Source organism: Epinephelus fuscoguttatus, linkage group LG4, assembly GCF_011397635.1.
Source record: "Epinephelus fuscoguttatus linkage group LG4, E.fuscoguttatus.final_Chr_v1".
Lineage (NCBI taxonomy): Eukaryota > Metazoa > Chordata > Actinopteri > Perciformes > Serranidae > Epinephelus > Epinephelus fuscoguttatus.
The window spans coordinates 27,422,123-27,494,211 of NC_064755.1; the positions used below are offsets into that span (position 1 = coordinate 27,422,123).

The 72,089-nt window shown below is 42.7% G+C and overlaps 1 protein-coding gene across 1 annotated transcript; it reads left to right on the top strand.

Annotated features, from left to right (window-relative positions):
• Positions 1–777: 777 nt before the first annotated feature.
• tle3a (TLE family member 3, transcriptional corepressor a) lies at positions 778–23,780 on the top strand. The gene is made up of 22 exons (XM_049574141.1): positions 778–1,292; positions 1,780–1,933; positions 2,474–2,574; positions 2,789–2,852; positions 4,466–4,510; positions 8,708–8,770; positions 9,031–9,135; positions 10,790–10,819; positions 12,625–12,880; positions 14,614–14,621; positions 14,763–14,885; positions 16,532–16,582; positions 16,679–16,831; positions 17,298–17,430; positions 17,540–17,715; positions 18,811–18,884; positions 18,968–19,217; positions 19,734–19,981; positions 20,105–20,252; positions 20,386–20,536; positions 22,068–22,144; positions 22,431–23,780. Exons 2-22 carry the CDS (start codon positions 1,910–1,912, stop codon positions 22,536–22,538), a joined length of 2,388 nt encoding a protein of 795 aa, XP_049430098.1. The 5' UTR covers positions 778–1,292; positions 1,780–1,909; the 3' UTR covers positions 22,539–23,780.
• The last annotated feature ends 48,309 nt before the right edge of the window (positions 23,781–72,089 follow it).

The following is a 72,089-nucleotide window of genomic DNA, read 5'->3' on the forward strand; positions in this document are numbered from 1 at the left end:
TGGTATTGATTGACAACGCTGCTCCGTGAATGACAGGCTCGACGCTGCCGGGCCAATGGGAAGCCGGCGAGTAAGTGCAGCGCGCCGCCATTGGACGAGAGGCCTTAAAGCCGCAGAGGAGTCCCACGTGGGGCCGGAGTTGAAGCTTCAAAACAAGGCGTAGAGGTTGCGCTCAGACATGGCTGATGTTCATATCAGACAAAGGCAATCATCTCTCCTCTCCCCGCAGTGCAACTATTACACAAATGCTGATAGGCTGGCGCGCGGGTGTGTTGTGCAAGAATCATGAGATATTACAAAAAAAATATGTCCGGTCGACTTTAATTTGCAGGATATCGTCGATCGATTGGTCATTATTGTGTCCTTCACTGTGCATATGTGTTAGGGGGAGTTTAACCCGCACACTGTCTGATTTTTGGCTCTCACTCTGCATGTTTCACGGCAAATGCTTCACATTTTATAACCGTGTATTACAAACAAGCTCCCATCTCCCCTCTGTTCCCATGTATGGGGATAACAATTGGAGAATGCTTGTTGCACCGCACACCTCCCTCCCTCCTCTCCCCGCTGGTGGTGGTCTCACCCAAAAAAATCATCAACTTTATTTGGACGGTTTATTAAAAAAAAATAATAATGAAGCGCGGATATGGAATTTGTGCCGTCGCTGTCAAATTTGGATATCATCGGCACATCAATGCCTGCTGTTGTTGTTGTACATGGTGGGACGGACGGATGATGCCTTGTGGTTCCGCGGGATGATGTCATGTATCGTTGCACCCCACGTGGGGCCGTCGCTCTCCGATAGGCAGATGTGGCCGTATTCCTTCCGCGTAATCCGATTGGACAGATAGGCGCTTTCACGGCAGTTCAGCCCTGCTGCCTGTGTGTGGCAACCGGGGTAAGCTGGACAACTGGGGGAAATGCGAGATTGTGGAGAGTACCATGTTACGCTTTTAAAGAATCTCCAGCCTCTTCGAGTCGGAAGACAGATTTTGTTTGGGAGCATACATATATTTTTTTCTCTTTTTGGGATTAACCAGCCACAAAAGGCGCACATTCCTCGGAGGTTCGCGGCTGAGAATAAAGTAGTTTAATCGAGCCCGACCGCACCAAATTTTCTCCCAACTGCTCCCCCAGTCTGGCTGGGTGCGCTCCGGAGAGAGAGAGGATGCTTGTCGAGAGCTGCGTCCACCACGCTTACATTAGGAGGGATTAAGCGCATGAATTATAGCCCTACTCTTGTTTTTTCTTCAGGAACAAAAGTCGGACGGACGGTCAGGACGCACGCACGGGTATGTATTTACCAGAGCTGTTGATTTCTTTCAGTTTTTTGGGGCGTACGCTCAACAGCGCACCGTTTCCATCGCTTTCCACGGAGTCAAGCAGTAGGTGGAAACCAGCTGCTGTCGGTCGTGGCCTGCCTGGAGACGTCCAGAGCGGGGTTTTGGTCATTTGATGAACATCAGTCAAGATTAAAGTCACAAATTAGACGCAAACATTAAAAAATGTCTGCGTAAAAGTAGCGTCTTTATTCGATCTACATCATGTTTGCATCAGTTTAAAATGTAAATTGAGATTTTCTTTTCGGGTCCATGACTGACCACTGACCGAATAAGGTCATCAAGAAGACAGAAGCGCAGGACTAGTGCTGCTTTTTGACGCGACTCTCCAATAACTGGAACTAGTTTGCAGTTTTGACTACTTATTACCAAACGACATGCACTGTATTGTGTTTTTCTCGCGTCCAAAGATTAAACCGCGTCATTTTTTTCAACACAGGATTTTCACGACCTCCCCTGCCCCCCCTCCACCCCCCTGCCTGCTGAGACCGGTGTGACTGTGAGCACATTTCAACCATTTTGCCAAAGGACCTGCACACTGGAGAGATAAACAAAGGATACATTTCAAGATGTATCCACAAGGCCGACATCCGGTAAGACGCGCTTCCTCTTATACACTTACTACAGTTTACATATTTATGTGACAACACTGATGTTGACATGGTGCCTGACTGTGCTGATTCCCTCTGAAATCTGCCCTGCAAAGCGTTTTCCACCCCCTTTAATGCAGCTCATCAAATCTATATGGTTATATCACAATGCATTTATGCTACACCAGAATGTGCACTAAGTGGTAAATGGATGCAGATGGTTTGCATGCCTGGAGATATTTACTCAGCCCTACACTAACATATGACTCTGCTGAATATGGAGACAGGTGGTGGTTTTAATTCATTTTTGAGGTTAGGTTTCATTTTTCAGTGTGAGAGTGTATTCTTGTTGTGTTATTAGCTTCTGGAGGTGTGAAGTAGACCCACCTCTCTGGGGTGGGAATGTCTTACTCACTGCAGAGGAGATATTATCTGGGAAGTAGTCTAATGTGAGAACTGTTCTTTTTCCCCCTCAGCAGCAGAAAATGAGGAATAAAACTTTCTGGATTGTACTGATTTGATATTTTTTAACATTTCTTTCAGGCTCCACATCAGCCCGGTCAGCCTGGCTTCAAATTCACTGTAGCAGAGTCTTGTGACAGAATTAAAGATGAATTTCAGTTCCTCCAAGCCCAGTATCACAGGTAATGATTACAATGCATATCACCAAAGTATGACAGTGTTAACATTTACTCTGGATTGAATAATACAGATTACAGCTAATGTTTGGTTGTTGAATGAAATTTGCATGAATGACAAAAGACATTTTTTTAATACTCTGCTGTCAAGTGCTTAAGTGCGAGTGAGTTATTGAAGAGATAGAGATGCCTGAAATTGACACCTTGTCTTCTATTTTAGTCTTAAGGTGGAGTATGACAAACTGGCCAATGAGAAGACGGAGATGCAGCGCCACTATGTCATGGTGAGATTATGTTACAATAGGGAGCAATTATGGTTCCAAATTGCAAGGCTTGTTGGAGATCTAGTTGGGGTGGAGCGAGACAGGCTATTGTGATCACCTGTGCGGTGGTTAGGGCGGGTTGAGTGTCAGGTACAGGCCTGTGAAAGGCCCCAGGGGGGTTTGATGTAGCTGGTTGTTACAGAGGGAGCTCTTCCTGACAGGCAGGCGGCAGCGAGCTGAGGCTCCATTATAGCGCGCCCCTGATCTCCAAGGGTCGACTGCAGCGTTGCCCTCTGTGTGTGCTGATCTGATTATTCTCCTAGGAGACTCCACGCTCAGACATATGCATGGCCATAAATTAGGTGTGAGCTGATGGTGGAGGGCCAGAGCAGTGTGTGGGAAAATGCACCGTGGCAAACAAAATGGAGGACGTGGAACCTGCAGCGGTTTATTTTGCACAACCTTAGTTTCTGTGTAAAAATGTTGTTTCTGTATTTAGCAGGCTTTTAGAAAAACACTGGCGTGCTTACGACGCTGGAATGTATCTCAGACATGATGCAATCAGGAGGTTCTTCCGTGGCAGTGTGCTCTGTTGTCCCAGGTAAACACGCCAGGGATGACTTAAACCAATACGTGCAGGCTTAAGTTAAACATTCTTTTCACAGGAAAACAACATGTCAGCCTGACAGGGAGGAGGTTAGGTAAACATGTAGGGAAGTATCCCACAGCCAGCACTGGGTGTCAGGTTACGCTACGGCTGTGGGGCTCTGATCTCAGACAGAATGGCTCTCTTGTTTGAGAGTAATTTTCGAAGAAGCTAATGGACTGAATAATGCATTGGCCTCATCAAATAGACGCTGACTGGAAAGCCATTTCTGCCCTGGCTGCCACTTGTGGGCTCCACGGATTACATTTCAGCCAGACAGACTGACCTGGCTCGAAATATCAAGAGTGTTGAGCAATCGCGTTACGCTAAGTAAATAGACATCCTGGAGATCTGAGGGCTTAAGATGGTGATCAATAAATCTAACCCTTTCTTCCCTGTGCCCACACTTTAAACAAAAAAATATTGATTTATTGGCTATTTGCTGTTAGCTGCTCAAAGAACTCCTTTTCTGTCTGATCTGAGTTTATCATGTTTGTCAGCAGAAGCTGGACTGTGTTTAGGTTTTAATCATAATGTTCAAAACCATTTGATAATGTAATTAGTGCTGTGATCAATGAAAATATTGATTTTTGGCTATATGCAGAATATTAAGAGTGTAGGTTTCATTTCAACGTGGAGAGGGGGACACACACATGCATATGCAACGTGTTTTGGGGGTCGTCCACCAGAAAATTTTGTGTATTTAACACTTAATGTTTGTACATTTTCTGCATCAATTAATGGTGTAAATGTTTTTAATTTTGTCAAACCGTATGCTTTTATTGGAGGGGGACAAATGCACATGTTTTAAATATTGAAGGGAGCGTGTCCCCTGCTTCCCCCTGAAAACTACACCTATGTCAGTCACATTGAAATGATGATTACAAGCATAATATATAATGTATATATAAATGCTGGCACATCTTGATTGTAAATGTGACTTTTTCTGACTTCATTCATCACCATGAAATCTTTGCTTTCGTTTCAGTATTACGAGATGTCCTACGGGCTGAACATAGAGATGCACAAACAGGTAGGCACCATCATGTTCTTCATATTTTTCAGCTCAGTGGTTTTCCACAGCGTCAGGAGATGTCAGACCCAGGAGGAGCCACTCGTAGGCTGTGAGCTGAACTGAGCATCAGTAATAGGCTGTAAACAGACGGATTTACTGCACACAAACAAGGCAACGTGATTGTAAACTTGTACCATGACTTGTATAATTGTATAATTTCTGTGGCTATTTTTTTTTTTTTTAAATTTGCTGGTGATGTAAAGCCTGGATTTGTCTCAGCCTTTTGATCAGATTAAAGGTAGACTTTGGCAGGCTCGGCCTTTGACTTAATGATTTAAGACAGAGGACTGCTGATGGGTCGGTATTTCTTTGTAAGATATACAGTAATTAAACGAGAGGGGCAAAAGTCCTTCAGTCGCTTATTGTGCCCTTATCTCTATCCAAAGATCCTATCTGGTATTGCTCCACAGATCAGTCACACTGATGTTTTAAGAGATAAAGATTGCATAAATGAGTAATCTGGAGATTCCCATGCATGCTGCTGCTCTTAAACCAGTGAGGCTGTCCCCTCTCCCGCCACGGCCCAGCCTGGTTAATGACAGTGTTGGAGGCATGGCGGATTGGTGTGGTAGGGTGATCCATCAGTGTCTGGGCCGTGTGTCACACTGCCACATGTCTGTCAGGGCTCGGGCCGCTCTGATAGCTTCTGTCAGGCACTTATCGCCAACCAGAGGAAAGAGGAGGGGGATGGGAGCCGGAGAGGAGTTGGAGAATAGAGCTGGGGGAGGGGCAACGGCCCAGCTCTGTGTAAACAGGTTAATCGACTGATCCATTTTAGCGCCTGACTTTTATCAGGAACCTCAACAGAGCTGATGGAAGCGCTTGAATAATTCATCAGTGGGGCCCTAACCTGCTGAACGGCGTGTTTGTGAGCAAACAGTGTGGGCCCCGTCCATGCAGCTCCCCCAGCTTACAGCTCAGGCAGGGGAGGAGGAGAAGACGGGGAGTGGTTAACAGGCAGGGTTGGGATGGATTATTGGATGCACATAGGCATATTATTTTCCTGCCAGGAGATTTATTCCATAGTGAGGAAATCCATTCCTCTAACTGTGCCTTTTTCATTACCGTGCAGGGACATAATTCAGATTTCAGAACGCACACACACCGGCGCAGCTCAGATGGACTGATGTGGCAGTGTTATCTGATCCCTCTTTATCAGCCGTGACAGTATGTAGATGCAAACGGCTAATTTCTGCTGCGTGATGTCAGCCAGTAATTACCATCATCTGGTGCTTGTTTCCCAAGTGCTGTGCTGGGTTTTGGGTGGTGGTGGTGGTGAGGCTCGTGCAGATTTGGCTGTTACCTGTAGTCCTTACACAGACACAAGACACATGGCTGCGGGAATCATTTGCTAAGTAGCAAACTATCTGCCATACCCGGGGCCAAAACAAACTTGGTCAGCCAGCAGACTGTCTGCAGTGTTCATACAAAAGAGGCGTGTAGTGAAAAGTGGTGGGAGAAGCTGTGGCTCTCCAGTGCTCCCATATCCCTGCTCTGTCATTTGGGAATGGACAGGAGTGTAATAATTACAGGGTGTGAACAGTTGGATGTCAGATCCATTTATATAAACAGAAAGTTATTGTATTTTAAGACACGGTATGATTAAGGAGGTTATGGTATTATGGTGTTTTTGTTAGAATAAGTTTATTGTTTTACCATCACAGCCGTCCTTTACCCAAGATAATCACCTGACTGACTGCTGCGGCTGACAAGGTTAATCGTAGTAATGACTCAAGCATCCATTTAGGCAGGCTTTGGCCTTTCCCAGATCAATACAGATAACTTCAAATGCCAATTAGAAATTTACTCCGGACCTCACATTAACAAAGGCTCTGAGGCTTTTTGTAACATCTCAGTTCAGTGGAAACGTGTGTTATTTTCTGCCTTGGACGAGCCGCTGGTGAAGTGCGAGTCTAATTTTCTTCCTACTCGAAAAATCAGGAAACGGGCGATGCTGTCATCTTGGACAAATTGGAAGCCCTCTAAATCTGACTAGTCAAGTATTGTTTATAGATGGATCATGTGACCAGAGCCACCAGTAGTTTTCCCTCTGTATTTAATACTCATCAGTGTCTCGACTCCATTTTCCCACTGCTGATAGCAACAGGCGAATGCCTTTCTGCACACCATTGACAAGCCAGCCTGAGAGTGCTCTTAAAGTGGTGCTACACAGGTCCGAGTACCTGTAATTGTGTAGCAGCAGCGCAAAGCTGGCCTCTCAAGGGCCAAGCTGTCATCTACTTAAAGTGACAACAGCCCCATTTTATCTGCTAGCAGAACCGGGGGAAAAAAATCCAGCACTGCACTGTATCTTTTCTGACAGCAGTTGCGAGCTGAGTTGATGCCTTTTCCATGTATTTGCATGTTGTGTTGTGAGAGTGTAGAGGCTGCCAGTTGTTTAGGGCGCAATGGATCAGCCACCTCCTGACCTCTCCCAGCCAGCTGTCACCATGACACTAAGCTACAGAGGAATGGACTGTGCGCTCAAGGCCTTTTCACAAATCCTGTCAAATGTTCGACTGCTATTGACATGGCTTATCTCAACAAACATGGATTATACAGGCTCTGTAGCTTTTCAGCCATTTCTGAGGGCATTCTTGAGCTCTTGCTTGAGCACTTACGACATTGCATTAATACTAATGCAGATAAAACCTTTATCTAACCCTCTCATTGCGTTATTGGTTGTAGGTCACATTTATTGTGTGTCAGAGGAGGCAGAGTCTTTCTTGTCTGCAATCAAGTTATAATCAGTGTTGTTTTATGGACTCTTGTACTTTCTGTAACACATGCTACCATATATTTGTTTCACATTATTGCCTCTGATCCCAGGCTTTACTCTGTCTCATCTGATATTTCATCTTCAGCTTGTTGTTTGTCCTGCTGGCTTGCCCTGCTAAGTGGCTATCCATGTTGCAGCTTGGGTCAGCAGGTCTCGTTCTGTTGGACATTACTCTCCAATCTCTCTGGCTCTGCTCAGAGGTAATATGTCTAGCTGCCAAAACTGCCTGGCATTTCTGCCATGTGTAATAAATAAGCTGGCGGTCTGCAAAGTACATTGTGTGTGCTGCTCCAAATGAAAAATCGGAGAAAATCCCTGTGATGTGTTTGTGTTCCGCAGTGGCCTTGGGTTGAACTGCAGCTCATAAATTCCATAGATGATGTAGCTTTGGCACTGTTATTTTTCTGCTCCCAGTGCAGAGCTTGAACCTGAGAGTCTCATCTCCCATCCCTGGAAGAAGAAGGAGGCAGAACGAGCCGGCTGTGCAGTGTTTTTACAGGGGGGGGAGTGTATCACACCCATTGCTCCTTTTATCCACCATTCATTTGCTACGTTCATGTGATCGACAGGCTGAAAATTCAATTTAATGACCTGCCTCCAAGCACGTAATATGATTTTAAAGCCTGTTACGGTCAAGCAGAGGTGCCATTTGCATAATGATCCCAGCAAGATAGGGCTGCAGCCGTTGCCATGGCAGTTGGTAGACAAGCAGAAGAATGGAGGCAGGGCTCCGTGGATGGATGAGAGGTTGGGAGGGTGGTGGGCTGGGCAGCTGATTGCAGTGAGAAATGGCCCAGGCTTCAGTCTTGGAGAGGCAGAGCTCGAGCACACTGCGCTCTTAAGGTTTACAGGCTGGTAGTTGTCTTCTAATGGTATTGATCACAGATTTGAGGCGCGTTACCCTCGAGGTCATTATGGTTTGTAATCTTTGCTCAAACTGCAGTTATAACCTTTAATGTAAATTGCCTACACTGTCACATGTAAGTAAACAGTGCAGTCTGGTTCGTGGGCCTCACTTCCTGGGGTGTGGTTGTGTGGTTTAACTCTGGGGTTAACTGCAGGACAGCGCCGTTGCAGATGAGGGGAAGGAGGGCAGAGTGAGAGAGGATCCTCTCAACACAGCAGCACTCTGCCTGCTCATATCCGTTTAGCATGGAGTGCACTCTCAGCACAGCTGTGCTCCATCCCCCTGGGCTCTCCTAATGTTTTAAATATTTCAAATGTCAATATCACGCTGTTTAGAGGATGTTGAGTCAAGCAGTTCTGATTGCCGCAGTAATTGACTTAATCGGTGTAAACATTAAAGGCGGGGTTATATGAAGTCACTGTCTGTTCCATACTTTACCGTCTCATTTTGCTCCTCTTTTGTTTTCCAGACGGAGATTGCCAAACGGCTCAACGCAATTTTAGCTCAAATTATGCCTTTCCTGTCACAAGAGGTGAGTTTTGAATGCTGCTCTCAAATAATATCACAGTTTAAAATAAAGTCACTTATTGTTGCCTGCATTCTTAAGATACTACTTCCAAAAAAAAAAACCCAGGCTCGACAATTTTGAGTAATTGTGTGTGGCGTTTGCCCTCACTTTTAAAATTGCAGCAGCACTATGAAAATTAAGTGTGAAATTCTCTGATAAGTGAGTGTGGGTGCATGATAGATGTTGGCATGCCCCAATCATCTTTTGTAAATGTCTTCCCACAGCACCAACAGCAGGTTGCTCAGGCAGTGGAGCGGGCTAAGCAGGTGACTATGACTGAGCTGAATGCTATCATCGGGGTACGTGGACTTCCCAATCTGCCTCTCACCGTGTGTATACCCCCTTTTATTCCTTTATTTGACCTGCACATAAGATGATTACTAGCTATACATAGTGTCTGAATTGTACAGTGAATAGAGTGTGATACACCACATGCTAAAGTTGTAGTGCATATTTGCCCTTTCTTGAATCAAATATGTTCGTATATTTTGTCCTATTTATTACTATATTCCTCACCAATATATTCAAACTATATACAACAAGTGTTGCTCTCAGGAGCTGGTCTGTTGCTCCAGCTTTGGTCTCAGCGGTATCTTCACTGCCTTGTTGTGTGTTTATAAATGCGAGCCTGAGAGCTCTTGAGATCCCCTTCGCAGCCTGTATTGCTTTAATTGGCTAAGGTTTTAACGAGGAGCCTCATCCCTCACTGCTGACCTGGATAGCTGTGGGAATTAAAAGGCTGAGGGTGAGCAGAACACGGCCAGCGCTGCAAGCTAGCTGAGACAGTGCAGACAGCAGTCAGCCATCACAGCTCTGCTGCGCAGTTCTGTTTGCACACCGCAGCACTGAGCTGTAATGTGTGGTGTTCATCACCGCTTCAAACGCCATCTGCTCCTCATTGATCAGCTGCACTCACCCTGCCCTCCTGAAACTCAAGTGATTGGTGTCACCCTCGATGAAAAGCCCAGGCTATCGGTGGTCTTATTACTACAGTTGAATCTTGCGGAGTCTTTGGCATGCACAAGAGGCTGGCCCAAAAGGCTGACTTGATGACTGGAGGCACATATTGGAATTCAATTAATGCCCCCTTGGTGACCTTTTGTTCCTGGATAATTGCTCCCTAGAATATGTCTGACTAGGTGTCTTGAGTTGATGGAGAACTGCTTGTTTTTTAATATGTTTATTAGACTTTCACTTAAACAGAGCATCTGCAAGCTGCAGTTCCTGTGTCTCATAGTGTATCACATTTGGAACAGTATAAAGCTGGAATATGTTTGTACTTTTAAATTTGTACCTGTCATCTGATCACCTTCCACTGTGGCTCTCTGTTGGCCTTTGGCTATAATTTAAAATTAACATCATTAAAAATCTACATTTTATAAAATATTGGACAAGTCCAGTCATGATTTTATATGGTCCTATTTGGCAGCCGGCCTGTTTTATGAAACACTCAGGCCTCCACCCAAGTCACGCCGGTTGCTCATGTCAGAGGAGGTGGAAATGTAGCTACTGTATGTTTTACGAATACCTTTCCATTAGTTATTCATTGAGGAGAAGCTCTGTAGGCATGCCAAAATCCTCATGCATATTGTAGAGCAAGGTGGGGTGAAAGAGCGTGCCAGGCAGACAGGCAGCAGCCAGGAGCCAGCTGCATGCCTTATTGATGGGGCTGAGGGCCATTAATAGGATGCAACTAGGGCAGCTGCTTGCGTCAAGATGAACCTGACTGGTGGCAGCTCCTGTTTGATTAGAAAACACGCAAAATATTGAAGTCAGCCAAGAAGTAGTTCAGATGAGCCCACCTGTCTCTCAGCGAGCGGCCACCTGGATAAACCCACACAATGGCTTTGATTTAACAGGATGTTAACGTTAAAGAGATTTATTTTGTGTGTGACATCATTGATTGCAGTATATAATGATAAAGAGAGAGGGAGAGCATCTAGAGCAGCTGTTGCCCTGACTGTTTTCTGTCCTCCTTTTCAGCAGCAGCAAGCTGCCTACCCTGCTCTCATGGTCAGTGGCATCCACGAATATCTGTATGTGCCATGCTGTTGTTAATTGACTGGTGTGTGCACACATCTGGGCTTAAAGGGCTTGTGCATGTTGCAAGTGCTATGCATTAGTTAGTGTAGTTAGTACACTAGAGACTACTAGAATACATTTGCTCAATTTTGCCCGTGTGTGTGGTTTTTTTTCTCTAGCTCCACACAGTCTGAGAAAAAAAGGGGCAAAGAGTAGGTCTTTATCTTGGAATATTAAATTAGAGGAAATAGGCCAGACTCCTTTCTTTATTTATTATTGTCTTCATTTATGGCCCTCTAATGAGGGCTCTTGCTGATCAACCATGCATATTACCCATCAGTGCCTCATTAAACACAATGAGCAAGGATGGCTCTCCCCTGCCAATGAACTGGCTCCTTAATTTCCCTCATGGACACAATATTATAACACACTCGTTCTCTTGCTCTCCTTCTCTCCCTCTCTTTCTCTCCCTCTCTCTTTGTGTCCTGGGTACATTTTGTAATTGGATTGACATCTGCCCTATGGAGCAAAGGACAAGGTTGCAAGTTAAAAACCTCCCTATTTTCCAATCTAGTCTACTCTAGCTCCAGGGCAGATAATGTAGAAGCAATTAAAAAGACCCTCTGGATATGATTTTAAGGACGTGTTTTAGAAGTAGGTGCCCTTTGTAAGACCTACGACTGAATATCTCCAAAGTAAATTTGAAAGCAAGTTCCTTCGGCGTTAATGTATTTTTAACTGTGTGTTAGGCGGGTCCACCACATTGTGCTGCGTGTTGTACCAACTCTCCAGTCATTATGAAGTGCCTAATATTCCTGAAATGGCCATAAATGGTCACTGATTGAAGTCCGTCTTGTAAAAGAGAGGAGGCGCACGCTGTTACAGCAGCTGAATTATTCAGCTGGCTCGTAGACGGGTAATAAATTGCTGATGTTTTTATTGGTGTCTCAGCTAAGTATTATTTAACCTTGCTTTAAACTGCTTACTTCCATGCTGAGTGCCTTTTAACTCCCATCCATTTCCCCGTGCCTTTCAAATATTGATGGTGAATATTGGAGGGTTGACTGAGTGCCAGCATGGGACCCCTGGTCCTGGCTCCCACAGCAGCCTTCCAGACGCACACACAAACACACACTCAAATACTTAGACTGAGAGGGAAGGAGTGCCAGCTTCTGGCACTTAGTGTTCCCACAGTGTCTTAAAGTATGGGTGTGCAAATGATTCATGTTCTGTTAATCCAGGAACATGAATATGTGAGGAGTAAATAGACGCTGGTTGTGTTTTTGAAGTGTTTAAAAAGCAGGTGGTTGTTTAGCCCACAGGCTGACAGATTCCTACACAGATTCATGTTCCTCAAGAGGATTGCTCAACTCACTGATGGCATAGGAGTGCTGCGGCGCTGCAGTGTGAAATGCACTAGTTTACCTGATGTGAAATGATTCCTCTGCGTTAAGCAGTTTGTCATTGATGTGGAATTAATTTTTTGTTCAACTCATCATGCACTGTTAACGCTATCAAGCGCTCCATCTGATGCGTTAGACGTGTTGAGCAGTTGATCGTTAGTCATAACTTCTACTCTCCTCAGCACAGATCTAGGGCTTATACCACCCTGGCCTGGTATGGAAATAGCACTGAGGGGGATTGCTGTTGGATTCTGACAGTAATAGATGTGTGAATGTGCTAATATCATCCGGGGTTTAACTGATCAGCCTCATGTTTAGTGTGTGGTTTCTCCTTGCCTTTTCCCTCCGACCCACTCGGTGTATGTCTGTCTATCTCCCCCTTTCTGCTTGCAGCAGCAGCAGCTCCAGGCACAGCACCTCTCCCATGCTGCTCACGGGCCTCCGGTCCAGCTGCCACCTCACCCCTCAGGCCTGCCGCCGCCTGGCATCCCTCCTGTGACAGGCTCCGGATCAGGCCTGCTGGCACTCGGTGCCCTGGGAAGCCAAGCCCACCTCCCAGTGAAGGATGAGAAGAACCACCATGATCTGGAGCACAGAGGTGAGGAGTTCAAGCATACTGCTGTCCAATTAGGCATTGGCTGCTTAACCAGTTTATTTAGAGGAATTGAAATGCATATTATTTTTAACATTATTGCATTGATGTTAAACAGGGAAAAACCAATTTAGTGCAGAGTGCTTCTCACTCTCTAGGGCAGAATCCTAGGGCCCTTAGGTGAGGAGCACATCCTGTCTGTTCACATTCTGTCTGGGTAATGAGCTGGTACATTCCCAGCCCATGACTGCATAAGCTATTCAGCAGCTCTAACACACGTTGATAAGAGGGGCCTTATGCCCTGCAGCTGATTCTCACACGTTCAGCCAGAAGCATCTGTTATGATATGCTAACTGACGTGTTTTTCTCTTTGCTCCACTTGCTTTCCTCATAACCTCGGCTGCCATTGTGATGTCTGCGACACAGAGAACACGGTGAGTGTCCAAGCCCGCAACTATTTTTGTTGCAGGGCTTGTTGGTTTCATAATTCATCAAACTTCCCCGCCGCGAATGTCAAGTAAAAAATTCCTGCCAACAGCACGCTGCAGCTGATTTCATGCACTGTTGTAATCTGCTTTCAATAAAATGATTAATTGGAAATGAGGCTTGGAATATAAGTCCTGTGTGTTTAATCCAGAAGGGAAATGACTGGTATCATGCTGGAGAGATTAGAAGCCTTGTAATTTCATCACAATTAAAGAAAGACTTTGACTTCCCCTTCTTAAAGGATTTATTTGATCCCTTCTACTGTCTCCCTTGTTTACCAGCTCACTCTCCTCCTTGGCATGTGATGAATATTTATGAACACAAATGGAGAATTGTTTTGTTTTCTTTTTTCTCCACCCCGTCTGGCTGGACCTGCTAAAGCGTTTTATTTGAATGGCTGCGATCTCTGATGGCTTGTGATGTGCCTGTGAGATTGTGTTTCTGTAGGCTGGGCCAGTTGAATGGGTGCAGTCATGTCTGAAGAAATGGAACTCCTGGGGCGATTAGCAGGCCTGTTTTGTTTCTGTGCTCTTGTCCCAGGTCATCTGATAGCAGAGTGGTGACTTTGGTTAATGAGTCACGCTAAGCATCTCTTTAAAGGTCAGCCATTATGCAGACAGTGGCCTTTTGCCCAGACTGCTAGTCCATCGGCCATTGTTCACTTCTCTGGGCTGCCACTGACTTAGTCCATGTTGTTGCTTTGGTCTTCAGAAGAAGGGACAGAGGGAATCAGGAGAACTTGGCAGTTTACAGGCAAATGGCAAACTCCCGTGAAAGCCGCTGGACACCTGCCTAGTTCCTCCCATTCTGTTGGCGTTTGGAGTGAGCTGTCCCAGCTTGTGTGGGCAGGCAGGCTCCATGAAGAAGCACCAGTCAGTCCCACGCTGCCGTGCCCACTGGCAGGATATAGATTCTCTTTCTTTATCAGAGCTCAAAGCCTGAGCTGACATGGTGCCCAAGCGCGCTGCGGCAATCAATGCCCACAACATACAGTTTCCCCCTCTCTCTCTCTTTCTCTCTGCGTCTCTCCACCCCTCTCTCTCTCTCACGCTTAGCCTGACTGACTCCGGAGAAAAGACCCTCTGTTCAGCCACAACACACTGCTCATGTCCCTGTGAGGCTGTTTGTTGTCCAGCTATGAGGAGGAGGGAGCCCAGCTCAGAAAACAAGCCCTCCTCCTTTCAGTTCAGATAACGGCCCATTCTGTTGTTTGGCCAGGGACAGGCTTGTGTGTGAGATTGGGCTTGGCTGGTGTCAGGGTACTGCTTGGAGCTGGCCTACAGCTGCATTTTAAGAGTCCGCAGCATCCACAGTTGCGTGAATGAGGCATTTTTAGTGTTTGGATTGGCACAGTGTGTTCTCTGTGAATTTGTAACGGATGAATGACTCACTGCTCTCTTTTACAATGAGAGACGAAATGGTAATAAAGTATGTTTGGTTTTTCTCCTGGCAGAATAACTCCGTATCCCCCTCCGAAAGCTTACGCACAGCCAGTGAGAAGCACCGCAGCTCCTCTGACTATAGTTTGGACTCTAAGAAACGCAAAGTGGAGGAGAAGGACAGCATGAGCAGATATGTAAGTTATTAAAGGAACTGTGCAACATTTTGGGGAATCCTCTCATTCACTTTCTTGCCAGAATCAAAATAAGAAGGTCAATATCACTCTCGTGTCTGTCTGTTAATCATGAAGCTACAACCAAGTGTTGGTTAGCTTAGTTAGTGTACAGACTGGAGCATGGGGGCAGAAGCTAGCCTGACTCTGTCTGAAGGTAAAAAACAACACCTGTCAGCTAATTATTTAAAGGAGCAGTGTGTAGGACTTTATGGCATCTAGCGGTGAGGAATGCAGATTGCAACCAGCTGAAACTTATGCCATGAGCCAAGCATGAACTCCTGGTTAGTTTTACAGGAAGCTAAATTATCCACAGAAGTCTCTTCCTCTCCAAAACAAACTGACTAGGTGATTAAAACCAGTAAAAATATTGAATAAAGCAGTTTCACATAACAAATCATCTGCTGCTGTTCGCAAGTCAGAGACGGGCTGCTTGCTCAGCCCCTGCTGATATGTGCTCACCTCTTTTCTCTAATGACTTAAGATCCAGACGTTCAGAAGTTTATTACCAGGAGCCGAATTTTTCCACAGAGGTCTCTACCTTCCCAAAACAAACCAACCAGATGATTAAAACCGGTAAAAACAATGGATAAAGCAGTTTCAGGTTCATATCAGTGTTTCTCCAATGCTCTTTGGTAAGTCGGAGACGGGCCACTAGCCCAGCACCTGCTAATGTTTGCTCACCTCTTTTCTCTGATAATTTAAGATCCAGACATTTAGAAGTTTTTTATGGGTAGCCAAATTATCTGGAGAGGTCTCTTCCTCCCTAAAATAAACAGACCCAGTGATTTAAATCACTAAAAAAACCCAGAATGAAGCAGTTCATGTACAAATCAGTGTTTCTCCAATGCTGTTTGGCAAGTCAGAGACGGGCCGCTAGCCCAGCGCCTGCTAATATGTGTTCACCTTTCTCTGATAACTTAAGATCCAGAGGTTCAGAAATTTGTTTTTTTTTTTTTTTTTTACCAGGAGCAGAATTATCCGCAGAGGTCTCTTACAAAACAAACGGGCCCTGTGATTTAAACTAGTAAAAACACTCTATAAAGCAGTTTCATGTTAAAAATTAGTGTTTTTCTGACTTTGTCTGGCCCTTCATGGAGGGGCTGCTAACTACGGTGATGCAAATAGCCCTATCTAGAGCCAGTGTTTAGATTGTCCATTCTGGGCTACTGTAGAAACATGGCGGTGCATCATGGCAAATTTGGTTTTACGCCAAAGAAAACATACTTATTATATTATATTCCTTTTCTGCCAATATATCCCCCTAAATCCTACACACTGGATCTTAAAAAGCTTATATCTTGTTTGTTTAAGCCACACAAAAACCAAAGTGGAAAAAAAGCCAACACATTGTGGTTTTATGGGGGGTTGATTTTGGCCAGCAACAGACACTTCCTGGAGTATTTGCTGGTTGCCTGGCAACCTCACCGTGACTCCAGGAAGTCACTGCTCCTGGCTCCAGGCTCATCCAGCTCTCTGGCAAGAAGGCACATAAACCTATTTCCCAAAATGTCAAAGTACTCCGTCAACCCTCCTGTGGTCAGAGACATGTTTCAAAGGTTTAAAAAAAGAAATTGTCAAAGTGACTAATTTGCCCATTTCCTTTACAGGACAGTGATGGAGAGAAAAGTGATGACCTGGTGGTAGATGTGTCTAATGAGGTGAGCAGAGCAGCACATAACTGTAAATGGCATATTGACACGCACTGAGATGAAGCTGTTACATTAATGTCAAAATCTATTGCTGTGTTCCTCCAGGACCCTGCCACTCCGCGGGCAAGCCCAGCCCACTCACCACCTGAAAATGGCATTGACAAGCCCCGCCCTCCAAAGAAAGACACCCCCAACAGCCCTGCGTCAGTGGCATCCTCTGGAAGCACCCCATCATCCAAGGCCAAGGAGCTCAGTCATGTAAGACACCAAGAGTTACGAACAAACTAGGACAGAAAGGGTTTAAATGAGAATTGCAGAGAGAGCAAAGGGATATGTGCAAATAAATCTAGGACGTTTTCTGCAGTGGATTAGGAATGGCTGTCGGTGCTTTAAGTGCATGACTAAACGTCAGGGATAATATTGTCCCGCATCAGGATCAGTCAGGTCTTCTCTGTTAATAGCTCAATGTATTTAACTCCTCCAGGATTTTTTTCCCTCTGCCTCACTAAAAGATTAAAGCCAAAGCAGTAAGGGGATAAAAACGGCCCCATCTCCATTGTGGCCATAATAGGTTTTAGAATAAATAGCAGTTTATGGCTCGGCAGGACTATGAGGGTTGTCAGAATTAGATTGGATTAAGTTCAGTTTGCTCTCAAATTGTCAGTCTGCACAGTGCCTGGTTTCCGGGATTGTGAATGTGCTTGCTCTCTCGTTCCCTCGACAGAATGACAAATCCTCCACGCCTGGCCTCAAGTCCAACACCCCCACCCCCCGCAACGATGCCCCCACCCCTGGCACCAGCTCCACTCCCGGGCTCAGACCCATCCTGGGCAAACCACCAGGCATGGAGGCTCTTGGTTGGTACCAATCTCTTTCCTCGCTAGCAGCTGAAATAATCTTTTTCCATCCTCTCCCAATGTACTGTTGTATCACATACTAATATCCTCCTCCTGTCTTTGTACGTAGCAGCCCCAGCTTTGCGGACCCCTCTGTCCATCGCAGGCTCCTACCCTACCCCCTTTGCCATGATGGGCCATCATGAAATGAACGGAGGCCTGACGAGTCCTGGTGTGTATGCTGGTCTGCACATCTCCCCTCAGATGAGCGCTGCAGCAGCTGCAGCCTATGGACGCTCCCCCATGGTAACACACTTTCCTGCCCTTTAATGTAGCTGTATCTGGGATCATCTAAAAGCACTGCGCATAGTTAAATGAATAGCATGACATTTTGGGAAATATACTCATTTTCTTGTTTGCCCAGAGTTAGATGAAAAGATCAATACCTCTCTGTATCTGTCTGTTAAAGGTTCCTTGTGGAGTTTTATACCTTTAGTAGCACTTTAGAGCTGTTTATTGTAAGCCCCTTTTACACAGCCTGTGTAAGGCAGGAATGTTACTCTGTTATTCCGCCTCATCGTTCTGTATAAAAGGTACGAACACAGAATAGGGGGACAGAGTTGTTCAACCTTTAAAGGCAGCAGAGGAGACAGTAACAAAGCCGAATTGATGTCTGTGTAAAAAGCAAGCCGACGGAACAAGTGTGACGTTTTGATGACGTGTTATGTGTGCAGCTTTAAAGAGCAGCTGATAGCAGTTAGCAGCTAACTCAAAGAAGATAAAACAGCAACCAAAAAATGTCTGCAAATTGGCGAGACAGTGAGGTCCAGGAGCTCCTTACGCTCCCAGCAGAGGACGAGATCAACCACCGTATAGCAGCGGCTGTAAATAATTGTTGCTGCCAAGTTATGCCATTATTATCGTTTATAAAGTGCTGCCTGACATGTATATCTCACACTCGACACCAACGCTGTTTTGTTGCACATCACGTCTATCAAGCCTCTTTTGCTTTTTGAAATTCCTGCATGCTATCTATCTAAAATCAAATGATGAGGTGGCGCTATGCTGGCGTTATTTGATTCTGTGTAAATAAGCAAAGTTGATGTAATGAAGGATTTTCACTGCGGCAGTCTTATGTGTAGGCCCAGAAAAACTTTTGGACAGAGCCAGGCTACATGTTTCTAATCTTTATGCTAAGCTAAGGTAGCTGGCTGTAATTTCATATTCAGAGGAAAGATATGAGAGTGGTACCGATATTCTCATTTAACTCTGAACAAGAAAGTGAATGAGAACATTTCCCAAAATGTCTGTTTCTTTCAGAAAACACCATATGGATTTTACTGTGATAATTGGACAGAAACAAATTTGTTATTCAAATGTTTCCATCTTGTCACTTTTCAGGGGTTTGATCCTCACACCCACATGAGAGCTCCAGGCCTTCCAGCCAGCCTCACATCCATCTCTGGTGGCAAACCGTAAGTGTCTCGCTAAATGTGTTCAAGTCATACATTTTTAAAAACAGCAGTGATATACAAACACGTCTTGTCTTCTCCTTCAGGGCTTACTCCTTCCACGTCAGCGCAGATGGTCAGATGCAGCCCGTGCCCTTCCCACCCGATGCCCTCATCGGCCCCGGTATCCCACGCCACGCCCGACAGATCAACACGCTGAGCCATGGCGAGGTGGTGTGCGCTGTTACCATCAGCAACCCCACACGTCATGTCTACACTGGTGGCAAAGGCTGTGTCAAAATCTGGGACATCAGCCAACCTGGCAGCAAGAGCCCGGTGTCCCAACTGGACTGTCTGGTGAGCACCGCTGCTGATTCACGTTTGACTCATCAACAACTTTTTTTTTTTTTTTTTTTTTTTAAACACCTAGTTCTGTTTGTGTGGTTGTTTCGAAAGGTAATGAACTGTATACACAACCTCATTCCATTCACAATGGGATAATCCTTTGTTATACATGAGGACCACAGCAGGCACACAGCAAATGTACTAGTACACAAATGCAGCTGATGCTTTCATTCAGTGTTTGTGTAAAATAGAAGAAAGTACTTTTGGCAACAACCAAAGAAGACAATGAAAAACAGCACAGAACATTTTAAACGGTAGCTGGCTTAAAGTGTGAACATCAACAAATAAATGTGTTAACATAACAAGCTGAAAACTCAAAATATTGCAGCGTAGGTTTGAGAATACCCCGAGGATGGTTTATTATGACAGAAGGATTTTCATCCTCTTTCCCACTGACTTGTTCCTAAATCTCTCTCCAGCTCCACTGACCTGAACATGTATTGATTCGCTTTGTCCTCTGTGCAACAGAACAGGGATAACTACATCCGCTCCTGTAAGCTGCTGCCTGATGGTCGCACATTGATTGTTGGAGGCGAGGCCAGCACATTGACCATCTGGGATCTGGCCTCTCAGACACCCCGCATCAAGGCTGAGCTCACCTCCTCAGCCCCGGCATGCTACGCCTTGGCCATCAGCCCTGATGCCAAAGTCTGCTTCTCCTGCTGCAGTGATGGGAACATTGCCGTTTGGGACCTGCACAACCAGACTCTCGTCAGGTTGGAAGAAAACACTTATTCACTCTATGTGGGCTCTGGCCCCGCAACAGGATTGCTGTTGTGTGAGTAATTTTAAAAGGGGATGTCAATAAATGTTTGTATGCCTCCTGACTTTGATTGCAGGCAGTTCCAGGGTCACACGGATGGTGCTAGCTGTATCGACATATCCCATGACGGCACTAAGCTGTGGACGGGCGGTCTTGACAACACTGTCCGCTCCTGGGATCTGAGGGAGGGTCGACAGCTGCAGCAGCATGACTTCACTTCACAGGTACAGCCCCATTTAAAAAAAAAAAAAAAAAAAAAAAAAGAGATGGATAACACACATCCGCAGACTCACTGTGGAGGGCAGCTTCCTTTTAGCCCCAGAACTGTCAGTAATTACTGCTCTGTCCCATTTCCAGATCTTCTCCTTGGGCTACTGTCCGACTGGAGAGTGGCTGGCTGTGGGCATGGAGAGCAGCAACGTGGAGGTGCTCCACCACTCAAAGCCTGACAAGTATCAGCTCCACCTGCACGAGAGCTGTGTCCTCTCCCTTAAGTTCGCCTATTGTGGTATGAACACACACACTAAAATGAGGGAGAGATAATGCTGACTGTACTTAACCACAGAGGGGCCTCAGCCTGTCCTATTTTATTTAGTGCTAAAACTACAGTACCCTTTTTACAGTCTGAATGCCTATTGTGTTTTGAAGGTTGCCTGATAACTCTTCATTTGCAGGTATTTTTAGTCAGACAGGGACGATATGCCTGTCATCTGATTTAGAGCTATTATAATACTTGGGTGCAAATTCAACCTGTATTGCGATTTTCAAGTATTGTGATTTGATATTACAATTTATTGCAGCTTTTGTTCACTTTTTTGACACTGGACAAGAAAAAGTTAAATGATACACTTCTAAAGACTATGTATCATGAGACATATTTCTAAAAATCATGCAAATCACATGTGGGTCAGTCTGACATTTATTTCAGCAGCATCATACACTACATAGAAGAGTGGTAAACAAAGAAGCAACTGTTTACATTGTTATTTATTCATTTATTTTTTAACAATTCTATTTATTTCATGCTTTGTGAAGAGTTCTATCTTAAATAAAGTTTACTGACTTACTTACGTCAGTGTACAATAGAATTAATAGAAAATCTATACTTTTAATGTTAACTTGATCTGCATAACTTTCTCCCAGACATTGATTTATTTGTGGTGATGACCTCAATATTAACACTGACTGCCACTTATTGATTTTTTTTCTGGTTTTAAGTATTTAAATTTGCCCTGCTCTTGCTGTCTCACTCTGTGTTTATTAGACCACAAATGAGACAAGACTAAGCTACAGTGCACCCACAGTCCCTCTGCTTCAGACAGCTGCTGACAGCGTAAAATCCAGTGCCGATATTCACAATAGGTTGGATCTAATTTGTGTAACAGCAGCAACAGAAAGTTTTTACTGTTCAAGTGGGAGTTAACACTGGACTGGCTGAATTCGAGTTGCTGTTTTAACAGCTGAAGGTCCGTGTCTTGACCATCGGTCATTTCCTGCTTTCCCGTTTCGGCTTTGTTTTTCTTTAACAGGATATGACATCACGTTACTCATAGATTACCACAATAAAAGCAGCAACTTCTTTCCACATCTGCATTAGAATGATATGATTAAGGCATTTAAATAAACATTAAAAAAAAGTTGCAGCACTGTGGTGCAGTGGTTAGCATTGTCGCCTCACAGCAAGAGGGTTCCCAGTTCGAATCCAGGGTGGGAGTGCCCTTCTGTGAAGAGTTTGCATGTCCTATCCATGTCAGCGTGGGTTATCTCTGGGTACTCCAGCTTCCTCCCACAGTCCAAAGACATGCAGGTTAGGTTAATTTACCCTGCAATAGTCTGGCAACCTGTTCAGTGTGTACCCAACCAATGTCATGGCTCCAGTCCCCTTAGGACCCCTTACAGGATAAGCGGTTACAGAAAATGAATGAATGAAAAAATGTTGCAATACTGACGTGAATCAGGTGTTTCGTTTTTTTTTCACCTTATTTTTATATCATTTCTTAGTTCAAAGAGGCCTGATTGCACTGCTGTTTTCTCTGCAGGTAAATGGTTCGTAAGCACTGGGAAGGACAATCTGTTGAATGCTTGGAGGACTCCGTATGGCGCCAGCATATTCCAGGTATGCAGATCAATACACTCTGTCTGCAGCCAGTCCAAAAGTATGCACAGTTGTCTCTGAGAGGAAGGGCACAGCGACCGCTGTCTGACAGGACTCTCCTATCAGTGAAAACTGAACCTGAATTATTGACCTGACAAAGAAGTCTTTTTGAGGGGCATCAGGCCAGAACTTGATGTCATTGCAATCTCATCTTGCCCTGTAGTCAGCTAATCTTCTCCACTTAACTTCAAATGTCGTTCAGAATGTTAACTGCCTCCGAGACTAACATGTTTTTTATCTCCTGCAGTCCAAGGAATCCTCATCTGTCCTCAGCTGTGACATCTCGACAGACGACAAGTATATTGTGACAGGCTCTGGTGACAAGAAGGCCACTGTATATGAAGTGATCTACTAGAACAGACTGCTTTGGATGGGAGCATGCTCGTGCTCAGGAACAGTAGACTCTTCTCCATCTACCTTCCCTCACACAGACAGCATGGATGTTGCCTGCAGCCCCGGGGTGGATGGGCAGGAAGTTTGGCAGTGCCAGACTGAAGTGGACGTTGGTGCTGTTGTGGCCGTGGATGCTGTGACCTTCGGCTCTGCCCTTCCTTACTCATACAACTAACACTTGTACAGCAAGTGCAGTTCCCCAAGGCACTAAGAAGAAAATAATGTCTTGCTGTTTTTCTGTTTGTTGGATATTTCTTTTTTTATTCGTCCTTTTTAATGTGGAGATAAAGTTCCATGACACAACTAGAAGCGGCGCTTCGCTCTGGAGCTTCTCCCTTGGAGGTCCTGTGAAAAGTGTACATAATGGAGTAATAAAAGGCCTTTTATAGATTTATATTTTGGTGTCCAGTTACGCTTGTGATGGTTCTTTCTTGTTCTCTCCGTGATTTTCTGTCCCCTCTGGGGATGGAAATTAGATTAGGACTTTGTAAGAGGATATTCTATTTCAGTTTTTTTCCCTCCTCTGCTTTTTTTTTCATGTTCGTTGTCCAGAATGACCTTTTCGGAAATCTAATTTGGATTTTTTTTTTTCTCCCTGACAACGGCATTTTTTTTTCTTCGCTATTTGCTGTAACACAGACGTTTGTCCCATGGATTTTAGCAGTGGAGATTCTGGAAAGGTCCCTTTTTTTCAGACTGGAAGAAGGAGAAAATCATGGTTTCCAGTTACGTCTACCCTCTGGCCCTGGTCAGCAGAAATTCAACTTTATAATGAAGACCTATCACTGAACACTGGCTGCTTTCAATGACATTTAAATGGATAACTATTAACTGGAGGACTCATGGATTTGTTTTACGGAGAAGCAGCTGTGATTTGAGTTCAGTCTGTTGACTCGACTATTGTATGAATCTTCATTTCTCCATTCAGCAAAGTTTAGTCATCAGTCTAAGAGTTAATTATTGCCTCTCTCGTTTGACTCTTTGTGACTGATGTGCAAGACTTACATGGTTACTCATAAAGGTGGCAGGTGAAGCCATTACCACATTCGACGTTTTGGGTATGCTCTGTTTGCTTTCTTCAGTATTTCATAATATTCGACTACAATCTTCTCATAGGCAGGAATGGTCTCTCATAAACACACATTAGACTGTGTAGCATACACGTGTCATCATCCCTAAGGATTGTACAGTTGACAGTTGTTGATAAATCAATAAACTGTTTTTATATAAAAGAAATAATCTTGGCTGAATTTCTACAGTGCTGGTGCCTTGCTACTGTTGAACATTTTAAGGAATAATTTAAATTTCTGGGAAACAAGCTTATTCGCCTAGATTTCACAAGACTCAAGGAAGCTCTTGGCCAAGAAGTAGTCAAGCACATAGCTCATCGTAAAACCTCAACATGTAGTTTTTACACTTCAACCCTAGGATTTAAATTACAAGATATGATGTGTTAATTAGTGAGCTTTATAGGTGCTGGTAGGCAGACTTCAGGCTCTTGTACCAAACACTTCTTGAGACTCCGTAAGAGGAACTGCCCACATGGGGGGCTAGCACGAGAACTTAATAGCATCAAGGGCATTTTTCCTGGCTGCGGTCACACCGCCAATAGGAACGCTAAAGTGAAGGCCAGTGATTAGTAATAGCAACATCACTTTTGTTGTGAAGAGTCAAAATAGCATTGTATTTCCACCGTTGCATATATACTCAGTAGAGCCTGGGCTTCACTGTCAGTCCATACGTCTGTGTTTTCGTCCATTTTTTTGTCAGGAGCTGTTGTTTGTGTTTTGTGTTGTCTGTTGTTTACATGGCTGACAGGTTTTGTTTTTTTTAAAAAAAGGCGGTTGCCAGTGCTGCATTGGCTGTGTTTGACCATTCAGCATACACTTGTGTAACTCATGGTTCCTCTTGTGCTGGGTGAGCACCTACTCTGAGGTAGAAGTTGAAGATGTTGCCCAAAACGGCGTTCTGAGAACTATGATTGTTCCTTGTTCTTGCTGTGACTAACCCACAAAAATGGGGATTCTCAGAACTAAGTTCTTAGTCAAGCTAGCTGTTTCCAAGGCCAATGATGTCATTGGTTTGTTAGTGCTCCAATGGTGTGTCAACGACGGTTGTTGAAACTCCTGCTGCACCGATGGTCGTTGGAGTCATTAGAGTCACATGAGGCCATTTGTGAACGACCATTGTTTTTAGAGGTTAAGCTGTTAAATCTCCTGGGCAAGGATGAAAGGACAGCTATGCTATGCTAAGCTAACTAGCTGCTGACTCATATTTACCATTCATGAGCTCTGAAAGTAGCATCTAACTCTCAGAATGAAAACAACAAAGTTTATTTCACAAAATGTCAGACTATTTCTTCAAGTAAAGCAGTTTTAGACTTATAGATTGGTGTTTATCTGTTGCAGTGGCACAAGGGGTGTAAACCAGCTAAAGCAGCAGCTGACTGCACCAACTGAGAGAAATACACTGCTTGTATTGACATGCTGAGTGTCTCCTAGCTTGACTGTTAAACCAGAAATGTGCCCTCAAAGTGTACATTGCCTTGTGCGCTCGCTGCTAGTGAGGGCTCTGCCTTGCTCTAGTCTGCATCTAAAGTAGAGACAGACTTACTTACAGGCTCTCCTTGACAGTAAATGGAAATACATCACTAAATGGCTGTAAATGCATCCAGATAGGACTTGACAACCATCTCAGGAGAACCGCAGACATGAGAGGAAGACAGCCTGGGTGCTGTTAGAGAGGTTGCTAGGGATGTCTGGCAATGGCTTTAACTAAGGAAAGTACTGACTTGGTGCAGCTTTCAAAGTCAGAGTGTACTGTAACAAGCCATGGTCACTGTCTGCCACCATCTTTTTTTAGGAATGTATCCATGTATAGTGACAGCTAAAACTGCACAGCCATCTCAAAGTGATACAATAAGGCAGAGTTTTTTATGCGGTGCCACTTCGGAAATATGACGCAAACACTGCTCTTGAGTTCTCTTGAGTGGTCTTTTGGTAGTTGAGTACTTTTGGGCAGGATGAGGTGAATGGCCCAGTCCTTCCACTCCAGAGCAAGGCTCTTAGGACTCTGTGCGTGAAGCTGTGAGCCCTTCATATGGCTGCCTCTTCAGAGATGTTGTTGTTAGATTATAAAAGCGAGGCCGGATGCTTTCAGCATGGAGCCAGCCGCCATGCTCGGCTCTCACGGGCTCATTTGTTAAAAGCTATAGTCTTTCTTTTCCCACATTGCTGAAGTGTGTACTTCCTGTGTGCATTTGTAGCTTAAGCTCCTTGCTCAAGTAGAATTTTCTTCCTCACTTAATCAAACAGCGGAATATCTGCAGATGAAAGGTTGTACCTCTGAGTGGCTATTGCTGGACACTGAGGGGGTCATTGTCTCGCCTTCCGCTGATCTACCTCTCAATGGAGGGCTTTCAGCAGGTTCTCATGCAAAAGCCCATGCTGCCTTGTTCTATTTAGAGGAGGGCTACAGTGCAGACTAAGAAACTAGAGTGGCCTAAGTGTTTTACAGCAGCTCTAAACATAAAAACGTAGTCAAATTCTCTACTTCTGCTCGGATTGTTAGAGCCAAGACCCTACAGAATATCATGGGGGGTCTGTATATGTGGGCTTGCACATGCAAACCACTGTGTGAATGCTTTTTTTTAGTTGCCAGGCATTGATCACAGTCCACCAGAATTCTGGCTGGTTCTTTTGGCTGGCTTTCTGTTTTCCGCCCTCCCCCATCCATCACACAGAGAATCAGGTTTTTTTTTTTTTTCTTTTTTTCAACAGCGAGGGACTGGCACCGTGCTGAAATGCAGAATAATAATCCCCTAATCACCTGAGTATTGCCAGTCCTAGGTTTTATCTGCAATGGATGTGAAAGCCCCCAGTGCCTAGTGATTACAGCATTTGATCTGGGTAATAATGTCTTCACTGTTGCCCTGCCTAGGGCCCGAAGGCAGTGCAGCTCTAATCCACAGTGCATTCTAGTGGAATCGCATTACACAAAGACCACCAGGGTTCTCCTCTAGAGGGGAGGGGTGGGGGGGGTTAAAGGAGGAGGTTGCCATGGAAACAAGCTTCTCTCTCTCTCTCTCTCTCCGTGCATCTCTCTCTCCCTCACACAGACACACATACATAATACACACTCACTCTCTCCTGGGATAGATAAGCAAAGGACAGGTTCTATGTTTACTTTCCATGGGCCCTCCAATCCCTGAGCAGGCTGAGCCCTGATAACACGAGGCCTGTACAGCCACCGACCACTGACAGCAGATAAGCACCCCAGCAGAGCAGAGCAGTCATCACCCTCCAACCAGGATGAACAAACCTGGGAGACCCGGATTCATTTGGATTAGGCTGGATTGCTGCTGCTCTTGCCGCCGCTGCTGTGTTCAGACTACTGATGTTCACAGGACTTTCTACATGAGAACTTGATGTTGCACTTCACCCTGTGGAGTCTCAGAGCTTAGTCAGAGGACACGGGCACAGTAATGGACTGGATGCTATTTTAGATATTGAGGTCAAGGGACTGTCTGCACTGGGCAGGTTTGTGTCAGCGCAGCTGGAGGGCCGTGAAGATAGAAAAGCTAAATTCCTCCTGATGTGTCCTGAGGAGCAGATGACCACACATTATCAGTGTATTATTTCACTATCTTCTCATTCCTGCCCTTTTTGTAATGGCCGTTTTGCACTGGAAGGGCAGTCGAGACATTCCTTTGTATTTGTTCCAAGTATCCACTAAAACTCAGTAATTCAATACCCAGAGTAATTAGATTTATATGATACTAATGCCCTGAGAAGGAACCAGCATGCTCTTTGATGTTGAGATCAAGACAACTACAAGTACTTCTTTATTATGAGCATTATGCTAACATGGTAATTATATTTCCACACACATTCTTTGATTAAGGCACAGCTGGAGGTGTATAAGCAACATGACTAATTACAGAGGAAATTGTGGTATTGAGCTAAAGTGGTGGGAGTTGGATTTCCCTTTGGCCCCTTCTTCTGCCTGTTTACTTGTAAGATTTTTTTTATTTTTTATAAATGTGATTAACAGCTTGAGCACATACTCTGAATTAAAAAAGGGGGTCTGTCCACTCAATATTAAAGGTATCTAAGCATATATCTCATAAGTAGTTAATATGGATTTATCTCAGTTTGTTTCAATAATTATTGTTTGAGTTGATTCAACGCCATGCAGTAAAAACAGTCTAGGACCCAAATATTTCTTGCAGCACATTTCCTAAACTGCATGAGGCCTTCTGTCTGAGATTGTTTTATCAGATGGGATGTTTCACAACACTATAGGCTACTTTTGTTCAAGTGATGCAGGACATACTTACATACAAATATTAATGGTGGTTCCTCTACCTTTAGGGATTAAGGAATAGAGAATATGCAACCATTAGTGTTTTCTACTTAAACTACATAGTGGCGCACTTAAGTTGATATGCCACTTGTAATCAAACTTTTTACAACTTAACATTTTGCAGTGTGGCCTGTATAAAGTAGGAGTACTGGAAAATATTTGCAGATCTTTATTTAGTTTTACAATTACAAAGACTATTAGGGCAAATAAAGTGCAACCAGTGCCAAAGTGCAAACATCCATAAAGGGCATTGAGTCAATGATATGTATTATGTACTGACAGTTCATAAGTCCAATATGTACCATTGAAGGAGCTGAGATTTTTCCATTCCTCTCCAAAGGTCAGTCAGCACTGTGTCATTGTCAATTACGGTCCATGAATAACCATAGTACATCTTGTTATCTATAGCTTTAAAGATGCAACACAGACTAATTATTTGTAATAGATCTGTATGTTTACATGGCAATTTATCTCCCATAATATCCATATATCAGTAACTGCCACTTATACACTTACCAAATATTTGGAGAGGAAAATACCTTTTTATACCATTTAGATTAATTCAATTTTATAAAATAGACCTTTAGTTTAAATCAAATTTTATACAAAGGCCTAATGTTCCGTACATAAACTAATACTGTAAATGCATCTACACCACTCATCATAAATATAAATATTGTTTAATTGACAAGACCCTTTTTCTATTTTTTTTGTTTTGTTTCTTACTTATCTATTTAGTTGCTTATTTTTCCAATTAATTTCATTTAATTTTTTTTATTTTAATTTTTTTGTTTTGTTTCGTTTTCAAAATACAGGTGTATGTCAAAATGGTGCAGCTCCTCATTTACCTGTTAGCCAGTGGACCTGCTAACTGTCTCTGCTGGTTTACTCCAAACAGCGACATTATTTTCTGTTAACTGAAAACAAACAAACAGCCCAACAATACTTTCCATGAATATTTTGCCCAGTAAGCTATGGCTGGTAGCTGAGATTTAACACAATGTTATGTACCTGACACATTATGAATTGCAAATGTTCCTGCTATGAGTTAGCCGTGTGGCGCTAAGCTAACTATTAGCCATCTCCCTCCTGGAAGTTTTGAATCGAGGCCGGAAGTGGTGAATTTAGTCATATTCTGTCAAAACTATCACTGTTAACAACATACTGATTATACAAATAATCCGCGGGGATGTGGATTCTGCTTAAGTGACCATTTGATACACTTCTGTTTACGTTTTGATACCCTTTTCCGCCGTGAAAAGCTGTCACCAGTTTGTTCCATTACAACCGACATGAGCTCCATCTAACAAGCTAGCAAGCTAACAAGCTAAGAACAGGTGCTCCAGAGGAAACAACAGCCACCTTGAAGCCTTCAGCCGGTGAGTGTTTAATAACAGTTGATGTTACAGCTCCACATACAATTCAAACCAACTTTAAAGCACTGAAAACAGCCAGACTCACATCAAATCAACAATTAAATCAAGCCAACGTTAATCCAGTTAGCTAAGTTAGCTTGATTAGATTGATAAACAAGGCTCTGAACCCTCATGATTAAGTTTAAAATAGATTGTTGAGTGTGTTGTTCAGATACTTAAACCATTAATATCATCACATGGTAAATGTTAAAGCAAATGGCTCACCACATTTAGATTTAAATAGTACTGGTCATTATTTATCATGCAGTTAGCTATATAAATCAGCTCCTAAGAAAGTTTAGTTTATTAGCTAACACTTCCTTTTTGTGTTGTAAAACAATGTGGTTCAACATTTCTACATTTTAACCTAATAGAGAAAAACACCTAAAATGGTTTAAACTGATTTTACTGTAATTATAATAATCATAATCTCATACATCGTAAGTGTTTCTCTGCAGCAGAAATACACTGTTAACTGCACTTTACTGTAAATGGGTTCCTCTCCTGATGTTTCTGGTAATCTAAACTGAGAGGAGAAAACAAAACTAAAGAGTTATGTATTGTGCTGCAGGAACCAACTGTAAAACATTTTAAAAACATTAAAAACATTGGAAATATTGTTCATTTTTTTTGGTCTTATTTTCACCTTTTCTCCCCAAATAAAAAAACAGAAATAATGGGTCCTTATTATCAGCCGTTGATAAATGTGACAAAACAGGCCTCACTAAAAGTGTTGATTGTAAGGTCAAATCCACATCCACACAAGCTACTCTGAATAATTTGAATTAAACAATCACCCCTCAGTATATATCTTCTCCAAGATGCATCTCCTAATTATAATTTCACAGGCGCTTCTGAGTTTACATTTCAGCCTTGTCTTGATCTAACAGCACAATAGATTGACTAGTGTGAGGGAAAGGTCATGTTTCTACCCATTATCTGAGCAGTGTAACTGTCTCATACATTGCATCTCATACTCTGTTTGGAAACGTTGGACCTTTTGCTTTCCTCAAAGTAAATGCTCTCATTTCAGTATTGCTATAGTGCACTGTAGTCATCACTGGAGAGGTGCAGAGAGGCAGCCTACACTCTAAAAAGGCGTATACTTTGATCACAAGATTGTCCACCCCTTGTCTCTTGGCTTTTTGGAAAGCTCTTACACATATAAGTAGTGAAGTGGCTGCATGATCTCTGTGCTGGAGAGCTCAGCCCTGTCCAAATACTCATACTTGAAGCTCAAGTGTTATTCTCAGCCGCAAAGTGATACACCTACTGGGCCTCAGGAACAAAACATTTTGTTAGACAAAGTTTCAATCTGGACCATAGAGAATCCATTGCTCAGTGATATTTTTTTAAGGACGCAACTAACGTTTAGTTTCATTGTCAATTAATTTGCAGACAGTTTTTTGTATTAATGGATAAATTGTTTAAAGATAATCATAAAATAGTGAATAATGCTTGTTATAATTTTCCACAGCCCAAGGAGAGCTATTCAAATGTTGCCTGTGGATATTCTCATTTATCCAGGTCACAAGGCAATTGAATTGAAAGCAACTGGACTTAGTTTTATTCAAATGTTATGTTTCATTGAACTAGCAGTACCAAACCCAACGGTATTCAGCTGTTTGTTTGACATTTTTGTTTAAAAGTGACTAAAATGATCAATATATTATCATAAAAGTTGGCAGCTATCTTTCTGTCACTATATTTTTCAATTTATCAACTAATAAACTTGTTGTTTCAGCTGTAATATTTTACTAAATACACCTTTTCCGATTTATGGTGACAGTTTTGAGTTATGAGTAACACCATAGGCATAATTTTACGAAGAGACAGCTCCGCAGGGTATTTATTTTAGAAAAAGTAAACCCAGGAAAATGTTGACACCAGACTAATAAGATTCGTTTGATGACATTGTTAGCGAAACTGGATTTCTTGCCCCTGCTTCTGGTCTCTGGTGATTTTTTTCTTTCCTGGTAAACACTTTATTTCTATTCCTGTTTGGTTCATTGAAGCATCTGTCATTCCCAGTGCTCCCACTGCGCCTGACAAAAGCAGAGCCATGTTAGATTGAAAAGACAGAGGGGCAATCTTTCAAATGGATCTCTTTTCGAAAATATATTATGACATAATCATGTTTTCTCCCTAAAAGCCCAGGGGAGGCCTGTCTGTCAGATTGCAGTCCTCTCTTGGCTGCCTGGCCTGAACAGAAACAGCAGTTGTGTGTTAATAGAACCCAGAGGCACTCTGAAACCTTACCCATTCTGCTTTACGCTCTCAGCCAGGAGATTAAAGTCAGGGAAACATTACAGGAGGCTGGATAATTGCCCCTGTGTCTCCAGCAGACAAAAGGCAACGCTCCGGCAATTCCCTCGGTAAATTGTCAAGAGAGGCTCAAGGATCCTTCAAGGCTGCAGCAAATTGTACAGTGCTGTCTAACAAACTACCAATCTCTGGATATTATGAGGCTTCCATATATCCTTGGCCATAATGACAGCTTGCACCGCTATAATGGAGTGCAGGCACAAGATGGCTTTTGTGAACACACTTCCAATAGAAAAATTACTACCTTAGTTCCCAGTCTGCGCTTTTCATTTTTTCTTTTGTTCCCATTTGTATTTTGATTTATTCTGCTATCATTTTTATTTTCGTTTTTATTCAGAGCTGAGTGTTGGCTGCTGCCACCAACAGATGATTGCAACCTTTACTCCTGAGGGCCACTTGATCCCCTGACAGGAAAAAAAAAAAAAAAATCTGCAAGCAGTTAATGAGTTGCCATCCATGCCTAGTGTTAAGGGCGTCTACAAATTAACAGAGGCTTTTGTCAGGGCTCTCTCGCTCTTTCCTGCTCTTGCCACCACTTTCTCTCTCATTCGACTGCCCCCCCTCCATCCCCAGCCCTCCTCCCCCATATTGCGCTCCCTCCTGCTCTTCAATTTTCTCCCTCTACCTGCCTGCTTCACGCCCCAGTAGCTCCGTGGCGGGAGCAGCGCTGTCTGGCTTTGGCTCTGAGCAGCACTCATTGTCAGTGCGGTTCATGTTTAGAATTAGCCATTTAATGAGAACAAAAGAAATTAATTGGTGGTTTAAGCCTAATGAGACGTCTGTGAAATTAACGGGCCTCATCAATAGAAACAAATAAAATCCTTCAGCTTGTTGTTGTGGAGCATTATTCTGACAAAGCTTTTGACACAATGATGAATAGCAGGTCAGGAGAGACCATCTGTGCTTTTTTAAACCCCTGCAGGAGGGGGATGGAATGTGGGCTGGCTCGAAGAGATGGTGATAAAAGAGGGAGAGAGGGGAAACGGGGGGAGGGATGGGAGAAAAGAGGAGAGAGGGAGAGAGAGAGGGAGAGGAGGGGAAAAAAAGCTGAGAAAAAAACAAATTCACCGGCTTTATTCATCGCCCTTTAGCATGATACCGCTGTCTAACCATGGTTACAAAGGAAATAAAAAACACCGGCATTAGCATGTGAAAGGCACTGGGTCTCTGACTATGCGTCCAGAAAGCCAAAGAGCTCTGATTTCGAGGGATATTTAACCTCCATTCAGACAGCAACAAAGGCCTGGCTGTCGCGCTGAGAGCAGTGGTTCAGCCTGATTGGGGCTCAGGAGGGAGGGAGTGGGGAGAGGAGGGGACAGGCAGGATCACAGACCTCATTTGTTCCCCCTCTTTACTTTAGCCTGTCTCTATTCCCACTGAAGAGCAGCATTTCCTCTCTATAACCCCCCCCCTCCTCCTCCTCCCCCCTCCTCTCAAAGTTGTAAATGTATGACCTGAGGAATAAATTGGATGGGAAGGAGCCGAGGAGGCAGCACAGAGAGGAGTAATACATCTCTATCATGTTCGGTGACCTTTATTTACCGCGCGTTGAGCAACATCGTTGTCCGTGTTATGTGTCTGCCTCGCTTCCTTTGCTTTTAATGCCCCAGTATGGAAGTTGCGGACGTGACGGAGGCGGTTATCTGCCTGTCTTCAGCGACTCAGCCCTGCCCTTGCTCTGTGGCCACCCAGCAGGGCCGGCCCAGCCCAGCCTGTTTGTGTATCATGGAGAAACTGTTTGCTTTCCTGCGCTGATCAAATAAACAGGCCATGTCTTTGGGGGCGGGAGGTTGGAGGAGTGGTGTCTGTGTGTTGTTTAGCTCTCTGGGTGTAGATAAGGAATTGTTTGATGGGGTAGAGAGAAACGAGAGCGATTTAGGTCAGCTAATCTGATTTACACAGAGATGGTCTGGCCATTGCAGGGAGCAGTAATTACATAGAGGGATTAGAAGCCCCCCAAAGCTCCCAACCTACAGTGAGGAGAGAGGGGTGGAGGCTTTAAAGGCCGGAGAACTGCTCGAGTATGTTGCTGCAACAACAACAGCTTGAGCAGTTCTTGGTGCAGATTAAAAATGGCTGAGATTGCGTTCAAACAAAAGGGGGCATTTGGCTAAAGTAGTATTACTTAGCTTGTTTACACGCATTTACATCTGCTGCTTTGATCCCGTAATTATTAGAATTTGTTTTCTGTAGCCAAATATCACAGTTGTGTTTGCCAGGGAATCCGGCAGTACCAGCTGATGTCATCAGTTTAGTCGTTCATCACGTTTTTGTTTTTTTTTTTTTCCTCCAGGAACTTGTTTACAAAGTACACGGCATAAAATCACATGTTACATCCTCCTTTCTCTGAATCGCCCTCTGTCACTGCTGCAGCTGCTCAGTATCTGAGTGTGTGAGACATCATTTGCAGATTGATCACTTTCAGCCTTGGCATTCTGTTCACGATTAGCTATTTTTCCATGTTTCTGCTAGGTACACTGAGCAAATATTCAACGCTTCTCTCGCTGCCATTTGTCTGTGTATTTAAAATGCACAGCTGAATAATTGCACTGCCAGAGCCATTACTTCATCCACAGGAATGACTTGCACGCTTGGCTGCTGTTTCTAGAGTGTGCTTGGCTAATCCACTCATTGCTTTGTGCATTCAGTGCTGTGAACCATAGGGCACCCGCTTGGATGCCCGTGCATAAATTACTGCCATGGAACATAAAGTGCTGGGAGGATTTTCCTTAACGATCGCCAACGCTTTAAACGCTTCTGCTTCAACAGTCGATACTGCTCAGCCCATTCAATTATTCAGCGGCCCGTCCCTCATTAACAAAATCCTGACCTTGACATGTCTGCCCTATTTCTCTCCCCTGACAGACTCAGCTCTCCAAACGACTCTGTTTGCTCTGATATTGGCTTGGAAATCCATGCATATTGATAAGTTGTTTGCAGTGTAATTGAAAATGTCAGTTATGAGGCCCGTGCAGACAAAGGTCGGCCCCAAGAACAAAAGCTGACAGGCTGCTATGTATGGAGCATATATAGTGTAGGGATGAAGTAGAGGAGGAGCACAGTAAATTAAATTCTGATTTACACTCTTGTCTACCTTTATGTCTTACTACTTGTGTGTTCAGTATGTGCTGAAAGGACTAGTAAAAACAGAGAGAACATTTCAAGCCGGAGGTAATTACATGACTTCACGCTCCATTTTCATAAAGTTTTATGGATTGGGTTGTGGTCACTTGATTGAAATTCTAATCTGTCTCAAAAGGTCAAATTGTTCATCATTCATATCTCATGGTCTCGGTAAACATCCACGGCTCAGGCACTCGATAGGACTTATGAATATGCTCATCAAATTTGGTACCCTGCCTTCTCTTGAGGAGTCACAGGTGTCCTGTGGGGGCTGTCTTATCTCACTGAGGTGTTGTACCTTGTGCATCTGTGATGCGATGTGTCAATCAAAAGCCGCCGCGCTCTGCATCTCAGAGCACTACCCGCTTGCAATCTGACCGTCATAATCTGCTCCGCAGGGGTAGGATCTGAGGTTAAAGTGCTCGCCACTATTTCTACATAAACAAAGATTTGAACCTCAATCCCCAGGAGCCTCAGCTGGCCGACAGGCCCCCACCCCCGCCATGCCTCGTCCTGCCTGCAGGCAGAGTGGTGACTGCCTGCTGGTTCTTTAATCGATTGCTAATGGGTTCAATTCCATCGTTGAGGAGCTGCTTGGAACCTGGCCCTGAGACTGAATGAAGTGGAAATACCATTTGCGGCTTTATGAGCCGTTATACTGCAGCGAGAGACCTCTATTCGGCATGCTTCATAGCGCTGCCGAGAGTTTTGCACCACCGCTTGATGGTTTTTCTTATGCCGGCTCCTACTGCTTTCGTCTCAGTGCTCTCCATTTACACTGTGCCCTAAAGCATTTACATCCATTCAATCTACAACAAAATTGCTTTGCTTTGCTGCATTTTTCACAAGGCTTGATGTGTAGGGTAATTACCATAGTATATCTCCCTTGTACACATGAGGGCCCAACAGATTCATTCCGTATTTAAGCTGTGATATTATTCATCAGTTTTTATCAGTAGCGTGTACCTATGGCCCGGTATAACGCTGAGGCTTCTGGGATCACTGTGTCTTATTACCCACAGCAATGAGCGTGTGGTTCAGACAGTATGAAATATGTGAGCAGCGGATAAGTTATGAAACTGCAGTTGTTGTTTTTTTTTTTTATTGCAGTAACATGTTTCCACCTTCTGTAGATGTTGCAGTGAGAGAGGTTGCGCCTCGTACTCCACTCTGCCTGGTTTACAGATCTGCCCAGATTTCTGCAGTGCTCTTATGAGCTTGCTCTGGCTGAAATGCAAAGCTAAGCAGCCAACACTGCTCTACATTTCACATCCAGTCCCAGCAGACATGTGCTCTTTGAAGCATTTCTGGGCCAGGGATACAAGTCTTGTTTGTTCAGTACTTCAGGAGGGGAAAAAAAGAGAGAAAAATGTAAGCTATTTTTTCTTTCACTATGGCAGAAAGTAACATTCTTTGACATCTCAACAGAAAGCCTTGTATTACAGCACTTGCTGCCAGATGCCTTGATAGAATCACCCATGTCAAACAGGAAGAGAAATAAATGCTTCATTGAACTAGAGCTTAGCTTAGTGATGGTGGGAGGGAGGGATTGCGAGAAAGAGAAAGGGAGGGGCGAGCAGGCTTCTGTGTGGGTGTCTGTGGGTGTCAGTACACTAGCGGAGGGTTGTTCTCAGCCCTTAGTATAAACACTTTCTTAGATGTGGTGTGAATAATTAGTGCGCCTGGCCTAGATAGTCTCATCAATGAGCATCTAATCTTCTAAAAAAATAGGAAAGAATAAAGCTGTAATCAAGGAAACCGATGATTTTGGTAGCCGACCTGGTGCCAGCAGTTGCAGCAGGGTACAAAGCGCATGTTTGTGTTTGTTCTTTCAGGCTCATCTTCCAGCGCCAAGTAGAGTATGACAGGATTTACATGCAGGTTTCTAATCTCTGTAAGCGAACCTGTTTCGGGATGTAATTCACATGGTATGTCTTTTGATTCGGATTAGTCTGGGCAATCCTCTTACCCGTGGCTCAGTATAACTTATCACTGACAAGGCCGTCTCGTGGAGCAGTGCAAATCCTCATATCCACCCCTCCCAGACTTCCAACTCTTAATTCTAATCTGTCCAAATCTGATCTGAGACTTTAACTTCCAAATACCTCTTGAAAGCCAGAGCTCAAGCTGAAGTTCATGCAAGGGCTTTGGATTACATAAATTGAGGTTAGGGATTTCCAATATGGCCTTATGTTTGAGAATAGAGCAGGATTTGGATGTAGGTTGTCGTGGCAAATCTCCTGCATTTTATCACTTTTTCTCTTTAATGTTGAATCTTTAATAAAGGGATCATTACTCATGTTGTACCCAATATCCTTTGGTAATTGATATTGTACCTTTAGTATGAATTTACATACAATAAATCATTTTATACCCCAAAATGTTCCACATACAGTCCTGCTTTTGTAAGTGCACTTCATTTATATTTTGAAAAATAAATTGTGGGATACAAAAAGTTTTCTAAACACAGCATACTTTACTTGCTGATGTGCTTTGACGTGGAAATACTATAAAACATTTAAATGTATGAGTCACATTCCTGATCCTTTAAGGTTCTTTATAATTCAATAAACAGGATTTAAAGTAGAGCAAGCATGCTCCACTTTTCTGCCTCAGCCGGAAGGCCACAAACGGGCTCTTATTAAACGTTGTAAGATTATGCCTTAATCTCACTGAACACATGTTGGGTGGAATAAAAGCAATTTTATTTCTGAAACAGTGCTCCACACAGCACTCCCTCTCTATAATCTTATCCCTGCTTCTGCTACAGAATGAAAAGTCCTGTTGGCGTGCCAAAGCTGCTGTGTGTTTTGAGGAGGCCAAGAGATCAAGGTCCTAATTGAGAGTTAGAACCCATTAATGTACCTGTGTCCGACTTTGACTGCACCTGTAGACAAAGACAAACTCGGTTCCCAGTCGGAGAGGATTTGGGTGCCATGTTCTCTGCTCTTGGTGAGACAGTGGTGTGAAGATGACGATAAGCCAAAGCTCTAAATCCCAGACTCAGCTGTCTTATCTGGAGCTGCTGGGCCGTGTGGCATGCTTTAATGGAGGCGGCTCACTGTCTGAGCTTTAGCTACAATCGCATTAAGATTCCCCTTCACCTCAACTAGGCTTGTTTGTTGTCAGGTTTTTGATTGAATCTTGTGAATTAAGGTTTCATCTCAGTTAAAGTCGCCCCACGGTTTAATTCTTCTGTGTTCCCAGGAAGGAACAGTCTAATTTAATCTCTTATCATGTGAGAGAATGACAATAATTCTACAACTAATAACACACTAATACCCAGAAAAATAATCAAACTTTGAATGCGATGTAAAACAGATTTGCCTTTTTGCCCTCTTTGTTAGCAGAAGAGAAGAAAACCTTTAGTACAAAAAAATATCACTTTTTTATGCACATGAAATGAATTCAAGTTTTACTTCAAACAAAATACATCTTCTTTTAGCATCTAATGACAGAAAAATGGCTCGTTAACAAAGCTCTTTGAAAACAATACTGTGCGGTTGTTTGAGTGGTACAAAAAAAAGCATTTGCTTCTTCGCTCACATTTTTTTTCCTGTCACCTGCAAGCGAGACATTTTATTCTGAAGAAAAACTAAGCCTCACACAAGTTAAATAAAATGTTTATAAAGCCAGAACTGAATTAGCTCATGTCACACATACTCCTGATTTAGACTATTTGAGAAGTCGGGGAGAGTGTGATATGGATGAAAACTGAAAGGTTAAGATATGGGAAACTGTATGAGAAAATGTACACAGTAAAGATTGTTTTTAATTAGAAGCATCCTTTGATGTCAGATGTTGTCCTGACAGAGCAGGAAACATTAAACAGATATTCCACAAGTGTCTAATGAGTTCATCCACTGCCTGTCTTACTCTGGGAAGTCTATAAGTCTGTATTTATTCATCAACTTTCATGATCACCATTCCTTATGTAGAGGAAAAGGTTGTATGTGAACAATCACTGTAAAGCCATCTTTATATACACATGCTAATGTCACATGACACACATGATGATCTGGTGAAACACAAACCCCCCACAGATAACTTATGTTATATACAGATGCATACCTTCTTTATGGCTAGATCTAAATAGAGGCACCTGTATATTAAAATAGGATATCCCTTAGGATTATATGCAAGACAGGAATTTACAATATTCAGACCACAAATATTCACAAAGGGGGGCACAACATATAAAATGGAAGTCAACCAAGTACACAGCTTCTAGTCTGATGTTTTTATGGGGGACGTGGGGAGATGGGTTCACCAAGATCATCATGTGTCTGTCCTGTGTCCAGAGCATGTGTATTTTAAGGTGGTGTCTTTATATATACGATTAAGTCTGAAGAAGAGCTCCAAACGTCATTTGTGGAAGTGCTAATAAACAGCACTTAAGGGAGCTACAGTGTGCAGACCTTTCTTTGTGTTTATATTGGTGTCTTTTATTGGTCCAGCACCTGCCACTAACGATTTTTGGATGTGTGCAACTACTATGCTGTCTGTGTCAGACAAAACAAGACATCTGAAGACATCGTGTCGGTGTGGGAAATTGTGATGGGCGTTTCTAACTAGCTCCAGGATACGGATACTGTGTGCAGGGTCAGCTGGCTGCCCCTCACAGCCACAGGGTCATGTAGAGGCAGGTTGGATTGACCTTGTTTTAAAGAGATATCCTGGCCTAGCAGTACCTCTGGCATTGTTGTGCTTTTGCTATTATCTTCCCTCTGTTTATCTCGCCCCCCTCCCCTCCCCTCACCACCACCCCCTACCCATCCACCCACAAACACACACATGCACATGTGCATGCAGCACACCCATACCCCCAGTGAGTCCCAGTCTGTTTACTCAGGTGCCTGCTCGCTCGGTGCAGTGATGAACTCCTGTGCAGACTTTAACACTCCGCTGCCTCTCAGGCAAATGCCAAAACAAATCTTGTCATAATTAGCAGTAATCCTGCTCATTACCGTCTGCTTAATTATCCTATTAATAGCACTTCCTGGGAGAGCTTGTTTGCTACGCAGGCAAATGTTTGTTCCTAAATTAGCAGACAAGAAGACAGCTCCATTGTTCAAACAGCAGCTTTGACAAAGCAGAACAGGCAGGATTAACAGCAGACAGAACGGGCCACAAGCTCATCTCCGCTTGGCGCTGACAGGCAGGGAGGAGGCAGCCTGGGCCAACAACAGCACTCTTATCCTGCAAGCTGCTGTATAATCTACATAGTCAAGTACACACAATCAGCACAAGCAACTTGTCATATCAGAGCTGCAGTGTACTATGAAATAAGCATGAGTGACAAGAATAGAACAAGCTACAGGTGCACTAGGATTAATAGTACGGTACAGTTAGTGTTTTAAATGTGTCTGATGTGGGTTTTTTATTGCTGTGAATGGAGATAAAGCCACCGTGTTGTTCTTAATAGGATCCAGTCAGATTCCTCCGACCTGGGAGCCGAGAGCATTACTGGAGCACCCTGCAGACAACCGCCCGACTAACCTCATTACATTGCAGGTAACAAGACACTAATGTGGACTTACAAGGCTGTGTGACTTTCAAAGGGAGAGTTGTGCCTACTCCCAATCTTGTAAGGCGATAGGCTCATCATTGTAAAAATGGAGGTATTAGTGAATTGGATCTGTCTTATCCATCCAGTTTCCTCAAGTTCCCAAACAAGGCTCCAGAGGAAAGCTTTTAAAGTAAATAAGGCAAGTGCTCAGAGGGAGGTGAAGACCAGCCGCACAGAGCTATGCACACTAACCTAAGCAGACCCAACACCTCACACTCCAGCAGGCCTATACATTATAAATGACCCTCTCTCTTTCCCCCATGCACCAACCCCCTATACATACACAGCGTGCCATAGCTGGAATAAGCTGAGCCCGGTCTGTGGAGCCTGCAGCACTGTCAGCCCATTGATGTACAACACTCTGCCCTTTGTTCCTTGTACACAAACACACTTTCCACATTAATATTTCACAGGAAATGTACTCCGTGCTTGTGATTTAAAGCCTTTCCTTGTTAACAATGCTGTTTTCTCTATTCTGTTGCACTGAATTATGAAGGCAACTTGTCAGAAAGAAGACATGCCCATTAGATTATAATACTACTGGAGATAAATGATTACTGGCAAGGCACATGTGACTTAATCCACTGTGCCTCGCTGTGTTCTAGTTCAAACATGTTCCCCGAGGTTGCACTTGCAGCTATTAGTTAAGAGCACGGAGATGTGTTTAATGTGGTGCGCGTACAGTACATGTGAGTGAGCAGTTGTAATGTGTGTACACTTTATGCACATATGCATATCATACATTGCTTTATTGCCCATGTGTTTCTCTCAGATCTGTTTGTCGGAGTGTGAGAAAATGTACAGCCATGTGATGTCGCTTGTTTGTTCTTGTTGTCAGAGAAAAGGCAAGGATCAATGGATTTTCCTTGCAAGAGTGAAACATGACAGACATAACGAAAGCCTTTCATGAGAAATGAATGAATAATTCATGGGCGCTCTCTCGCTGTGCTTTGTTGTGTCTCATACAGATGGGATTACAGAAGGCTAGATCTTGGAAACATATGAAAGATTAATTTGTGATCTGGGACACTGCTTGCTTACAAAAAGACTAAATAATGATTTTACTGAGAGTGGCAGGGATCTGGGGATGGGTGTGATGTGCACAGGGGGCTGGACACAAAGAGCCTGCAGAGAATGCGGCACACGGCGCTCAGAATAATGTGACCTGACAGATATTCAAAAACTTTGTGTGAAAAGTGAACTTCAGCTTTCAAATGTTTCTCTCATTACTTTGATTGATTTGTGTTGTGATGCAGTTCAATACAAACTGAAAGACAAGTTAGTGTTGGAACAGCATTGTTAATCATTTTCTGTATTGATCCCTTAAGAGCAAAGTCAGTTTGCTTTACCCTATTTTACACAGGCAGGTCAGACTCGTAGCAGCTACAAAACATCTTTACGAGCTGCAGGGATTTGCTGTCTTGCTCAAGGACACTTCAGCTGGCCGGATGCTTTTCAAATCCAAGCCCTCCAGCTGAAGAACTGACTACAAATTAGCAGCCTGCTGCACAAGATTTAACAACAGTAGACCCGGTGCTTGAGTGCTCAGAGTTGCTGAATGTATAGCATTAAGGGGTTGCCTGAAAATAACTCATATCTTTTCAAAAGAGCCCTCCAATAATTCACCAGGGAGCACGAGAAGCTGTTGTCTGGTGTCTCCCAGATGGCAGAGACTCTAGGGTGGCACTGCTTGTTGTTTTTGATGAGCTGTGCATATACAAAAGCAAAACATCTGGAGCCGCCATGTGGCCTCTCCATTTGGCCAACCCCATACCTCCCCGAGCCAGATGCACCCAAACAACTGTGAGCTAAACAGCATGAATGATTCATAGAGGAGTGAGAGGCACAGCTCACACCAGAGACCTGCCAGCCACTTTGATTGGAAATCTGAAAAAGCTATGAATATGCACGAGACATTAAGCCTGCTAGGGGGGATGATTTGTCAAATGATCTGTATTTGACCAATATGGAGAAAGCTCCTGTGGTTTTTTTCTGATTAGAAAATAAGAATTTTAATGTTCAAATGCCAGAATCATTAAATTATTAAGACATGTAAATGGTTAGCGAGGTGCTATGGAAATGTGACTGTGGCGTGGTGCTGGATTGCTTCCCGTGTCAGAGATAAGCAGACAGTGTGGCAGGAGAGGGATTCACACCTGCTCCATGACTCAGATCAAACTTAATTAGATTCTAAATTGGAGACACTTTGCATCTGATATCAGACCATTTATGCAAGAATCTATCTGTGGAAATAAGATCAGTCAGAATGAACAGACGGTTTGGGTGAAAATACATGCGGTCATTAGATTAGTAAATGAAACATTAATCTTGGCAATTTTATTTGTTATATCCTCTGAAAAACACAATTTTTGTAATCATATCTAATGAAAAGAGACAATTTTTTAGTAAAATAACAAGAATCGACACACCTGTTTGATTCAGTTTCCTTGTTGTTTTTTTAAAGATTAAACTTACAATATTTTAGTTGTTGTCAGGTCCCAGCACAAATAAGTGCAATACGGTACGGCACAGTTCATTCCAGCTTACGCTTTTTTTTTTTCCATTTCCACTGTGAAAAGTTGTGGATGATACCAATGGAACCGTTCCGTACTGTCCCCCGTTTTGTTCACCCCTCTGTTGGGGTACCTAGCACACAGATCTGGTGCTAAAAGGAGCTGTGAACACTGGAGTCTGTTGATACAGGACGGTCACTCTGCTCAGGGCTGAGCTGTGGCTGGTTTTGAGGCTCATGAAACCACTGTTCATACCTTGGAGAGTTTTATTAGTAAACTGTAAAATGAAAAGATGATTTGCTGTGTCTCGCAGCAGCTGGAGTCGGAGTAAAAAATAACTTAATTCACCAAGCCGACTGCCGGCGACTATTAAGGTGGAGCGTTAACTTGTAACAAAGTGAATTAATCAACACACCTTAAATTTCACTGTGACAACTTTGACCATTGTTTCAGTTTTTATGTGACATACACTTTTAGTAATGAGTGGACCTTCAAGCGTTTATATATATAAATTAAGTTTGACCTGGTTATGTGAACGGCATTTATCCCAATCCTCACTCAGAGAAAAAAAAAAAAGAGTTGTGGAGCGTCGTTCCTGTGGGCTACGGCAACACTAAACCCCTGAGCTTGCCTTAGAAGGATTAAATTCACAAACCCACTATTTTAAAATATCCCATGTAGAGAGACTCTCACCGCAGGCTGTTATACTTTGTTCTGAAAATGTTGGCGTATAACCTCATTCTTTGGACAATAAACGAGGTGCAGACTTCCATCTGTGTCACCGGTAATGAGGAAATACAGTGAGTGCTGGACGGAGCAGTGAGTGACCCCACCCACATTTAAGAATACTGTTTGCGGTGGAAACGCTAGGGTCTGGGTACCATGTCTGAAGGGTTACTTTTGGTTCCAAAGGTACCATACCGAAAGTGTTGGGTGGAAACGGGGCTAAAGTCACTCTAAGTGTGTAATATAACAAACATGAAGAGTGACAAAGAAATCTTCATATTTCCTTTAGAATGTTACTGGAGTCAGCAGTGAACAAAAAAAACATATGTTTGTTATATGGGTATATATTAGGCAACGCACCATTACCAAACAAAGGTGCATCATTTTATACATTTATTTAAAGCCACTACATTTCATCCTGTTGATTCCCCTTGTCTAACTAAAAGAACATGGAGTGGAGATCCACACATTCATACTCAGATTTGAGCTATTCACTGTGTACCAAAAATTTCAGGCATGCCTTCTCTTGAGGAACAAAAATATTCAAAGCTTTGACTTTTTTGTTCTTGCATAGGTATGATGATGTGGCTTGGATGTCTTTTCATGTCTTGCTACTGAGTCATTACTTGTACATCTTGTGCACTTCTAATTCAGTTTTGCTTTTCTGGAAACATTCTCTCTGGTGATTTATCTGTTATCAACAGAGGGTATGATTTACATAATCTGAAAGGATTTAAGGATACTCCATAATTTGCCTCTAACACTCATTTTGTGAAATGATTTTTCAATATATAGGGCGACTTGCCCACTTATTTGCTTTATGTATTAACGAGTTTGATTTGATTTTAATGGGTACTTTATGACAAAAAGTATGACTTTGTCGGGTATATTTAATAATATAGTTTTACTTTGAGTTACTGATGAACCAAACCACATTTCCAGATACTTTTTATTCACCCAATTGGGCTTTAAAACCATATGCCCGTCCGCATCTTTTTTCTTCTCTCACTTCAGTGCTTTTGGGGTATTTTCTGATCCTGTTCTATACATGTTATTAATGAGCCATTAACTAGAATCCTGCTGACTCAGCATAATCACTATTGAAGTAAGCTGATAAAACGTTCAGGAATATATGAATATTAATTGTCGCAAATCACACATCAAGTCATTTTGTGAGTTTAGATTTGGAATAGTGTTTTGTGATGTAGAGACAGAGATGTATTGGTGATGGTCACCGTCTATAAACAGACCGATAAACACGGAGAGCCGCTGCTGCAGGTCTGTGGAGGAATGTGTCATCAGAGCTCTGACAGCATGTTCGACTCAGCACTGATGCCATTCACTGTCTAATGAGATGAGCTCTCACTGCTAATTAACCCATCCATAACTCCCAGTGCTCCATTCATCATCGCACAAAGCTAAGTGAAAACAGAGACAGATAAGGACAACAAAATGTTCAGACCTACTTAATGTCTCGACAGAGATTCGGAGCACATTTGAAATTAGTTACATTGAGATTGCTTTTAAAAAGATGAGTCATTTGTTAAAGTCAGTTCCTACTTGGCACAAAAACTAGTTTAGGATTTTCTGATCACATACATGAGCAATTGATTCCAAAACAAAGGTTCGATTTGCTTAAATCACATCTGGAAGTTGTTACAAGTCACAGATCCACTAACAGGTACAATATCACCTACATACAGTTTATGTACATAATGTATATACCTGTGGTGTGATCCAGTACAGCAGCCCTGCAGTCCCTGGAAAAGAAATTGCGTAACTCTGTTTGCATGTTTAGAAGGGAAGTTGTCATTCAACTGGCTAATCGAGACACATTCTTGATGCGTTGTGTAAACTGCAGTCTGCTTAGTGATATCTGGACACAAGACACTGTGTCTGCAGAGGGCCAAGGTTTGAATACCATCACAGCTTTGCATTTATGTGGACACTAAATCACTTTGTCTTACTGTATATGAGAAGAAGTGACTGGTCAGACGTCAGACCTTGTGTTGACTTACACTAATCTGTTTGATCGCTTTAACATTCACTCAATAATCCAGTTAGTAAAACCTGACACCTGAGTTTTATGTGTCCTCACCTGTGAACTCTCTGTGTTTTGTCTCTCTGGGACTTTCTCAGTTTTACTGAGCCTACTCGCAGTCCTCATATTGCCACAAAAGAAAAACCTCTGCATGTTGCTGGATCCTGAGCGACTGATATTCTGTTGTCTGTGGGTTAGCAACAATAATAATATGTATGACTGTTATTAACACCAGCTTTAGCATGGCCAGTGCATTGAACACTCATGTTGATTAGTACATTTACATACACACAAACGACTCATTTAAGATTTAAGATTAAAGTGGTTGTGGCATTAAATCATTTATAGAAACCAGACTTCCCTGACAGTGTGAGATCATAAACATTATTTAATAATATCAGTGACAGGAAGGTTATGTGTTAGTAGTTAACATCCGTTGTCAACATTGCTAAAAAATAAAAAATCTAACTTGGCACAATATCTGCACCTGGCAACTACACTGTGGTTACGCTTAGCAAAGGATTATGGTTATGGCAAATAAAGTATGGTTATGGTTGCTGCAAAAACACTTGGCTATGGGAAGGGAAAGATTGTGGTTACAGTAACTGCGACAGGAGGCAAACTGCGGTATACATAGAGCACACTACTTCCTGCATTAGCAGTAAAAGTAAATTGTGAGGTGCAGAATCGTCCAGTATAAATGTGATTCCAAGAAACGCTGATGTTCATTATTTTTCACTTTTTCAATTATATGAAAAAACTTCTTTAAGCCCCCCTCCAGTGTATTTTGGCATTTTTGTGTCATTTCCTGACAATGTTGCTTTGCCACACTGAACGACACAAATTGAGGCTTTCTGTCCTAATAAAAAGGGCAGAAGTAGAGACAGAGGACTATCAGTCATAATGACTGTTAACTCAACTTTTGGACCATATACATAGTAATGACATTACTATGTATATGGTCCAAAAGTTGAGAGTGGAATGATGGACACTTCTCACCCTCAACAGTCCACACCTTTGTGACGTAGCAAACATCTCAACTTTTGACATGGCTGCTGGGGACAACAAGGAGCCTGTTAGTTTTACATGTGTTTTGCACTAACAAAAAACTGTTGTCGATGAGAAGTCGTCAGAAATGTTTGTAGAGTCTGTAATGATTTGGTACCACGAACAATAATTCGAGTGCTAATGTTAGCTTGCTAACTAATTAGCTAGCAAGCTAACGTTAGCTAGTAAGGGGATGTTTGCTAGCTAGCTAACTTGCTCCTAGCTACGGCAGGACATTTCAATCAGGGTACGCTGTGACATAAGTTTGGTTTACGTGTGGTGTGGGTGGATATAGCGCTCAAATGTTCATAGTTTACATAGTTTACATAGTGTATACATTGAAGTGTACTGACAGAAGTATGCGATTTGAGACTCACTCAAAGTTAGAAAACTAACAAGAAAGACTATCTGACAGACGGATAAGAAGACACACCTAGAGGGACATAATGAAGGCTGTACTGTTACGATTATGAAACGCATGACCTGCAGCTTCTATTATAATCATACATCATTTTCCCCTTTTTAGGAACAACTCGTTCTTTGTTTTTTAAACTTTAAGCACAAAATTAAGTTATTTGTCAAAAGTATTTGGCTAACAGTTTGGCTAATCAACACTGTCAGGAAATGACTCAGAAAATTATGAAATGTCATAAAAATACCAAATTACACTTGAGGGCGGCTTTAACACAGGCCATTTTGCCTCATCACATTAAATTCAGTTAGCCCAGCTATCTTAATCAAATCATGGCTACTCTTACCATCACCTTCCTCTCATGCTAATTGGATTACAGTATTAAAGTGCGTGTTAACTAACTGAATGATGCAATGTCTCCTTTGGGCCAAATTAAACAGCGCAGCGGTCTAAATTTAAGACACCACATGGAACAGTGAACTCAATGAAGCAATGTGAGGAAAACCCAAACTAAGGGAAAGTGAAAATGTAATGACCTACTGCTGAAAACTTGTTATGCTTTGTGTCCGTTGGAGTCGTATATTATTCACAATTCTTCTAGTTTTCTAATGTATTTTGGATTTTTTTTCTCTCAGCTTGTGTAACAGTACATTGCTCTGCAGTGAGGGACACAGATGAACAGCATTAGTGCCCTTGTATGAGAATTAGTTTGTGCCCTTCTGCTTGTATTTGATTCTGGTTTATTGCATTGATGGCAGCTTTCAATTTCCCCCAGTTCCCTTTGGTTTCAGAACTAAGCTGCGTAAAAAAGGATTAAGATTATGCTTTGAACGAGTCATCACTTTAAACTACAGATGGAGTTTACAGTTCAAAAGGGATTATAAATATTAAAGAGGGCATTTTTTTTTTTATTTTCAAATGATTGGGTTTTGCTCCAGTGCATTGCTGAATCACACAGCATACACAAATTCAAAGGATTAAGCAAACATAAATCTTCAAGGTCTCTCTTATGACTAGGTCTGCATTTGAATTACCTCTGAATAATATCCAATTAAATAATTCATTGTTCCTAAGACAAACAGGCCTGTCACAGAGGCTGAGTGAAAGCACCGGAGGTGAAGTCCACAGATAATCGGTTTGCTTTGATTTGCAGAGGGCTTCATTTGATCAAACAGCTCAGGAGCTTTTTGCTCTTTTCTGAGTTTTGAAAGACGACACAACTGTTGAACTAAAGCCTCTTTTCCTAAAACAGCACACTTTACTTTTCTCATCACACATCACTGTGGGAAAAATGTTACTGTTATTTCATTAATTGCTCTAGATAGTAAGATATTTCCTTATTGTATCTTCTTAGTATAAAACAAAACAAGAGTAATGTGCACAGTTAAGATATTTTTCTTTCATTAAACATTGTAAATCATTGCACTCTGGTAGAGACTTGGTATGAAAGATTAAGTGGTAACTGAATGAGGGACTTTTAATTTGACAAGGTCTCTTGATTCACATCTTTTCCATGGCAGACATTTTGTAACTGGAGAAGCATTAATGTGTGATTGATAACATTAATCAATAACCACTCACATAACCATTAGCTTCACAGATGGAGTGCATAACTCCATGTAAAATCACAACTAGTCTTTTTTAAGTTCCAGTATTTGTATTAATCAAAGAAACAGCATATAAAATTAATTAGTAAATCTATGAGGTGCTGGTAAGCTTTGTTTTTTAGCTTTGCATACAGCCATGCTAGTTGTCTCCCCTTGTTTCCAGTCTTTATGCTATGCTATGCTAAGCTAAGCTAAGCTAATCATCTGCTGGCTTCAGCTTTATATTTAGCATATTTCTCAAAATGCGGATGACCATGGGACCTTATTTCGGAAAAAAATATGAATCGCTGTAAGTCATGATCTAATTTTCTTTACTTTTGACACAAGTGCCACTAACTAGAGGTGGAAATCACTTTACTGATTTGAATTGTTACCTCACTTTTTACTTTACTGTATTTTTTACTTAGTTTGCTGACCTTTTTTTTTTTTTACTGTAAGCTAAGCATAGAGAGGGGAGGTCCCTTCCCTTGTTGTGGACCACCATGGGATCTTGTTTGAGAAAAAAATTTGTACTGTTGTTAATTGCGAGAGACAATTTTTGATACTGTTTAAATTGTGTCATGGATTACACATATGAGGTTTTTAAATTTAAAAGTTTTGCAAGTCTAGAAAGTCACAGTTCATTGTAAAACTGTTGAAGAATAAGAATGTGAATATACATAATTAGAAAGACTGCACACTCAAAAGTCGTGTAAGTGACGTCATAACTTTCTCTCTTGCTGAGGCTACAATGCCTGTGTGTTTCGTACTGGAGTGTACTCACACAAGCGTAGCTGTAGCTCTCAACATGGACAGCCCTGTAGTGAATTTCACTTCCTTAATACTTTTTCCATTGTTCTGGAAAAGGAAGTGAAATATGCCAAAGTCTAAAGTACACCATATTGGTATTGTGATATTGACATTGGTTATGTATACTAGGCAAAACGAGGGATGTAGTTCACTGAGCGGTTTACAACGATGAACTGCTACTTCCTTGACTTGCAAAATGATCTTTTAAAATGACAGACATCAAATGTGTAATTCATGGCATAATTCAAATGGGATCAAAAAAGGTCTCTCGCCATTAACTACTGTACCTACTTTTCCAAAATTAGGTCCCATAGAGGGACTTTGCCTCTCAACTGAGTGGCTCATTTAAGGTTATTAAAACTAATACTTACATTATTTTGGCTCTTTTTAAAGTGTGGCTACTAAAACAAATTAACATTTTGAAAGGAAGGTTAAATTAAGCAAATGTAAGCTTGAGAAGGTAACGAGTAAATATCTGATCTGAGCTGACTTTGGAAACACCAGTTGAAAAACAGTGTCAGTGGCTGTTCTGGAGCTTTTAATCATAACACATGATCTTCATCAACAGATGGAGTAAAGCGGTTGATGGAACTGTTTATGTGAATTTGCAAATTTAAATGTATATTGTATCCTCTACATTTCTGTGACAACTGTGTAAACTCCATCTGCTAATTAAAATCATGGTATATGATTGAAAGCTCCAGAATGGCTCCAGCTATTAAATTGACCTCACAATGAGATTTTCTCACAGCAACTAGTGAATAATTACATAAAATAAAAATGTGCCCTTACATGCCTGCGTGATTCGATGTGCGATCATGGCCTCAGATGTATTTAAATCATATTAAATCAGTGAAACTGTTTCAGTGTGAAAGCCTTGGCTCTAGGTGAGTGTAACAGTGATACAGGCCATCACTGGAATGGAAACCTCATATCTCAAATCTGTTTGGGAGCAAATTACTGGCCGGGTCGATGACCAGTAAGCACATGAATGGATCAATATCTTCACTCTGAGGGAACGATCTTCACTTATAATGACAATGTATTGACTTTTTAATAACCGCTCATGTTTCAGCAGTGCTAATCATTTTGCTTCCCCTGAAAATGGATCCTTAACTCTGTGTGTGTGTGTGTGTGTGTGTGTGCGTGCGTGCGTGCGTGCGTGCGTGCGTGCGTGCGTGCGTGTCATGCATGCATTACTTGCTGCATGTAGCATGTGTGTGCTGTGTGTGGCATCTGTCTGAGGCTGAATGTTTAAGTACACGTGTGCGTGTCAACATGTGTCTGTGTCCCATTTATGGAATTAAGTCTAACGTAAGACGACCCCAGCCTTGTTGTCGCATATCTCACCAGCTTTTTTTTTTCCTCTGTAAAACGAGATGCTTCTGGTAATTTAGAGCCACCTGACAGATCACTTGACTGTCCAGGTGTTGCGATTCTTGAACCGCCCGCCCGACTGTTTGCTGGTGCTGAGCTGCAGGTTTGGAGGTACAGTGGCCAACATGAACCATCCTGTTCTGACAGACTGCCCCCTATGAATAAATGATGGACTGTGTGTGCAACGGTCAATGACTGAAATAGCAGCACTGCTGACGTGCTGCTGCTTTCATCTCCCTTGTTTCAACAGCTGGGAGGTGCATGCTGCTTACACAGTTTCACCTAAACAACATCTTTTGTTAGAAGTTCACAATCGATACAACAGTGTGTACCTTATTTGAGTAGGGTGATGTATGACGTATGTTATGAAACCTTGTTTTACATGTTAAAAAATGTACATATATTTTTAAAGCATGGCATCTTTTTTGGCTGAAATTCAAGTCATTTTGAGCCCTGCTAGCAGCATCGCTCCAGGGACAAGAATGTCCTGTGAGTCAGCTGGTTGGATGGTGCACCACTTTGGTTCTGACTGAAACATCTCAACATTAACAAAATGGATTGTCATGACATTTTGAACTTGCGTTCATGGTCCCCAGAGGAGCAATCCCAATGACTTTAATGATCCCCTGACTTTTCCTCTTGCGCCACCATAAGGTTGAACTTTGTGACTTTGAGTGAAATGTCTTAAAAAAGTATTTGATGGATTGAGGTGAAATTTGGACTACACGTTCATGTTCCCCTCATATTGAATTGTAAAAACTTTGATCATTCCTTCACTTTTTATTAAGTGCGTCATCAGGTCAGGATTTTAATTTGTCCAACACCAAATATCTGCAAAACTAATGACTTTTCTGTCAGCCTCAGCTGTACTTTGTTAGTGTCAGAGTGCTAACATTGTTATTATGAGCATGTTAGCATATTGATGTTAAAGTTTACTTCAAAGCACCGGTGTGCTTTCCCAAACAGAAACGCAGTTCAGTTTTTCCCAGTGGCCTCTTGTAGTATTGCAGCAAAAAATATCCCCAACGGCCCAAAAGCATTTTCCCGTTAGACCACCATTGAAGAAGAAGACAACATACATTATTATTCCCCAAGGGGAAATTGACTCTTTTCAATCTGTTGTTATTTACATGTTCCATACACACAGGCCTGAAATACACACACATGCATTAAATGGAGAGATGTCAGAGTGAAGGGGCTAATGGGGGTATGGTGCTTTGCTCAAGGGCACCTTCCCCCAGGAGGCGAACTGGCACCTCTCCAGCTACCAATCCACACTCCATACTTAGTCCGTATGGGGACTTGAACTGGCGGTTCCAAAGCCAAGTCCCTATGGACTGAGCCACTGTCGCCCTGTAAAAGAGTTGTCTGTAAAACTGTTGACAGGACACCTCAAACTACAACTGTATATCATTATTTTTTTTTTATCAATGAAGGTTTTATATTTGTAGAACTGTACTTGAGTTGAGAAAGGCAATTTTAAAACCCATGATGTCATTACAATGTAATGTCTACGAGCCAAGCGGGAACTTGTGAGCAGGGCCAGCGGAAGATACACTATTGTTCATATTCAGTGGGCCACATACTGTGGAAGTGAATCCAGGAAGCTTGAAAGTTTTTTCAGCATATGCGCCAGGTGAGTAGCACTACTGGACTAAATAAGTGCCATCTTGGTGTCAGGTATTTTGTTATTATTGTACATCTATGCTAAGAACATTCTCGTATATCAGCTAGCATATCTGTAGAATCCTGGTTTTGTTGCTCAGTGCATAGCTTTGAATTTGGCCTTAATAAATCTGTAGAGATGTTTTCAGTCTGCACTATATAGATAAACAGAGTTTGCACACAAACTTGATTTGATTTTTATTATTAGGGACACTGCACAAATTGACAGTGGGAATAGTTTTTCTGCAAACAAAAACTTTCAAAGATGCTATAATAACAAAAAAAATCTACACATAGCGGCGTTGGATTTCTTATTTATTGAAAGGTCAGAATCTGCATTTGTTATTTTTGGATTTCTCTGTGGGTTTTTACATTTTATATCCACAATTCATAAACATATAAGTTGTTATTGAAAGCTGTGACTTCATTATGTGGCCATGATTGAAGAGGGAAAGGAAGAGAAATTACTAGATTGCATAAATTCCGAACAGTGTGTTCTTCATCACTGTGGGAGGAGAGCTTGTGTCCTGAGGCAGTGCTGCTGGATTTGCATGAAAATCAAATAACTTAATTTTTGAATGAGGTACACTGGTAATGCTGCTCCATTAGCTTTAGAGCTGTCCACCTGTCACTTACACTGTTTGTCTTAGCCTTGAAGGTTGGCACAATGTTAGAGCAGAATTCACATAAGTTTGGGCAGCAATGAGTCCTCAGATTTTAATGGGACAACAACTAAAGCAGGCATTTGGCTGAGAAGCTCTGAAATTTCTCAACATATAAACTAAATGGCATAAATTTCTGCGTAGGATTGAAAATAACTGCCTAATCTCACTTGCAAATTTTGAGAGTGCTCTTTCCTGAACATTTTCCCTCTGAAAAACTAAAATCATTCCCTCCGTGTGCGCATGCAGAAAGCATACAACCTTTTGGAATATAGAAAGTGTTATACCACTCTCCATATTATCTTTTAAATGTAACCTGAGTGACAGACGGATTTGTACATATAGGTGAAAAGCAAATATAACCCAGAGTGCAATTTCCCTTCCCCACTTGTGTCTACCTCATTGCAGTATTCAGAGAGAGGAGAGGAGCAAGAGGCCCTGTGTTAAGTGTCTTATTAGTGGGAAATGACTGCAGTGTCAGACGAGCCCAAGCTGTCACAGTGCAGCCGTCATTAGAATAAGCATGAGAAGCTCTTGTCGTGGATGGAATCACATTTTAATCCCCACCACATTATTACTGTGGTGAGGAAGGTCAGCACTCAGGCACATTTAAGCAGGAATAAACCCCCTTGAGAGCTTATGATAATGTCTTCCCTCAATGGGAAATATTGGTCATATTTTAGTTTCAAGCTTTTTGTAGAATACGGCACGGCTAATGAAGAGCCTAATGTAATGCAGCTGTGCGGGCCGCCATGGTAACCATGAATAATTCAGCCTACTTGTTCTTTGGTTTCCTGGTCTCAGGAGGGTTCTGCCTATATTGTCCATTATGACAGGCCATTATCCAGCCTTCAGCCTGCTAGCTCTCAGATGGTGCGCAGAGCCCATTTGTTACCCCTCTTGCCCCTGGTAACCTTCAACCAGCTGGAGAGAATGATTGAGACTATACTGTTATATAAACATGAGAGCAAGAGGTGCAAGAGGCAAGAAAACCAAGAGACCCCTCACACCAGGGAATTCAAGGAGGCCCTTCCATTTCATTACAAGTGCATATTACATCTGCCTCCAAAGCCATCAGTTACTCTTTGAATACAAATTGCACCAACAGACCACTGTGATGTATTAATGTGCATTGTGCATGTCCTGTTGTAAGCAGCGGTGGAAGATGTATTCAGATGCTTTACATAAGTAAAAGTAGCAGTACCCCGCTGTGAATATACTCAGTACAAGTGTAGTCCTGTATGTAAAACATGATTTAAATATGCAAGTATTGGCAACAAAATGTACTTAAAATGTCAAAGGTTAAAGTGCTCATAATGAAGAATGGTTTCTCTTAGTGTTAAAATGATTATGGTATTGATTTGTTAAAAACAGCACTTTAAAGGGGACATGACGCTTTAAAAAATGGGGTCAAAACTTACCAGACCTCTGTAGCACGCTACTCATCTCTGCTGGATGCTAGCAACTTGAGGCTACATTATATCACTTCTTCTATAACACACCCAAATTTCTGACCGACATGCGAGTGGTTGCCTTGTATTGATGGGTAATATAGACAGCAGGTTTTGACAAGGAATAGTAACCTTTTACCATACACATACGCTGGCTTGACTCAGTTTGACTCAACATATCAACCCACCACGGCAGGGAATTGCATCTCTACACAAAAGGGCTACCTGCTGAAAGGTGTCTTTAACAGATAATGAAGCGCTTGTCTTGAGTCCATGACCTTTAAAATCAGTGCCCTCTTCAGCGCTGTTGACTATTGTACTGTGCAGCAAGTGTTGGTGGCTACTTTTCATCATTGATTTAAAGGCTGTGTTATGATTTTGCTCAGCAGTTGGAACTGATAAAGTATCTGCTGTGTCTGGCAATAGCAGCGGAGCCTATTTGATCATGTTGCTGAATTGTAGCTGAATGATGACAAAGCCCATCTGACGTCACTGCAACCAGGGCTGTGCAGTTATTTGAAATATTATCAAAATTGCAATATGGCCAAGTGCAATATCCAAATCAAAGGAGCTGCAATTTTTTGATAAAGGTAAATTACGTCACATAATACCATGCTACACAGAGGCCCAGGGCTACAAATCATATTCCAGATGCAAGGGAACATGCTTGTTTGGTACAGACCCCAGCAAAAATCACATCATCATTTTCATATATTTTTTCAGTGAAAAATAAATCTGATAAATTACCATTACCACTGAAATCGCAGCTCATATTACAATAGCAAGATCTGTCAGAATAATCGCAATAGGTGGTCAGGTGTTCTTTGACCTGTCTCCTGGGATGAACCATCTCGCGCTTGACTCGGCACACCTCAGCTTGTTTGCACTGGTAATGGAAATGCGAATTAATGTGGCATGGTTTGACTTGGCCAAACCCTGTAAGAATCCATGGGAAAAAAATAAGATATTTCTGGTTCTGTTGCTCGATCCTGACAATGGAGATCTTCAAGTGTACAAACAAGGTGCAAATACTTAAAATTTCTGCTTAAGTGCAGTACTTAGTTACTGTACTTACACTGCTGGTTTTGAGCTGTTTTCTTGTAGCAGTCTCACTGACATTTAATTCACAGGGAATATCAATGATCGAATCACTTCATATGGATTGAAGTAAAGAAGGCGCAAAGAATAAATTCAAGAATCTAAAAGGGAATTAGTTGTGTGATTGTATTTGGTCTGGAATGTAGTCAGTATTGGACCGGCCAGTTGAGGAGGTGTGATGCATTTGATCTAGTCATTAAGACGGGCAGGGTGCTCTGCGCCCTGGTACCTCAGCCATTTCGAATCAATGCCTGTGGCGGGTCTTAAATCAATGAGCGTGTTGCATCTCAGAGACTCATCAGTGGGCAGTCCCCAGAGAGCTTGGATAGCAAGGAGGAAGGAGAGGGAGATAGACATAGAGAAAGAGGAGGGAGGGAGGCAGGGAGGGTGTACACTCTTAGCTACTGACCTCCGTAATTACCCTGTGCTACTGCCTGAATCCAAATGTGATCCGATTGAGATAATTGCCTATTGGAAACACCATTGAACCTCACTCCAGTCACAGCTCTCGCTGCTCTCTGCCTGGACAATCCTGAACCTCTGTCATGCTGCGGCCGAGCTGCCGCTGTGCTAAGGCCTGATATTTAGCAGAGGAGTAAATTGAGACTGATGTTTGTGTTCTTGTGATTCCAGCCCAGCCATTGTCCCAAGGGCAGGGCAGTGTAATCAGGGCCGTGATAGCATCTCTTGGGGGGGAGGAGGAGGAAGCAGGGCCTGTGGGCTGATCCAGAGGGCAGATATATTTATCTAGGTAATGAGAGCCCAAACACTGTGGCTCAGTGGGGAGGGCCGGGGACATGGCCTAGCGCGCTGAGAGACCCGCCAGTGCCATGGCGGCGCGGTCCCCGTGCTGCTCATTAAACTTCCATCAGCGTGTGGTCACCATGTTCCTGCCAGGCCTCCAAAGTGCCCGTTATTAATTCATGAAAGCACACTGCACATGTGATTGAGTCTGGCGAGCAGTGAAGCATTGAGGCACGAGAGATGGGGGAAATATTGTCTGTGTCTGAACACCCAACCCTCCACCAAACCCCTCCCACGCTTTCCCTCTGGCAGTGTGCCCTTGAAAAAAAGCCGAGACAGAGACACAGATACACTATGTTGTGAAACATTAATAGCCACTGCTGCAGTTTGCCTACAGCTGGAAAGAGAGCAATGCAGGTCATGTGAGTGTGTGCGTGGGGGTGTGTGAGCGCATTTGTGAATGTATATGCGTCAGGGTGTGCATGCATGTTTGGAGCCCATTTGCTTTAGTGTTTTATAAATGTGGAGGAGGATGGTTGTGTATTGTCGAGACATTCTGTGTGAATATATTACCAACAAACGCGGTGTTGTTTTGGGATGGGATGCTTGTATATATGGCGAGCCAGTCGCTTTTATCTTCGCTCCACAGACGTGCTCTCTAAAGCTTGTGTTGGGAGGGCCGCCTTTAAAAAGGAGACAGTAAATTGGCCTGGATATGGATTGTTGCAATTGAATTTAAAACATTAGCTCCAGGATAATAAGGGTTGCTATAGAGAAAATCTAGGAAATGCATTTGGTCGTTAGAGCATGGAGGGATGGGACTAATGGCGCACGGGGGTGGGCTGGGGGTGGAGGCAAAAAAACGATGAAAACCATTTTTAGGATGAATGGGTTATTTCAGGGAGAGAGCGAGCAAAGAGAGGGAGGGAGAGGAAGTGGAATAGAAAAGGGGAGACGAGGGAGACGGCAAGAGAGAGGGGTGCTACATGATTTCAAATTAACCATTATTGTAGGCTGTGACATGTATTATGTCTCCTGAGGCTCCGAATCTTGAGCTCATTTTCACGGAGAAGAGGGGAATAAGAGTCCACTGTCACAGTTTGAACGTGTACAGCTGGCTTGAGCTCCTCATCTTACGGCCAATTATAACTCCTCTTCTTCCAAATCCTTACCCGAGCTCTCCAAGGCAAATCTCACCATGCATAGCTTATTGTTAGCCTCACTCGATGTCCAATTAACAGAATGTTCCTCTCACTTCCTCCCCTCCCCCCGCAGCTGAAAATAAGACACCGACTACTAAAACTGTGTTAAGCTGCAGCACTCTTTATCGCTGTAATGATAAGATAATAGCAGTGGGAATATTTAGATGTTATTATGTCTAAGCAAGGAAGAGAGCACTAAGATTGTATAATTATTTCTTGATAGAGACATTTTGTTGCTTTCACGAGTGGGAAGTTATTAGCACCGTTCTTGTTCTGTTTGCATCATAATTAAAATTACAGATCAGGGACTCCATAATATATATATACCTTGACTTAACAGAGGCGGCATGTGAATGAAAATAGCATCTTAATCACTTCTGTATGACTTCTCATAAATCAACAGTTCATATCTGCTTTTTCTCTGACAGTAATTGAGCTGTTCTCTGTGGTATGAGCCTTAAGTTATGTATCTACTCAAGCTCATCTCATAATTGGCGTTGGGAGAGACCGAAGATTAGACAGAAAATGAAATTGACCTTGTCCTAGCCTGTGAGGAAGACAAAAAGTACCTCTGCGTCAGCCTACCTTACATGGCTAGTCATGTAGAAAAGACAAAATGGCAACTGTCGAGAGAGAGGGAGAAAGTCTCACTACATTATAATAGCTTGTGTTTACTTGTTGAAATGTGAAAGGCAGCAGTAATAATGTGCAGCTGTCCAGCCCAGGAGCCTCTCTGTCAGATTTCATCAGAGCGTAATTAATAAGAGAGGCTGAAAAAGCTCGTCTCGTATTAATAGCCGCGTTAAACTGCAGTGTTTATGATATCATTAGGCCAGTATGTGGTGTCATTATCAGATGGGTGGAAAATGTAGCACTACAAAAATACAGAGAGGTTTAAGTCTAGTGTGAAACAAGCTATACTTATTACATGAATTTCATCACAGACCCAATGAGCTATTCTTAGTTGTTTTGTCCATGAAATTAATTAAATTGTTGTTTCCTGGCTTATGCGAGTACATCAGCAACACAGACCTTCACCCCATGTCGTCCACTCTGGTTAGCCAGTTACAGATATGAGAAATGGATCTAACATTGGCACCAAAACAGTGTGAGTCCAGTCCAGTGATTAAATGTCCATATCTCCAGTTTTACTGCTCACATAACCTATGTGGAAAAAAAGTGACAGGGCAGATATTTATAGTAGAACAAGGGTCACGGTCATGTGAATTGATAACTGGGTATCCAATGGTCATCATAAATTTTACAGCGACAGTCACCTCAACATTATGGGTTTACAGTCATAGATCAAAAGTCCCCGTGTCCACACAGAGCCGTGACACCCGCAGGTGCAGTAAGGCTGTCCATTCATATGTATTTATTATTTTATCTTGCAGTGTAGTTGACAGTCAGGAGAAACAGAAAACATTGACAAAGTGCTACAGACTGTTATATTCATTCTGACCTTATATTGGCAAACTGATCTCCTCAACATTTTCCAGAAGTGGTAAATCAATGCGAGAATTTCCCAAGGTAAAATGAATAAATGTTTGATTTCTTGGTTAATGTTGAGTGTAAAATGCTTGTTACAGGATCCTCAAATCTCAAAGTCCTTGACCACGTTCAGTACAGACAAAAACTTTATGCTACTGTGTTATGCGTTTTTCATTAACTGGGAAGTTTACGCATTAACACACTTTGCACAATTATTGACCGTATTCAGAACTGTTTGGAAACTTGGCCAAATTTGACAAGCATGAGGAGGTTACAGTAATGTTTATGTCGGATCCCAATGATGTGAAGACTAATCATAGCTTTGCCCTTCCCCTATGCACTGTTTAGGAGCATCGTAAGAAGATTAAAAGCCTTCTTCATCTTGCCTCATGACTCTCCTTTCACGACAAACAGTATTAGCAGTTTGAGCATCAGGCTCAAGCAAACCAGTCAATGTGTAGTGGTGACAGTGAAGACTATGTATGTTAGTTCAAAAGAGATGCAAGTCAAGGTGCACGTCATCTACAGTAGTGGGTGCCAGCCTCAGGGTTGCAACCTACACAAGTTGTGAGAGGAATCTAAGATGTCATAAGATCATTCCGCTCTAGAAAATAAGAATAAAAAACTTGTCTGTGTTTCTGACCTTTGTCTAAGATCTTTTATTAGCTGTAACTGGCAGTTCTGTAGCTCGCTCTGTCATTTAGTTTGTAGGTCGGTTGGTCGGTCCACAAGTATTTCCCCACCCTTCAGCAATGACAGTTCTTGCCCTAGGAGGCCGAAATTTGGTATGGGAGTCGATTGTGTAGGTGTGAAGATGTGTGTTTGTGTTCATGCCTGTTGGCTAGAAGGGGGCGTGACAATTAAAGATGCATATCACAAAAAGGTGCATACCTTCCAAACTGACTCCCAGATGCATGCACGTATGTGAGAAAGGACAGTCAGTCTGCAACAAAGTTAGTTTGGGATTTTTCCTGTTTTTTATTTTTATTTTGTTTTTTAATTTTTGTTTTCAGTCCAGATAAGTTTTTAGTTAGTTTTCAGGGTGAGTTTGCTAGTTTCAGTTCTTTTTTAATGTTCAAAACTGTTTAGTTTAACTTCAGTTTCTATAAGATTCAGTAATAGTTTTAGGTTGTTTTTAGGGGGCATTGGTCAGGGGCAAGATTTAAGAAGTTTAGAATAGGTACTACTATAAGAACACATCCTCTCTGAAGGCAGTTGACTCACAGTCATGTAGACATCCCAGTCTCAATAAACATCTGGTCTTATCCTTCCTGTGCTTGTGTTGAAAAATCTGACCAAACTAACAAAGACCAAAACATAAGACATTTCCTGTATATTTTATTTCAGCTAGTTGTCTAAATACACTATTGTTGTAATTTGTATTGTAAGTTTTTACTTTCATTTCAGTTAACTAAAACGTTTTCCATACCCAATTTTAATAATTTTTTTTGGGCTAGTTTTAGTTCACTATAATAAGCTTAGTCTGAGATTGAACTGCTCACAACTCAGACATGCAACCTATGACAAGGAGTTGCATGTAGATTTGGTGTCACAGTAATAGGTCAGAGGCAAAAGAGACCTACGATATAGGTACCATGATATGTCCTGACCGTCACATGACATGTAGAGGTCAACCTAAAACCCAGAACCATCACTGCTAGCTTCTTGGCTACTTAGCTTCTTAGCCCAACGATGTACAACAGAATCAGGAGACAGTAAACTGAGATCTCTGCAGGATCAGCCAGGGTCTGCCTCTGTATGCCTTTTTACAAAAAGTTCCTTTGTTACACCAGCTTTGCTTTTATATATAGAACCAAGCAACGCCGGTGTAATGCTGCACGGGTGTGATTTTAGATAGCATGCCAGTTTTCAAGAAACAGAAGAGGCGTGAAGTATGTGACATGTAACACTACGGTGTTGGTATCTGTGTGATATATAACATACATGTTGAACAGCACTTTCTAAACAATAACAATGGCATAACATGGAAACAACAATCATTTACCATTCCTGTAGTATTGCAGTAAACCTTGGCTTTTGCTTTGAGGAATGCTCCTGGCGTTTATTGTCTCCCCAATTCCTGGGCATTTTCAGTTGCTATTTTCTTTCTTTGAGTTAGCTCCTAACTGCTAGACATTTATTTGGTTATGCTACTGTCTGATGTGGCCTTAAAGGCAGGACAACTCTGTCCCCCTTTTCCATGTTTATACCTTTTATACAGAACAGCGAGGTAGAATAACAACACATCCCCGCCTTGAACAGGCAGTGTAAAAGGGGCTTGTGACTGACTGGAGTTTGCATTGTCCCTGAAATGTGCTCATGCATGTGCATATAGCATACTGTACAAACAAACACACTCACACACATAGGCTCAGACACACACACACCGCAGACGTGACTCCTCTTTTGAACAAACCCCTCTGAGCTCCTCCAGGGAGCGATTTCTCGTCTCACCTTCAGAATGAAAGGCGTACAGTATTAGTTCACATTTACTGCGGCTTGGAGAGAAGCGTGCTCACTGCCAGGAGAGCAGAGATTTACCACAGCCAAATGTGTGCCACCTGTCTGCCCTGTCTGTCTCCCACCAGAGCTGCTGTCCAAAAGGAACCATTACTAGACCTCTCTGTCACTGTCTCAGTGCTCACTGGGCAGGACATCATCTACTTTTTCTTTTAGGTTAAAAGTCATATGAAGTCAGATATGTGTTTATATGCTGCAGTGCTGCACAAACATTTTGATGGTGTAAGAAAATGAACTGCCTGAGAGGCATCATGTTGTTATTTCAGCCTTCAAATTGCTCCTCCAAACAGTCTGCTAAGTCTCTGGGATGCCGGACTTCCTGTAGCAGAAGGACATCTGTGTTATATGTGTCAGAAATGTGTTAGAAATGTAGTTGTCGCAAGGGGCGCTGTGGAGGAACAAGTCCCACTGGGAGACAGATGGCAGTGGCCACAGAAGTACGAGGCGTGTGCTGGCTCTGCACATTCACTGTAGGGCCAGATCTCAACACCTCACCCCTTTCGATTAATCAAGCCTGCCTTGGTTATTTAAGGCCCCTGATTAATCACGCAGGATAACTGAGGTGATAGATTAGGGTTAAAGGAAAGTTTTGGGGATTTGAAGATAAAAGAGTTTATTCAGGGTTAGTCTGGCACTGCAGCCAACAATCATCTGACCAAGAGGCTGCAATCAGGGTATCAGGAGCTTTTCATGCAAAGAGTTTATGTATCTATCAGTGAGACAAATTCTCTTCAGTCATCGTTAGTAATGTGATATTTTGACATAGTGAGCTGTGTCCGTGCTGTTCGTCCATAAACACGCGGGTCAAGGTCACAGGCCACAGAATGCGCTTAAGTTACCTCACTTTCTCAGTAAAATGGTAATGATACTGCAGGTGGTAATGCAGAGGTGTTAATATGGGGAGTGCCCTTTTCGTATTCATTGTGAAGAAAAGACGTTAACCTTCCTTAAATGATTTTTTTTTTTTTTTTTCAAATCAGAGGTGATGTGAGTGTTAATTCATTCTGATGAGGAAGTGAGGTGGCGAGAGCCTGAGAGCAGTGCTCTTCAGGCCTCTTCACTGGTAATTTAACTGCAGTATGTGAGAGGATATGCATACATCAACACTCAACACCTCAACACTTACGATTGGCGGGGACTGGGGGAATGTGTGAGTGTGAATGTGTGTGTCTTTTTCTGCAGCTCAGCAGAACATTGGCATTGAATGTGCACAAGGAGCCATCAGAATATCATTTCAGTTCCTCACTATGTGAATGATAGCTGATGTTGAGAAATCAAGATTGCAATTACTTGTGTTTATGAAAACGTGTTTTGTGCCTCCTTTAAGCAGCAGGTCTATCAGTGTAATCAAAGCATTAGGTTGTAGTGAATAATGTGTTCATGAGCCGGCATTCCCTCCGCACTGCAATAACAAGTCCTTGGTTTGCTAATGAGCGTTTAAAGTGAGACAGTCTGGTGTGCTGTTAAATGGCAGGGAGAGCTGTGAGGATCTTATTCTAACACTTAAAGCTGACTTGATCTTCTGTCTTTACTCCTGCCAGCTGCTCTTTGCTCTGACAGACACGAGCACATTCCTTGGAAAGAAGATTCTGGTTGAGCCATTTACCTGCCAATCAAAACCGAAGGGGTCAATCCCCCCTCGGGGGATAGCATGCTCTCACAGCCTCAGCTTGTCATGCACTGTGGGTCTCTAGACGAACCCTGTCGCATGTGTGTTGATGTAGGCTCATTTGAGCATGTCAGCAGTGTGTAGGCCAGCACACCACGTCTATAAGGGGCCACAGTTAAGTTTACACTAATTAATGGGGCTGAACTTTTCAAGGTAATGCATAGCTTTCCAAGCAGCAGGACCACAATTCTATATTTAAATCTTACATGCAGCAGGGTTATTTACAGCTGGGAACATTATCCAACACCTCATTTTGCTGAATCCAAATGAAAACTGCCACCTGAGTGCACAGATTGGGAGACATGAGGGACGCTGGTTTCTTCCTTTTATAAATATGCATACAGAATTTTACTTCAGTAAAAGTGCAGTAATATCAGCAGAATAATGTGCAGAGGAGTTACTTTCAGTGTGACACTAGTATGTATATTATTATTGTCATCATTAATGTATTAACTTACAAGCAGCATAGTTTGTCAAGATGATATTTGAACTGCTCTGTATACATGGGGGTAGTTTAATATTTCATGAGCTGATTATATGTTTGTTTTTATGTAAATTTTTTATCTGTAAAGTTAGGAGTATAATCCGACTGATAAACTGGCTGGCTGATATCATCAACTCAAATTAACTTATCACAGAGTTATTGATAGTAGCACATATGTTGGCCCATTAGTAACAAGTAACTTGTTTTGGACAGGTTGTCTTAAAGTTGTGTCTATGAATCAGTGTTTTGTGTGACATTTTATCCATGGTTTTATAATTGCATTTGTTTATTTTTCAGATTTGGCAAGTCTTATGTGTCTTATGCTGTTTGTTTGTTTTTTTTAAATGCGGGAAAACCTGTTAAAAATAGGCGATAGACTGCTCTCCCACTCACTGTAAACCAGAGCCATTGAAAAACCTGCATACATGGACTTATTTGAAACAAAGGCAATTGTTTGTTGCCTAAAGTACAGTACTTCAGTAAATATACCTAGTTATTTTCCACCACTGTATATACATATATATATATGTGTGTATGTTGTGTGTATATATATATATATATATATGTTTGAAAAGGAGGACACAAATATGGAAGGATACTGTGACATTTCACAATAGCAGTCTAATCTGAGCTAACGCTCTTAAACAATGTAGCACCTGATTGTCTGTTTATCCCGGGGCCTGTGGTTACTGAGGCCTGTCGTCCAGCCGGTGCCCTGCTCTCTTGGGGCTTTAGTGAAGCACTGCTGCTGGGAAATGAAAAGGGGAATTGCCTGCTGAGAGGGGTGGAGTGCACAGCAATGTAGGGGTGCTGAAATTTGTGCTCTCATAAGACTCTCTCCCTCTCCCCTTCTCAGCGGGGCCCTGTTGCCACCTCCCCCTCAGCCTGTCTCCCCCGCCTGCTCCTCCCACATGACAGAGGAGCCGCCGGAGCAGCTGGGGTTAGGGATACTTGTCAGCAGGGCGATCGTGTGTCCTCTGAGTCTGTCCCCTGTCTATCCCGTAGCCACGTCGACTGACAGCCAGCATCAGCTGATTATCGCCACTGTGGCAGTAAAAGAAACCCACTTTGGCAGTGACAGGCTTATGACCTGCAAGACATGCTCATATTGAGTAACCAGCACTTCATCCAGAGGCTCAGGCTGTGTTACCCTAGCCTTGAGAACACACTACTGGGCAGATAGTCTGACACATTAGCAATCTGTTTAAGGTTAAAGGATCAAATCATAGCCGTGCTCATAAATTGCATCTGTTACCCGTACAAGATGTTTATGTGTTTGTACGCTGTAATTGAACTTTATTGCTTCTTTGATACACAGTGGAGTGATTGCGCCGGGCAAAATGTGATTCTGATCAAATCTACAAAACCATGTCTAGTTGATGATTAAACCAAAGGGTTGACTCATCATTAAAACGGTGCTTTGCTATGTTTGAATAAGTTATATTGCTGACCGAAGGCGAATGTGGAAACGACAGTATATGAGCATGGCACTCAGAAAAGTTATTTTAATCCCTTCTGGCCAGTCGTGCTTGGTGTTTGTGTATTTTGAGAATCTCTGAGAGGTTAACACCCCATGTGCTCAGAGGCTCAGACAGACTACTGGTGTCTGGTATCAAGCTGAATTAAAGCTATGTCAACACATTCAGTCAGCCAGGCTTACATGACAGAGGCCCCCATTCGTCTCTTATCTGAGGCACAGACATACAGTCAGCTACATTGCACACACACAAACTCACACACGCACACACACACACACACACACACACAAGATATTCCACAGCTCCCAGTGTTTATTCTCTAAATATATTTCTGTGTTGCAATTTAAATGGGTTTGGAAATCTTTCTATTGTCTGCTGTGAGGACATGTTTGCCTTGTTTACAATGCACAAAGATTAGAAAGCACTGAGCGATATTATTTATTGATGGAATCAAATTAAAAGTCTCATAGTCGTAACCAAAAGCAGCAGCATCGGAATTAAATTATTAAGACTAAGTTTTCGGGGTTGTGTGCTGGCTGGAGTGTTGCTCTGGAGTGGCAGACATTGTAACTTCCCTTCCTGACTGAGTGTGTTATTGTGTCACCAGCCTCGGGCCCTCATGCCGCAGACTAACAGTATCTGACTAGCTCTGGCTTATGCTGTTATGTAAAGAAGCCCGGCCCAATGGGAGAGGCGGACTGCTGCCTGCCCGCCTGGTAAAGTCAGCGTGAATGAGGCGTCGTTGATGTTGTCCTCAGACTCCTGTTGTTCTACTGATTGCCTGTGTGTGCGGCTTGTTAGGCTGCTGAAAGCATTGTGTTTAGCCCCAGAGATGGTGGCTTGAAGGTGACATCTGTCTGGGAGGTAGAGGGGAGAGGAGAGGAGAGTGCTGCGCCATGCTGCTATAAATACGCAGCGGCCGTGACAGCTCACAGAGGAAGCAGCTGAGGAGAGGAGCTTTGCTATGCTGCATACCTCCTAGTGACCCTGTCACTTCCACAGAGGTCTTAATTATTCTGCACTGGCAGCTCCCCTCTGTTCACTGCTGAATCTGTGACACACAGGGGCCTGTCAGAGGAAAGGGCCACACTGTTCTCTCTAACATACTGCACCCACAGAACATGTAAACAGCAGTTTGGTTCGGTGTATGAGCACAGTAGTCCCTATACAAATCTGTCACTTAGGTTTTAAATTAGTATGCCCTTGCGCACTCCAGCACATAAGCCTGATGCCATTTATCCTGCGATTATTTTGTACTTACTCCTGAGACTGTGTGCTGACACACAGAATTTGTCATCTTTTGGCCCACAATTACTTCAGTGGCTCTGTAACTTCAATTTGTCTGTGATATTTCATTTTCATATTCTCTCCTCCCTTTCTATTTATTTGTATACACCCATTGCTTATGATTACACCTGTTTTATTTACTCTCGCAAGCTCTTTTTTTTGCTGCGTTTGTGTCTACATGTCACTACAGAAATGATTCAGTTAGATGTGCAGTTTCTAATCTTATACTCAGGGTTGCAGTCCATAAAACAAGTCATATTTTAGCATAGTGTGAATGACCTCTCTTACTCTGCCAATGACGCTAGCGGCTTTAACGGCTCGTACTGGTATGGAGGTACATCTTTATCACCTTTGCAGGCTTAATGGCAACTTATAAATGGGGCTAGTGTTTCCACACTCAGGTTTCAGTGTGGTCAAGGTCACCAAGTTCCTGTTACACATCCAAAAACACTCACGCACATGCCCAACACTGACACACACATACAGTGCACACATGCACGGTTAAAGTTTCTTTATTTTGGTGGGGTTTTTTATGAGGGAAAAAAATAATGTACCCCAGGAGTTTTATTTGTCTGTAATCTGATTTAAAGCATCTCATAATTACGCAGTTTGTGTCCTTGTACATAACATGATACCAGCCAGCATTTTTGCTGCATCTTCAATTTGCTCCCCGTATCTGGCAAGTTAAGTGCCCACTGCTCACCCTGAAATAATTCCTCATGTTGTTCCTGCAGAGCCATAACCAGCACTCTGCCCTGACAATGACTGATACTGTTGAGTCGCCTTTATCTGGGCCCAATTGTGTACTTATGCATGAGTGTGTGTGTGCGACACTAACTGGCACCAGTGGATAGATTACCTAATACAGTCCAAGCACGTTATTAGACCCCAGGGCGCTGGCTAAGTCACTCTGAGTTCTGTTTCTGGCCTTTTAATTATTCATCAAGGTATTGCCTGGGATGTAACCTCAATTACTGTGGGCTGCGGGGCCAGGTCACGTGTTGTTAACACTGCGCTGTGATCAGAGCCACCACAGGGAAGGCTGCCAACGGGAAGAAGTGCTCTGTGGCTTGGCACTCCACCCACCACCACTGATTGGCTCACATTTAGCAGGATGCTGGCTGCACTGAGGGCAGCGAGGGGAGGGGCATTCCTTAGATTCCCCGTAGCCACAATGGGGACAGGAGGATGGTGTAAATACTGTAAATCAAAGCTTGATTGGTGTGATCAGCGTGGTGTGAGCAGCCGTATGAGGCTGGAGGAGCAAGGAGGGGGAGGAGGGCGAGGAACAGCTGAAGGTTTTAATGAGCCAAGAGGAGGGTGGGTGAGATGTGAGCTCTCTCTCTTGGGCCCACCTGTAGTGGGCAGACAGGCTGTGCACCTGCAGTCCTGAAGCCCTCAGCACACAGAGCGGAGGGGGAGAGAGGAACTGGCAACCCAGCAACACTTGACAGAAGGACACAGGGATGAGAGGCTGGTCTGATTTGAGTGGCTGGAAGGTGCCAAAAGTAAGGACATTGTCCATCACCACACTCCCTGTTTTCAGTGTCATGTTGAAATTAGGGTATTATCTCACCTTATTTCTTCGTGTTTAAAACAAAAACATGAAAATAAAATGAATTGAACGTTTCTGCCTCTCAATTTGCACCTTAATAAGGCATCTGCTTTTCCATGTGTAACATCCATGAAGTCGAGCAGCCAGAGCTGAATTTCTGTTCTTCTATCAGATTTTGGTGAGAGTGATCAGACATCCCATTTCTCGGCTGATTTGTGGCGATCATGTGTGGCTGTCCCCTGTGCCTGCGTCGCTCTGACAACCATGCCATGCATATCCAGGTAGTGATAATGAGTGCTGCTGTCATGGCGATCTATGACTAACAGCAGTTTCACGCTGTGTTAAATCAGGGCCGCTGCCTTGTTAGATTCTGCTCCCTCAGGCCACACCTACCTGTACCATCTGATAACGAGGCCTCCAAATCCCACGAATTAGGATATAAAAAGATGGCTATCATGAGGTGACAAATGTACAGATATTTTTACTGACAGCGTTATCTGCATGCACCTTCACAATAGCACAAATAATCCACCGTCCTCTGATGTTTCACTGCAGTGATCCAGCGTGACACCTGCCAATTCTGCTGCTGTGAACTCTGTGCACTGGTTAAATATACAGCGGACTAAACATTACTGTAAGGCTGCCAGATGGGAAATGTTAAACTATGGCACCAGAAGCTTAAAATTATTGTGTTTTGAAGAACATTGTTGTACACGCGTCATAACCACAAGAACAAAAAGGCATAAATGTGTAATTTGCAAAACGGATTTAAATGCCTTTGACACACATGTAGAACTGCCCACACTGTTTTTAAAGCAAGCTGATGTATATGATACACTGTGGAGGGTATGAGTCCATAAGTGTGCCAGTTTGACAATTCTTGTTATAGCACGCCAACACAAAATTAAATTACAAGACAGCACGACTAAAATCCTGTTCATATTCTGAATGAAAACAGTTAAAGCCATAAGCTAAGCGAATTAAATAAATAACTGGGCTTACTGGTGCATTCAAAACAACTTGACTTGAACATAGCATACCTTAGTGGGAAAGTTCAAGCTCCAGTCATGCTCGCGAGTCACGTTCATGATGGCCTACACCAAACATGACTAGCTGAAAGGAGGTCACGTGAAAAGAGATGTGTAAACACAGGCATATAGGATCCATATTTTGGTATCCTGATCATGTCTAGAAATTAGTAAAAATGTGACGTAGACCAAAAGCATGTACTAATTGTAAGCATCACAAAATGGTCAAATTATCGTACGTTATGGCAATTTTTGGCAGTATTCATCGTACCATGTACAGAGGGCAGCAATATGGAACAAATGCGATAAGTATCATACATCTGTCAGCGTTGCAATCAGGATTAATCTATTAATTGATTTGGCGAAGGTCAGAAATATAATCTGCAACAGTTTTAATAACTGATTGATCATGCCAAACATTCTCTATTCACAGCTTTCTAATGTGACTTTTTGCTGGTTGATAGTTAACTGAATATCTTTGAAGATGTCACCCTGGCTTTGCGAACTTGTTATGGACTTTTTTTTTTTTTTTTTAACTATTATCTGATATTTTATAGACTAACAAATTGATCGAGAAAGTGACTGAAGATGAATCAGTCATAAAAATACTTGTTAGCTGCAGCAGTAAGAGGACGCGCGCTCACGGGTAATGTGATGCATGTTCCCACCAATGGCCTCACACCATTCTACTGACCTACAGTCAGTATTGTTACTCAATACTTCAATGATTAATTGATTAGTTGCTTAATATTTTTTTGTTGATCAAGTTATCGTTTCATTGACCTGTTGTTTCACCTCTGGATCAAATGATCAGCTATGATAATAATCAGTAGTCGCTGCCCTGAAAATCATTTCAGCGTGTCCGTAGACAAATTGTTTTGTGTGAGCTGAAGCTCTGCCGCTGTGGGCGACTGTATTGCATTACACCCAGAGGAGAAGAGCAGATGTCCTAGAGAAGTGCTACTAGAGCTCCAGGCAGCCCGTCCTCGGGGGGCCGGCAGACAGGAAGCAGCTTCAGATGGGACATCCTGTGTCATAAATATTGTGTGAATTGTAGTGGCTATAATGGCACATGCCTACTTCTGCTATGCTACCGAGTAACCTTGACCACGGATTTACAAGTACGGACATAAATTGCAGTGAATGATTTAGAGGCAGCGAGAGTGTTCGGTGAAACACGTGGACAATGTTTAGAGTTATGCCCTGTGAGTGACATATTATTTTTAATCCAAGTTTTCCTCTGTAATCTTATGGTATATAAAAGCAGATGCAAGCTTTGTCTCATTATCCTACAAAGCAAGTGTAATAAGTAGTGTCTACAAGAAACAAAAATGCACATATTAATTTACTACCCGACAGCTTTTCGTTTTTATCTGGAGGTTTAATTATGTCTTCTCTCCAAAGGTCTTGTTTAGATAATGTAGTAGGTGCTAATTAACCAGCTTGCTCTCCCACTTGTAGCTAAGGTCACGATATTGCTTTGTTCATGTTGATCCAGCAGCTAAGCCGTAGCTCTCGGCTTTCCATTATGCTTAAAACCGGAGAACGCTGAAGTAAACCTACAAAATGAATTCTGGGGCAAGAAATGCAAACGCTATGCGAGCCGCGTGAGCTGAGTGGATTATCTATAGCTGCAGTCCTGCTGCTTCTCTTGGATAGTGCCTTTTATTATGGAGTGTTTTATTGCTGCCAGGAGTAAAGCTGACAAGGAAGAGGCAGCTATAAAATGAAGCCTCCCATTCTTGGTCGTCTGCCACCTCCTGTGAAAGCTCTGCAGTCTGTACGCATGTTCATGTGTACTGTATGTGCATACAGGGGATTGATGTGCATTGTGGGCTTGTTTGTTTGTACAGTTGGTATAAGATGAGGCATGAGAATAAATAAGGCATCAGCGATTACTCATGTGTCACCGTAATCTATGTGGCTCTGATACCTAATCTGTCCTGTACTCCAACCCCAGAATGCAAACAGGGGTCTATGTGTAGAACAGCATCAGTAGGAAGTTTGAGAAATGATTCATTTTAATGTGCTGCCACATCTGTTTTTTGGGCTGACAGAGTTTTGGCTAAAATTAAGTGTCCCAAATATTTTTTCCAGAACTCACAATGAGCTAATGGCCTCATCCATAAAACAACATTTGAACAGTGCTGTATATCAGTGTGTTTACTTTTCACTTTATGTCTCAATTAGTCCAAAACATCAGGATCAATAGTTGGATCTTCCCTGGCGGACAGTGGGACACACCCAGGGACATTTTTCCAGCGTGCGGATGACCATGTTCACATGCTTTGCAGTGGGGAGCAGCAGGGATCAGTGGAAGCACAGCGCTGACAGGTTGTCCCGTTCCAAAGCCCTCTGTCATTACAGGGATCAAACTGTTCAAGGCCACAGACTCTCACTTTTACTCCTCCCACTGAAAAAATGCAGCTCCTGCCCTCCTCACTCACACAAGTACAGTTACATGATCAGACAGTTCAAGGACCACATCGGTGTAACTCTGACCTCTCGACATTACTGTTAATGGTCTCTGTCTTTAGCAAATTGTGTGTGCATAAGTGTACACGATGCATGCTTTAGTAGATCTCAGCCTGACTGCCATTCATGTGGAAAACACTCTGTGAGGCTTGAAAGTTGCCCAGCATTCATAATTTCACCCTCGTGAAAATTATGCAGATGCTTATTTTTGATGAAATGACTGTATTACTTTGCAACAACCCGTTGAAGTTTTGCACATAGATATTAAATCTCTTCAACTTTTATGCTTCTAAGAAATGAATGTTTTTCCTTTGCTGCATCGCCTTTGGCCAAACCATCTCTGGCCTGCTCTCATTGGGCTTTCTGTGCGGGGAAAATAAAGACAGATGGGAACAA

Bases quoted from the DNA above. Each gene is read 5' to 3' on its own strand.
- tle3a (XM_049574141.1), top strand. From the start codon at position 1,910: ATGTATCCACAAGGCCGACATCCG. The intron at 20,253-20,385 runs GTACAGCCCCAT...TCCCATTTCCAG, and splicing joins AGCATGACTTCACTTCACAG to ATCTTCTCCTTGGGCTACTG. The intron at 20,537-22,067 runs GTATGAACACAC...TTTTCTCTGCAG, and splicing joins CCTTAAGTTCGCCTATTGTG to GTAAATGGTTCGTAAGCACT.